General features: G+C 42.5%; 3 protein-coding genes across 11 annotated transcripts; 2 read left to right on the forward strand and 1 right to left on the reverse strand.

Annotated features, from left to right (window-relative positions):
• Positions 1–12,215: 12,215 nt before the first annotated feature.
• On the forward strand, positions 12,216–14,288 carry npy (neuropeptide Y). Its single transcript, XM_034240837.1, has 4 exons — positions 12,216–12,277; positions 12,592–12,779; positions 13,793–13,882; positions 13,962–14,288. The coding sequence occupies exons 2-4, from the start codon at positions 12,592–12,594 to the stop codon at positions 13,981–13,983; spliced, it is 300 nt and encodes a 99-aa protein (XP_034096728.1). The 5' UTR covers positions 12,216–12,277; the 3' UTR covers positions 13,984–14,288.
• Positions 14,289–16,245: 1,957 nt separating this feature from the next.
• Positions 16,246–35,440, forward strand: mpp6b (membrane protein, palmitoylated 6b (MAGUK p55 subfamily member 6)). Of its 4 annotated transcripts, none has more exons than XM_034240833.1 (14): positions 16,246–16,380; positions 22,255–22,317; positions 24,489–24,745; positions 27,971–28,089; positions 28,669–28,821; positions 30,404–30,556; positions 31,418–31,645; positions 32,412–32,543; positions 32,643–32,739; positions 33,007–33,075; positions 33,156–33,317; positions 33,405–33,607; positions 33,743–33,871; positions 34,331–35,440. In XM_034240833.1, the coding sequence occupies exons 3-14, from the start codon at positions 24,616–24,618 to the stop codon at positions 34,505–34,507; spliced, it is 1,752 nt and encodes a 583-aa protein (XP_034096724.1). In that variant the 5' UTR covers positions 16,246–16,380; positions 22,255–22,317; positions 24,489–24,615; the 3' UTR covers positions 34,508–35,440. The 4 variants fall into 4 exon arrangements, with proteins under 4 accessions (XP_034096724.1, XP_034096725.1, XP_034096726.1 ...); XM_034240834.1 differs by having other exon boundaries at positions 27,971–28,071; XM_034240835.1 differs by lacking the exon at positions 24,489–24,745.
• Positions 35,441–43,400: 7,960 nt separating this feature from the next.
• Positions 43,401–56,791, reverse strand: ago2 (argonaute RISC catalytic component 2). Of its 6 annotated transcripts, none has more exons than XM_034240812.1 (20): positions 56,775–56,791; positions 54,863–54,908; positions 53,658–53,858; positions 53,438–53,558; positions 53,170–53,351; positions 52,847–52,983; positions 52,622–52,756; positions 52,428–52,515; positions 51,730–51,877; positions 51,514–51,633; positions 50,981–51,103; positions 50,739–50,890; positions 49,469–49,653; positions 48,923–49,082; positions 48,709–48,799; positions 48,317–48,511; positions 46,921–47,061; positions 46,356–46,457; positions 46,040–46,239; positions 43,401–45,719 (listed from the first exon to the last, which is right to left on the reverse strand). In XM_034240812.1, the coding sequence occupies exons 2-20, from the start codon at positions 54,898–54,900 to the stop codon at positions 45,611–45,613; spliced, it is 2,628 nt and encodes an 875-aa protein (XP_034096703.1). In that variant the 5' UTR covers positions 54,901–54,908; positions 56,775–56,791; the 3' UTR covers positions 43,401–45,610. The 6 variants fall into 6 exon arrangements, with proteins under 6 accessions (XP_034096703.1, XP_034096699.1, XP_034096700.1 ...); XM_034240808.1 differs by lacking the exon at positions 56,775–56,791 and adding an exon at positions 56,094–56,350; XM_034240809.1 differs by lacking the exon at positions 56,775–56,791 and adding an exon at positions 56,094–56,350 and having other exon boundaries at positions 46,921–47,055; positions 53,658–53,853; positions 54,858–54,908.
• Positions 56,792–72,089: the final 15,298 nt, after the last annotated feature.

Consider the following 72,089-nt stretch of genomic DNA (forward strand, 5'->3'; position numbering starts at 1 on the left):
AAACCAGATACTTCTCAGAGAAGAAACAAAAGTTTTAAGATTCCCAAAAGGCAAACAACATTTACATCTTCATAAACATACTTAAGTCCATGTGAAAGCAAAAACAAATGGCGTGGGAGTCGATTAAATTACTTATTTTAGGCTTGCAAATCTACTACTGAGACCAAAACATTAGGCAGTAGAGATCAGCGGGCTAGCTAACGTAGCATGGCATTTGGCAGTAAAATAGCCTAAGATAAGGGCCTCATTATCATCTCAAGATTTAGAACAATGTATCCATGCTCTAATATCCTTAAGGGTCGATCATTGCAACTTCCTTTAGTTTGGTTTCAGCCAGGCAACAACTGGTACGCTGCCAGACTCCTAAACAAACCTTAAAAAGAAACAGGAAACATATTATGCCTGTACAGGCTTCTTTGCACTGGCTCCCCGTTCTGTATCGAATTCCCTACAAGATTTCTCTGTTTGTATTTAAAACCCTGATCTCACCTCGAGGTAGCCTATATTTCAGAAAATCTATCCTCATACAGAACAGCTTGGTCCCTCAGATCTACAGATCGACGTCTGTTCCCTCCACCTCGTCGGAAAACGTTCTCACTAGCTGCACTAAAACTCTCGAATAGTCAGTTGGAAGCAGAATTTATTTATTTGTAAAACACCATTACTTATATGAGCAGTCTTTGCATTTCTTTAGGTGTATTCCTAACAGCTTTCTGTGCAAATCTTTCGGGTTTTGGATCCCCATGCTTTTTCCAAACATTATTAACTCCGATGTTCATAGTTTTAGAATATTCTCATTCCTCCAAGTACCCTCTTATGATCAACAGAAGAATCAGCCTTTTTCCTATTTAGGACAGAGCTTACTCGAACAAAATACAGCTTGTTCTGTTTCTAAGAAGAACAAAAAACCCATCAGAATCTCCTAAAAGCGAAGCACAATCCTACGTATGACTTTGACACATTGGACATGTGTATGTGCTGCCTCTCTTTTGTGGTAGAAACAGTGGGAATTGACAGTGTAGCGACTTCAGAGACGCTCTGCTTCAATCCCCTCCGGTGCCGACAGACTCCGAGAGGGGGTTGGAGAGCGAGTCGTGAGAAATAGATTTGGCTTTTTCACAAAGCAAATTGATAACAAACAGAATGGGATGCTGTACAGCTTGGTTAAATCAATAGTAATGTTAGGCTAAAGAGTGTGTTTAAAACACATGCAGCCACATAACATACTCACACAGATACACACATCAGAGAGTGCATATGAGCAGGAACAAACATGGCAAACTGTTTGTTTGACAGAGATGTATTTCTGCTTATAATTCCTGTTTGTAAAAAGCAGTGTTATCAGTGCCACTCGTAAGGCACTAGTGAGGGGCGTATAAGTTGTCATTATTTTAAAGTACCAAGTCAATTACGAATGGTAGTAGGGTTTCCAGACAATAAGCTGTGACATAAATGAAGTTATTATTATGTTATTCAGGAGAGGGTCAAACAATCCATAAAACAGCTTTCTGTGTTCTACGTTTAAGAGCATCCTTTCACACCCATCAGTTAGATCTTTTAATTACCCATACATATTGGACCTCGGCTGCGGTCGAATAGTCTTTTTGGCTCAGTAAGGTTTTCTAACGGAGTGCTACAATGCATCCTTTTGTTTATCCTTTAGTATAGGGTAGGGTACACAAGACCATCCTTTACCAAAAGAGAGCTGAGAATGCTGTCCCAAAATCCGATGCTTCTACAACATTTTAAGCGACACACCATTTGCCGTTTTATTGTACACTATGCAGAATGCAATACACTTTGCAGCCTGGTTGTTATGCCGAAAAGGATGGTCATACATCTATTTGTTTAATAGCCTTCTTGTCTCAAGATAGCCTTCTTGTCTCAAGACTCAGCCTAATTTTTGACCTTGTCTTAATGTAAAGGTGTCATAGTCTGCTCCATCATTCACCAGTAGTTTTCCATTCACCTGTCTCACCTGTTTTCCACACCCACTCGTTAGCTCACTCTCTTTCTCTTCTGCACCCATTAGCTTCTGCCAGTATTTAAACCCGCACCTTACACACACTCTTTGCCAGATTGTACTTTGCCTCATGCTTGTCTTTCCCGCGTTTGAAACTAGATTGTCTACCCGGTTCCGACCCTGCCTGTCCTCAATCTGCCTGCTCTGCCTGTTCCCTGATCCTGCCTGTCCCTCGACTATCCTGTCTGGCCTGTTATCCGACCCTGCCTGTATGTACGCTGACCGCCTCGCTTACTCCCTGACTCTCTGCCTGTCCCTGACCCACCTTCTGCCCGCTGTCCTCCGGTGCGTTAAACTGCTCGGTTGGTATTCCTCAGATCCAGTGGAATCTCCAATAAAGTTTATTACCAATTCTCCTTGGTTTCTCGAGTGCTGCATTTGGGTTCTCCTTAAGATTGTGACAAAAGGATAACTTGAAATGTGCCATCCTCCTAATAACATTTCTGCACTAGCTTTTAAAATGTATCTATAGCTGTATCTTCAGTATGAGTGTAGTGTGCTCCTTGAGTGCAACTGCTCGTGCTCACAGAAATTCAGCATTATGCACATGAATAATAACATTACATTTGGAAATGTTTTTTCATTTGCAGAATAAGTATTTTAACACACTCAACGGCTGATTGACAGCCATGTGGAAAAATGTGTCCCTTTATTCATGTGGCACACTCTTGAGAATCAATGCTTTTAACAGCTTTCTAATGCATTAGCTGGACTGCTTAAATCATACATTTCCCCTCCATTATCGGGCTCCTCCGTCGGGGAATGCATCTAGCATGCTTTCTACGATGTTGGCAATACATTTAACCTTGCTGTGCGGGTGGTTATCAAATTTACTTTTCAGAGTTTGAGTATGCTAAATAGCTGAAAAAGTGCTGTCAAAATGTTATTCAGCAGACATTTTAAAATGTTAAACCAAAACGGTGACGTGATTTGGGCATCGTGACATCCTTAATTTGTCTTCAATTACATTAATTCCCCATTAAACATTAAAGTGTCTTGAGGTTTTTTTCCTTCTTGCATTTTGTAGATTAAAACCTGCTTCTTAAATAAAAACTGCTATAACAGTAGGCTAAGCAATTAAACACTGATTGTGTCGTTTTTAGGAAACTGTTTTGTCTTGTCATCTCACGCCTAGACTACTGCAACTCTCTCCTGGCTGGTCTACCTGCATGTGCCATCCGACCTCTGCAGCTCATCCAGAATGCAGCTGCTCGTCTGGTCTTCAACCTTCCTAAATTCTCCCACACCACTCCGCTCCTCCGCTCCCTCCACTGGCTTCCGGTAACTGCTAGAATCCACTTCAAGACAATGGTACTTGCGTACCATGCTGCGAATGGATCTGGCCCTTCCTACATCCAGGACATGGTTAAACTGTACACCCCAGCACGTGCACTCCGCTCTGCATCAGCCAAACAGCTCGCTGCACCCTCACTGCGAGGGGGACCAAGTTCCCATCAGCAAAAACATGTGGTTTTGCTATCCTGGCTCCAAAATGGTGGAATGAGCTCCCCATTGACATCAGGACAGCAGAAAGCTTACACACCTTATACACAGCGCAGACTGAAAACTCATCTCTTTCGACTCCACTTCGAGCGATATAACTATTAACAAAGCACTTATATACTAATAAAGGACTGGCTTATCTAAAGCCAGTTGAGTAGCACTTGAAATGTTTTTGCTCTATGAAACCTGATGTACTTATATGATTCTGTTTTCTTCAAGTTTGTATCTTGGTGGTCGAACCAAGATAGGAAGCTATCTTTATCCTGTCGCTTTGGATAAAAGCGTCAGCTAAATGCAATGTAATGTAATGTAATGTTTACTGGAGGATTTCCTTAATTTAAACATATTAGATTAATCTAAGCAATGCATCCTATATGCATGTTCCTCGGTGTCCACATCACTGAGGACCTGCCATGGACTCTTCACACCACCACCATCACCAAAAAAAGCTCGACAGCGGCTCTGCTTCCTCCGCAGGCTGAGGAGGTTCAACATGGACTCCAGGATACTCTGCAACTTCTACAGGTGCACCATAGAGAGTGTCCTGACTGGCTGCATCACGGCCTGGTAAGGCAGCTGCACTGCCCTCAATCGTAAGGCTTTACAGAGGGTGGTGAAAACTGCACAGAACATCACCAGGACGGAGCTGCAATCCATGGAGGACCTTTACTCCCAGCGGCTCAGAAAGAAAGCCCTCAGGATTATAAAAGATCCCCATCACCCCAGCCACAAACTGTTCTGCCTGCTGCCGTCTGGCAGGCGCTACCGCAGCATCCGGACTAAAACCACCAGACTCAGGGACAGTTTCATCCCACAGGCAATAAGACTGTTAAACACCTGAACTGTTGAAACAACATCCATAACATTCATCTGGCTGCTACTTAGAAATAATGTATCTATTTAATTCTAATATATCATATTCCAATAACGTGCATATAGACTCTTATTGCACTATTTCACTTTTTTTAACTATTTTTCTTTTTGTATTTACTATTTACTTGCACTATATTTTTCTGTTTATCTGTTTTATTGTGTTGCACTGTTGGAGGAGCCTGTGACCTAAGATGTTCATCGTCATAACTACACTGTAGCTATGTTAATATGACAAATAAAAACCTTGAACCTCCTATTGCAAGAAACCACTGAATAAAAACATAAAAGGTATCTAGGATATGTTACTGATAGACAACACTTTTATGAGCTTGATTAGCATCTGATTTTATGTTTATGAATATTAAATGTCTTTCAGGTTCGATAAACACGCAGACCACCTGACATCACAGTGATACTTCCAGACTATTTTGGTCTCACATAGGTCACAGGAGTTATTTAACTAAAGTTTAGTGGCCTTTGACATAGTAACAACTTCCATCAGGTTTCCTTGTATCAGGGTCTCAGTACGAAGACCTGCACACACCTGAGCCAAGTCAACCTGTCGTGGCGTGGTGGCTCACCTTTTGTTCATCTGTCAATCACAAGACCTTATATGATGTCACATTCTCCCCAGGAGCAGATGTGGCAAAGACACATTTACACAAACACAGAGACAGACACACAGATCACAGAAAAAGGAAAGGGGTATTGAGAGAAGAGATAAAAACAGGTACGCTATGACACCAGATACGACGGGGCTTAATTAGAGCAATAACAGTATAAAAGAGACGATGACAAAGGAAATCATTTCTTGTTATTTCCTCATTTAACAGTTGCCAGTATGTGTCTTTCTCTGAACTGAGAGTGGAAAAAAGCTTTCATGTCATAAGGCTCAGTAATTGCTTTTGAAGGCTGTCAACTAATGTCAAATCCAAAACAAAGGAGAGCAATTTAGGGAATTGCTCTCCTTGATAGCAAACGGTTCAGCGAAGTGGGTAGCAGAAATTATACTCCTTGGGTTGAAGACCAATTCTGTAAAAACAAGCCAATTATTGTTATAATTTATGCAAATAACGCTGAATCAGTAATGCAATCTAAAAGATGTGCATTTTCTATTTGATTTGACGAAGCAACTTAGCTCAAAAAACATGTTTTCTTTAATAAAGTTTGGTAAAATTGTAATTTCAGTTGATTTAAACAATGACAATATCCCTTAAAATGACAATATGAACCTTATATAAAGATCTTAAATAACCATTTGTAGTTTCAGCCCACATTTCCATACAGGGAGCTGCCGATGCTCTTAGTAATAGTAATGCTTGCTTACCAGAGGTAACACATCACCATAGCACAATAGCGTGGTAGAAGCAGCAATTTACATGTCAGACGTCTGTATATAAGAGGTGTTATAGCAAAGTGAGCACTAAAGAAGCACAAGATTTTCTCACTTGTTTATCCCAGTCAGTTTTCTGTACCTTGCCTAATAGAGCATCCTTCTTGTCGGTATTTTCTTTAACAGTTGTGAAAATTGAAACTCACAGCAGCACAAAATTACAGGCCTTTTCCTCTTAACAAATCTTGAAAGAGAACTTGTTGTCCAAACCAGGCGCCTGACGGGAGGAGGGAGAAACACATTTGCATTTAAACAGCTCGCTCTCTTAAGCACACATTCTTTACAGAAATGATTTCTGGTTACGGTGAATAAAGTTCCGGAAAAAAATACCTCCCGTAGGCAGCATTTACCTAGTTTTACCTAATCCTATTGTCCTTGTTTTTTTATTAATACTTACACTTTCATGTTTTATTCTTGTCATCCTTGTGGTCTGAACTCTTACCTGTATTCCACTCTTATGCTATTGCTTCTCTGAATTTCCCTATTGGGATTAATAGGTTTATCTTACTTTATCGTATCTTGAAGGTGCTACCAGAGAGGCATCATTGTTACATTAATTGTAAGTATTTCAATTGGTCTAGTTAGCATACACAACCGTGACTGTAGTGGAGATGATTGGCAGCGCTCTTTTTAATAGCATTGATTGTTAGGGCTGATGTTGATCAAAATTAATTCCCCTGAACTCCATATGCACCTGTCACATCTGCCTTTGGTCTATACAGGAGCTTCTTCCTCAATAATAGAATACAGGCTGAGACTGAATCAATCCACTGTATGTGCACTGATAATAAAGCTGCAAACAACCAAATAAAATGCCTTAGGGAAACCATTTTCCAACTGCATGGTGCTGACTGTAATGTGTTAATTACCTTTAATTAGTTTGCATATGTTTAACAGAATATCAATGTGAGCTTCCAAGGGTAAGACCCACCGGTACCACTTTACAATAAGACTACCCTTATAAAGGGTTTACGAATAGTTTGTAATTAATTAATTAATTGGGTTGTGAACACTTTGTAAATCATGAATAAGCTTTTATAAGACATGGGATAAACAGGGCAACTGTGACCGGTTGCTTGCCAAATAGTGAGCCCACATTTATCTGTACTGCTAAGTCTTATATTGGCTACCTAGCTTACTTTGTCTTCTTCCTCAGCCAGCATCCTTGGTATCTGTTGTTCACTCAGTTGATTCTCGCTAAGTAGCCAATATAAGGCTTAGTCATCTTGCCAAATAGTGAGCCTGGGTTGATGTATGAAAACTATGTTAGAACTGGTTTATAAATGGTTCTTAATGATTAATAAAGTGTTTACAACCTAATTCATAACCTAATTATAAACCCTTTATGAATCCTTTATAACTATAAGGGTAGTCTTATTGTAAAGTGGTACCGACCCACCTTGAGTCACTAATGGCTGTCGCTGTAAAATGCATTGAAGGAAATGTCCCTAATGTCCCACAATGAAGGTGGTGATCCATTGATGATAAGTTAAAATGTTTAATCTGTAGTAGCAGCACTGACATCAAGAGTTATTTCTTCCTGTGTTCATTATTTGTCATCTGCTTCCCTTTCTGATTTTCTAAAGGCTGTTTGACTGGAAAAGATACATCCCCCACGTGGATTTGATGAATGAAAGCAATTAATTGTTCAATGAATATTAAATCATTGAACTATGTCTGAATTATTTGGAGTTAATTGTTGGCCTTGGTATTTAAATGAAAGGATTAGGTGTGCTTTTACAATTTCCCCCATATGCCGTTACAATTGTACCTGTTTGAGGAGGCAGATGTAACATTTGAGTTCTAATTTGTCAATCAATATTGTAACTTTAACATTGCTTGTAAAAACACTTGATTGGTAAGAAGTAAAACACAGAACCCATTATCTGGTAAACATTTCGAGTGAGGTTTTTAGTAGTGCCATCATAAACCCAAGTTGTGACAATTGCCCCCAGTCTCCCCCAGTATCTCCACTTCTGCATTCTTGTTTCCTTCACTATTAACTTTAATAACTTTGATTATCGTCTATGTTTTTTTCTAATGCCATCAGCAGGCCAACAGTTACATTTAGTTTATGTCCAAATACCTACTTAATGAAGGGCATTGCCACCTACCTCAGCTGTACTTAGCAGTGGCGTAGCTGTGGGTGGGCCCGGGTGGGCCTGGGCCCACCCACATGCACGTCTGGCCCGCCCACAGCCAATCAGCGCTTCATATCGCAGAGCCGGGAAGCCCAGAAGGAAGTGCCACAAACTGCAGTTCATCTAGTGGCCGACAGGGGATGGATGCAAAAAGGAGCAATTCCCATAGACCCCCATGTTAAAATGCCCAACTTTACAGCAGAAATAAACATGTGTCTAGCCTGGATCCAATAAAACGTATTCTGGATATAGTTAGATTCCACCTTCATGACAATGGAATAGGGAGTGCATTTTTTTACCGTGAGTTTGTATAGTAAGTAAAGTAACTTTTGCCGTGAGTGAATGAAAGTATTATTTCTTCTTGAGGTCTGCAGTTTACTGTGTACACATTTGCTGAATATGAAAACACTCAGTGTGTGCCCACTGTGCGACTGTCAAGGATAAACAACCTGTGCCCCCGATATATGTTGTATGTATTATTGCTACACAAACATTACATTGCAGTTTAAGTGTCGCCAACTCCGTTTAAGAGATCTCTCCCCCGTCTGTGTGCGAGGGGGCGGGGCAGTTTACACACACGCAGCTGCTACATGCAGCAACACACACACACACACAGAGGAGATGGCGGAGAGAACGCGCTCCGAGGTGTGTTAAACTATACCCGTGTCGATGTGGACAATGCTCGTTACCAAAAGTGGAATAAGAGATTAGCATGTAAGGGCGGTAACACGAGCAATGTGTCTAAACATTTAGCAAAAGTGCTCCACATCCAGACGGAGGAATGCACCGGGTTCGACTGTCTTTCTAGCAGCTCTGTAGCTCCATCCACGAGTAACGTTTCCACGTCAGGTGTTATGTATGCTAGCAGCAACACACGGAGTTAACTCCATGATACAAACATGGGTTAATGATTAGAGGAAACTGAGTTATTTATTTAGTTAAAGTTTCAGCTATTCTGTTTACAATTCTGTCATCAGATTATTTAATACGATTTGTTAAAACGTTGTTGTTTCTTTTGATGTGAAATATTATGTATTTAATTGAAATAAAAAGCAATGTTAGTTTTGTTCACAATTTGTTTAGTTAGTTTACTTTATTTTTTTCTCCAAAAGAACCGATAAGAGTAATGTTAAAGGACCGGATCGATAAGACATAGACATACTTTATTGTCATTTCAACAAGACACAGAGTGTACTATTAAAACGAAATGTCGTTGTACTGGCTTTCAGGAACAGGACAATATAAAAACTTACTAAAATTGTACATATAAATAAATAATAGAGACGTGGTGCTGATAAAATTAAAGATAAAGTGTGCATTTAAAATATAAAGACTTACTATACATATAAATAAAATAGACATACTATACAAATATGTGCTCTTTACACAGCGTAATGTAATCTTTATGTTACTGGTCGACTTGCTGTTCAGCAGTCTGATGGCATGGGGGAAAAGCTATTGCAGAATCTGGCTGTTCTGCTCTTAATGCTGCGGAACCTCTTGCCGGAGTGCAGCAGGGAGAACAGAGCATGGTGAGGATGAGTGGGGTCTTTAAAAATGTTCTGGGCTTTTGTCAGGGAGCGTTTCTGAGCGGTGTCTCTGATGGGAGGGAGAGACACTCCGATGATCTTCTCTGCTGTCCTGACCACTCTCTGCAGAGACTTCCAGTCTTTGGCGTTGCAGTCTCTCGACCAGATGGAGATGTCAGCACGCTCTCTATGGTTCCTCTGTAGAACGTGGTGAGGATGGGAGGAGGGAGCTGCGCAGGAAGTGTAGGTGCTGCTGTGCCTTCTTAAATAGTGATGTAGTGTGAGTGGACCAGGTCAGACTGCTTGTGATATGCAGCCCCAGGAACTTGGTGCTGTCTGTAGTCTTCACTGCTGTGCCGTTGATGTGGAGTGGTGGGTGACGGTGCTTTTTGTTCCTGAAGTCGACAATGATCTCTTTTGTTTTATCGACATTCAGGATCAGGTTGTTGGTGTTACACCAGTCTGTCAGATGTTTCACCTCCTCCCTGTAGGCCTGTTCGTTGTTGTCCCTGATGAGTCCCACCACTGTTGTATCGTCCGCGTACTTTATGATGTGGTTGGTACTGAACCTGGAGCATAAGCATAAGCGCTATCGATAAAAGTAGTAGTACCGTTAAAGCCTTAACGATACCCATCCCTATGTGGATGTCAGTTTTACACACATTCTGAGGCCGCCGTGCCTATGTTTTTGTTTTCACTGCTAATTTATGCTTATGTTCTATTAGTGCATTAAAAAAATCATTAAAATCATTAATGAAGTTTCAGCTCAGACCCCACGCTTAATATGTCTCCCCCTGGCCCACCTACATTTATCCAGGCCCACCCACACAATAATTCCTGGCTACGCCACTGGTACTTAGTACTAATTAGCTCATTTCTAAATTCTAATCTAAAATGAGGACCATGGATAACATCATCGCTTGCCTGCTTGACATCAACATGCCAGCATTAGTCACCCCGTGTTACTTAATAAGCATCAGGCACTCATTTTGAGCATGTTGCCAAGATACTGTTAGCATTTAGCTCAAGGCACTGCTGTAAGCACAGCCTCAAAAAGCTGCTATCATGACCAAACACTCCTAGTGTTGTTTGTTCTTAGCTTACCTTAACTAGCCTCTTCCATCTTAGCTTGTCCTGCTTCAAATATACATTACTTTTGCATTCAAAGGATGATCATTTGGCCAAATTATAAATTGTCATCTCTTAAACACTGAGGATCTTTCCGGGATTATTTTTATTGAGTTTAGTCACTTTACTCTGATGTTTAAGCAAACATCTGACCTCTTAACTTAGTCTACATGCTTTATACATCTTCTTCATTCACATGTCAGACACTTGCAGACACCAGCTGTTTCCTTGAAAAAGGTGTTATACCTATTGAAGTGAGCCACTGAGAGTGTGTATCCCCTGAAGAGGACTAGAAGTTCTGAATCCTGCCTGCGATCATCATGATTCGGTCATGACTTTGTGCTCCATGTTCTCACACTCGTGTCTCATTCCTCATCTCCCTCTCAACATCCTGTGTAACACAAAAAGCCCTTAACGCATCCTCGTCGCAACTTAAAAAGCAGCAGTGATGAAGAATACGGGGTTTTGATAGATTATATGGCTCCGAGCCAGTATACAAAAGGTTCATGAATAGGAAGTAAATGAAGCACTTGGTGATATTCATTTAAAGTGCTATTTTTTTTTTTTTATTAAGTGGGAGATTGGGCTGACGTGACTTGATTCATATTTAGGCCTTTTGTTCACGTTGAGTGTCCCAGTCTCTCTTTCCAGATGGAATGAACGGCAAAGCGAAATTAGACTGATTCAGTCGAACAGAATAAAAAGGGCTCATGTATATGTGAGTCTTTCTGAGATCTTGTTTATTCCAGATCACCCAAAGCGTCCTCATTGGAGCATCCTTTGGTAGGCTCAGAACGATTCATTTGATGTTCGCCCACAGAGTCACATCACCGCCATTTTTTTTGTGTGACTTCAGATGGGATTATTGATCTCATTATGAAGAAGAATCACTACTTGATTGTGAAATAATGTATCACCTTCCTCATAGAGAAGCTTCATAAACACCCAAACATCAAACTCAGCATGTGTGTATCAATCTGCTTGGCAGTGTGCGTGTGTGTGTGTGTGTGTGTGTGTGTGTGTGTGTGTGTGTGTGTGTGTGTGTGTGTGTGTGTGTGTGTGTGTGTGTGCGTGTGTGTGTGTGTGTGTGTGTGTGTGTGTGTGTGTGTGCCACATATTTTAAGAGGGGCTGTATGTGCCAAATGCACACACACACACACTCACACACACACACACACACACACACACACACACATACACTTATATCATATTTGTTACATGAACAACACATTAATATTTCTAAATGAAATATAGTGTATCAGTGCTCAACAGTGACTTTGTAGTGAACTCATCAAATGGGTTATAATATCATTACTGCAAAATCAATTGGGTTTTAATCTGTTTGATATCCTTAAATGTTATTGGTCACATTCTTTAAAAACGATTCCCTAACTAATCTCTATTGAATGGTTGCAGAAAAGGGTTATTAACTGATTCTATTTTTAGTATACATAGTTACTTTACGTGTATTAAATGTGTGTAAACAGCTTTATTTTAAAGCACCCTAATGACAGCATCACCGGTGACGTTCACGTGAAGAAAGACTCGTGCTGAACGCAGCTCTGACGCGTTTTTCTGCAGCGCGTGTGCCGCACATAGATATAAAACCGAGCGCGCACCAAGCACCCAGAAGAGCAGAAGAGAGCCTCAGGACAACGCGAGAACATTCCTCAAAACTCTAGGCAAAGTAAGTGCCTTAATACTTGATTTACAAAACCTTTTCTATTTCTGTTGTGAAACTTACTCAAAGTCTTTCGACATGACTTTTGATGGTTGTTTTGTAGCTGTATTATTATTGAAAATCTATTACCAATAATGTGGGCATGTTTATTTTTGTTTTTCTTCTACCTATTACATTCTTAAGGCTCTGCGTTGAATCTTCAGTTAATGATATCAATAAGGCATTATTTAAAAACGGAAAGGGGAACTTTTACGCACAGTGGAACAAGTGGCCAGTGAGGGACTAACAGTTTTACGGTTGTTTTTGTATTTCTCTGTCAGATGCATCCTAACTTGGTGAGCTGGCTGGGGACTCTGGGCTTCCTGCTGTGGGCGCTGCTGTGCCTGGGCGCCCTGACGGAGGGGTACCCGATGAAACCGGAGAACCCCGGGGAGGACGCCCCGGCGGATGAGCTGGCCAAGTACTACTCAGCCCTGAGACACTACATCAACCTCATCACAAGACAGAGGTAGGCGGACTAATTTCACCACTTTGCTTTCATTAATAGAGCTGGAGTTATTACCACGAGCACTTTCTCTGACCGGATTGGCCATGCTTGTCCTATTGCTGGGATAGGACATAATAAGGGATAATTATATTTAATTATATTATGTCTAATTCTAAAAATGTGCACCACTGAATATAATGAGATGACTACTTTAAGATTAAATATGCTTGTTTTTTAGTGATGCTTTAGTATATTTTATTGTGAGCCATTTTTCCTAATAGCCCTTAATTGTGGGCAATTTCCATATAGGTTTTCATTTTAGCCGGTTAATTATTATCATGACTGCAAGGATTCACAGAATCAATCAATGTTTATTTATATAGCCCAATATCACAAATGTTACATTTGTCTCAGTGGACTTCACAGAAAACATGTCAAATCGTGTCTGCGCTCAGATTTAACAGTGGTCTTAAAAAAGAAACTTTCCACAAAATGTGAGACTTATCAGTTATGATTTTGACGTATAGGTTAATTTTGAGATAAAGCCCAAATTATTTGACCTCAAACAAACAAGGTGTGAAAAGAAAATCCCTAACGTTTTGTATGTTGGGGTCGTGGTTTGGCTGCACTAAACAGGGAACACCCGCTGCCCTTTTACCACACAAAAAACAAGCTATCAAGAAGTGACTGTGACTGCATGGCGGGTCCAATCCCCCACTGTTTTCAGCTTTCTTCTGAATGTCAGTGGCTTGAATGCCAGCTGCAGGCGTTTAGCCACCTAGGGGGCACAAGCGCGCCGACACAGCTTATCATCTGAGGCACCGAAAATGAAATGTGGCCCCCTGCTATGCAACTCCTCTCTGGCCCTGCAGGGTCTCAGTGTTACTGGGTTCAATATTAACTGACTTATACATTAATGACAAGCAGATACATAACTTTTAATCTGTGATGTTTTTTTAATATGTCATCAGCTAAAAGGTCAATGTCACAGCAGAGCCATTTCATTATCTGTCTGTTCCTTTTCTGTGTCTCAGGTATGGAAAGAGGTCCAGTCCTGAGATTCTGGACACACTGGTCTCAGAACTGCTGTTGAAGGAAAGCACAGACACGCTCCCACAGTCGAGGTGTGTGTAAAACTGTAAGTGTAACAGCTCTATGATGATGTAACATTAATCTGACCTTGTACTTTGCATCTCTCTCCAGATATGACCCATCAATGTGGTGATGCTTTCATCAGTGTTGGCTCAACCTCGCTGCTGCCCTGCTGACATTCTGACCTCTACCATCACTACATACCCTCCTCCACAATATGACCACCCTGCCTCCTTTTACCTTTATGAGCCGCCACATATTCAACCCCTCGTCCTAACTCATCAGCTACAGTCACAACTGCTTATAGTCTGTGCCATAAAATTGTAAATAGTTTATCCAGAGATATCATCTGTGAAACATAAAAGTACAGTTTGGGGAGGGCATGTTGATTGTATTGTATAATTGTGCTATTAAAGATTAATTGTTTGAAGAAATGTACTTCTGTGTGTCTGTTTGATAGTCGAAATGGATCACATTTTTTTTATCGGATTGGGGAGATTAGATATAAAAACAAGTCTGGGAGTTGATTTACTAAACCGTGAACCCTGTTTGGACATTTCAAAATGTCAGACAGAATTTAGCAGACTGGAGCCATGATTGATGGTTGACAACATATTAAATATATAATATGGGATTAATTATTTGCCCTGTTGGGAGATTTGAGTGAACATTCTCCATTGATTGTTTTTTACATGCTCTCCTGACACATTTCATGCTTGATCTCATGAAGAGATCAAGTTTGGTGCCGCACCTTGCCTCCCAGCTGAAATCCATGACTGTATAGCAGTAATATAGCTCCATGACACTGGGTAATGATGCGAGAGTACATCTTAACCTGGTCTAACAAGCATGAATGGTCCAGTAAAAGCCTAGAGTCAGAAAACATCAGTCAGTTTAAGGCTGCTAATTGATTAGCTAATGGCGCTCTCTTGTGGCCATACGTTTAAGTAGGCCTACACTGAAACTAAATGAAGGGAGAAATTGCATTTCGAGGAGCATTATTGCAATTACACGAGTGGTTAGCCTACCGCAACCTGACATCAAATCGGCCCATAGCACACAATCAAGCAGTTAAGAGGAGACACTGCAGACAGACAGACTGCAATGCAAATTAGATAATCTAAGGAATGAAAAACATTCAGAGAGGGGGAGCTTGGTGAGTTTCGGATTCATGTGACAAACATTTTACTTTCAGTAAGTAACGATTATAAAATAGTAACATTGACGATAATGAACAATAATTGGAAAATGTACCATGCTGTTTCATGGCTTTCCTCAGAGCTAGGTTTGGATTCACTGTGGAGATTTGATGAAAGCAGGAGAAAAATGAATGCAAACACTTAAATAAGTCTGGTAAAACTTGTTGTGGCTGCTGTGGGACCTGCTGCATGTATAATATAAGATGAACAGATTATGTTAAAATAAACGACTAAGTGAGTAAGCGAGGCCATTTGAACTGCTTGCTAACAGTCTCTTTAGCTAGCTTTAGTTTTAGCTTGTGAATTAGTCTCGTGTGTTGGCTAGTAGGCCTGATTGATTGATTGATTGATTGATTGATTGGAAAGTTTATTAACAGCTTGTATATTGGGTACAGTACAGTACAGCTCAAAACATACAATTGTTAAGGGGATGCAGACCAGAGAAAGACTTTCGTCTTGTTTACATCAGGGTCCCCCATTTCCAATTCATCATATCATTTAAGACATATAAGACATATTTGACATACAGATGGCTTATTTACAATTTACATGCAGGTGGTTTTTTACATACAGATTGCTTATTTACAATTTTCATTTTAGATTTCGTTCTAATACATCCTAACCGGACATTTAAGACATACCAAGTCTACAGATATACAGTTAGTAACAGAGTCTAAAATGCGAGTATATACATAGATGGGGGGGAAGCTGTCCATTGTACGACAGGTTGAGATTTGTACCATTACCGGGGCCAGTTTTGCAAAAATTAATAATATCTAGCCTCATTTATTGTCATATCTAGCCTCATTTATTGTCATTTTTTTGTTCATTTTTTTCTAAAGGGAGTTTTTCAAACTTTTATCAAATCCCAGTAGGTCTATTAGCACATGGCCTGTGCATAGGTTTAGAGTTGTTTTGTTGTATTTTACTTATATACTTTACTAAAAAATATGCCTATAGTTTTTTATACATACATAGGCTAGCTATACTTATAAACCTACTTTAACATTATTTGTCATAGCCTAGGCTTAATGTATTTGTTAGAACCATAGAGTGTATAAAGGTCAGAACGCTAACATGTATTTATGTGAATGGACGAGTGTTTGTATGACATTGTGAAAATGCTACAATGTATTCACTTAGCGAGTACCTTGGCTGCCATTGGTCAATGCTGTATGACGTCAGGGGAGGAGGCGGGGCGTGGCCGTTTGATTGGCGTCGTGTTCTCTGGTAGTCTGCTGCGGGACCAGGACAGACAGACAGTTTGGGGGCCTGAATGTCCAACCGGGACGGTCGGTGGTCTACCGCGAACTCAAAAGCACGATTTACAGGTAAGTCAAGGCTCGTGATCTTATTTCTGTTGTGAATAATTTGGATTCATTCATCCTCTTGCGTTCAAACGGGAGACAAAGACACTTTGCCGTGTTTGAGGTGCAGTAGAGTTTGACAGAAGGGGAGGTTTACCCCCCAATAGAGCCCGCTCTGCTGTGGGAACAGGCTTTAATCAGACACATATCACTCTGTTGGGCGCCTTTTGTGGAACCTTTTCCTTTTTCCTGCATGAGGAAGGATACAGCGGATGGGTTGTAGTTGCAAGTGTGCGCACGCCACAATGGCTCGGATGGGTAACAAAAAATGGCCGCACGTGTGGTGAAATCGGTGTAAATGTACAGTTGTCTGGTCAGTCAACACGGTGCAGAGGTTTGGCACGGATCAGGCGCACGGTTCAAGCGCACGGAATCTGGCACACAGAGGTGACCATGCGTCAGAACCGTGGCGTCGATCCATGAATGGGAAGATATGAGGAAAGAGCTGCAGGTTATAATGCTGAAAGGATGAGGAGCGGGAGCCAGTCCCGAAATGATAGACTGCAACATCTACCAGCAAAGGGTGGGCTTTAAACACAGAGACCATAACAACAGGTCACACACACCAAGAACATTCCATTTAGTTGTCTTGAAAAACTTTGTGAACAAAGCTGTGTTTATTTTAAGTTGATACTAAATGAAAAAAGGGGGGGGGATTCGTGGTGTGGCACATACTGGCCGACCAGAGACGCAGCCAGACGGTCCTATTGATTTTGTTGTGTCCTTCATTGAGATATACGAGTGCACCGCCTCATCATAATGCACTAACACGATGTCAGAACGACTTTGTTTGAGCGCTTAATCGAAACATGAAACCACTCGTATATGGTATATCAGAATGGACTCTCAGCTCTCAATGAATCTTCTCTGCTCAGAGGAGCACAGGGTCACTTGGCAAAGGCTTATAAGCAGTTTAGCCACATGCACGTGATGGGGGAAGCCCATGCACATGCACATCCTTGGGGATCCTTCCTGGCAGCCAGGAACTACTACCAGAGAGCATGGGTCTTGTTGCATCTACACTAGAGTTTATGGATCTTTCTGTCTTCCTTCCAGAAACCCTAATCAAATTTGTTGAATCTAATAGGAGGAACAAAGGGAGGAAGGGAAGGAGACCTGGACAGTTTAGTACATTAGAGTAAATCTGTAGTCTCCAAGCAGTCTTTTGAGTCAGGATCCAGGATGACCTTCATTGTTCTGCTGAAGTAGCGGGAATAAGACACAAAGTTGGACTTCTCCACCCTCATATGCATATCCCTTCCTGTCAGCAGTACGGAGGACAACACGAATTTCAAGTTAAACACATTCTTCCCAATGTTCGAACATCTCAGTGCCTGAGAGTTGTCAGTGAGTCATACAGGGACCAAACCCAACTTTCAGAGCTTTTACTTTTCCATTATTAATACCCGAAGTTGTGAAAGATGGTACAGGAAAAAGAAGGGAGGAGTAGAGCAGGAGAGAGGTAGAAAAAAGGAAAACACACGTAGACACACACACTGGGGTGACTCACACTGCAAGGCTACGAAAAACACATGTATCATAGCGGTTGTTACACAACTATAATCAAGCCTCCCCAGTTAATACACAACTAACCCCATCACATTTATCATGAGCTAATTGCATCTCTGTCACCTAAGTACACAAATAAATCACTAACCTGTACAGAGAGGAACATTAGCTGTGTGTAAGAATGGCTGCAAGGCAAATATTTTGGCAGTTTTTGCTTCAGCACATAGTGCTGATTCGCCAGATCTCGTCCATCACCAAGGCCTTTCGGATGTAAACCACTGCAGATCAACAATGACTTTATCCATGTTGCATATAAGACAGTTTTATTATGTGCGGAAACACCTCTCTTTTTCACCACATAAAGACAGAAATGTAGAATATGTAACTCATCTCTCGAATAAAATCCCACCGACAACAACAGACTAATCCGGATGAATACAACACATTTATGTGAGATAATCAGCATATGATGAAAAGTAGTCTACTGAGATTGTTTAACAGCTCAGAATCACATTCATTTAGCAGCACACTCTAGTATAACTCTGGAGGAGAGCCATGTGTTGCCAAGATGAGCAGAGAAAAAGGCACTGGTTAAACTCATTTAAGACTAATTTATTTTCCTTGTCTCTTCCTCCCACGGCTCTACTCACATTTTCACCATCCAACATACATTTTCAAATATTTTAAACTTTGCAGTCATGTTGCATCACTTCACCTCCCCCATCCCTCCCCTATCTTTTCCTTAATACTAATGACTAGTTACCGGAGGCTGGAAAGGGAGAGAGACTGAGGAAAAGCAGGCGCAGATTATGTCAGGAGGTGCTCATTATTAAGATCACTGCATGTTCGGCGTCGAGCCACGGACGGACGGCGGTGTAATTATATCATCCCTAGCTGCGTGGAAAGCACAGACACCCCACCAGCTAGAACATCACCCAGGAGGAGAGTGAGGTCATTTACGGTGATGCAGGACATTGCAATGATGCAACAATTGATGTCTTTGTGTTGCATTGTGGTAATTTAGTTTGCAGGGTCAGGTGTAGAGCAGGGTTAATTAAGCATGAATCAGCAGAAAGGTGGCTACAACTCAACATTTACCGAAACTGAGCAGATTTATGAACTTTCTGTGACATGCTGCAATAATAGAAAGATGACTGACTAGAAAATAATAAATATTGTGCTGATGTTAATCTGCTAAAAGGTCCATCTTGGGGTGGCTGTGTAATCCTCATACTGCAGCTGTGTTAACACATGGAGTGACCTACATAGAGTTTGTCTGGAGGCAGACATGATGGGGTTGGTTATGGTGGGGGTTATATGAATAGCCAGTCCTTAGACACACACACATACGTCCACAAATACTCACTGCCTCCTTGAATATCGCGTGCCCCCTCGAGCACTCACTACCATGGTGGCGTAATACGGTGTGAGCAAGTTTAATTATCACCCTCTGCTACCCCTGGAGTCAGCCAATGATGTGACATCTGAGCTCCCAGGCAGGACAGAGCTCACTGGCCTCTTTTGTGATTCTCAAGTCATCGAGAGGAACTCAGAGTGACGGCTGCTCTGAGATCAGCACAGAGCGGGGGAAAGGTTTTGTCAGGCACAGAAAAGATGTGCAGAGAATATAGAGACAGATTTAATGGTAACTCCAGGAAGGATGCTCTCTGGGCTTCAGTCTGTATTTATTTGTGTATCATGACCCCCAGTGATTTAGCATCATACTCCATCTGAGACTATGAATCCACAAAATGTGTCCGGAGGAATTAAAACCACAGGGCCAGCTGATGTTTGTCTGTGCTTTTAATAGCGTGCATGTTCACACACACACACACACACACACACACACACACAGGTTTACATGTGAGGACAGCATTGATGTTTTGTACAAAAACAAACCCTCTGATCCCTCCGTAATCCCGCTTCCATGAGCTGTCCATCATCTGAGTGCTTGGCAACGAGGGGGTACTCGGAGGACGTTTGTTGGCTCGTCCCTTCCAGCCAATGGCAGCTTGGATTGGATGACCACTTCCGTGATTTCCCCCTCTGACCCAAGAGAAGGACAGAGGAGTGGACAGTAATGGTGATTAAAGGATATCAGGGGAGTCCTTAGTCTGGTGCATGCTGAGAGTCTAATGTGAGAAAATCGACTTGGCTTTTGAGAAATTCGATGATGTGTTGTAACACAGTTTGTAGTCTTTTGGATGACATGCCGTTGACATGCAAACTCTCTAGACTATTCCAGGAAATGCAAATTCACAGAAAGCATCTATGGACATCTAGATATAAAAAGATTTTCATTTGGTGCACCTATTACAAGATGAACTACAGTTACCTGGCAGTTTCTTGGCACAGCGAGACAGATTACGAAGGTGTCTGTATTCGACGACCACTCCCACCTCTCTTTCTTCTCTGTTCCCTCTCAGCCTCCCCAAGATTTGAGAGGCTTTTGCTACAACTCCCATCTAATCTTTAAGGATACCGCCTTTTATCTCTTCCTCATTCTCTTGCTCTGGATGTGTCCTCGGAAATTCTCCCAACTCCCTCAGCGCATTTCTATTAATCGCCTAAAAGCCAGTAGTGACCCCTCCCATATTTTTCTGCTAGGGTTGTACCTTTTCCGTCTCTCCTCCCTCCTTTTTCGGACCTTTGATTGTCATGGCCCGGCTTCCCCCCCCCTCCCTGTTGTCCGGATGATTTGCCGAGGAATTGAACCGGTAGCTTTGCCACCATTAACATTCCTCTAAAGGATATCTTTCACTTCCAATGAGCGTGCCGTGCCTGATTGTAATCTGTGTTGTGTAATGAATTGACCTCGAACTCTCTCTTCCTCTCTCTTTCTCTCATACAATAAGAGCCCAATTAGCTCCAGCATGATGGGTGAAAAGACCCCAGAAAAGCTACAAGAGATTATAGTGAATCAATGATGAGTAAACATCCCCTGTGTGTCGTAATCACCTTGTAAATGTTTTGTCCCTTGGAAACAATTTTGATGGTTTATCGCGACTGTAGAGGAGCTTAGAGTCGAGGGATAAGTGGCCAATGCGAGAGACTAAGAAGATATACCAATATTATGCATTTTAAGATATTTAGTGGATGCCTTTATACACTGTTTCAAGAGTTAGCAGCTAGAACCTGTGGTTTTTATATGAACATCTAGCCATTACACTATCTCTCATTTCCTCTGGAAGAGAAAGATGGAAACAGAGGGAAATAAAAAGAGGCGAAAAGAAATGAAGCATGCCAGGGCGATAATGTATTGCTTTGTGGCTGCCAGCAGGCATCAGTTATGTTTTTATCACACTATTTAATTGTTTTTTTTGTTGGCTTGCATTTTATTTATGCAGTTCAGCATAAATTGTTTTAGCACTGCCAGACTCAGTTTTATGAGAGGAATTTTGTTTCAAACACCTATTTAGAGTCACTTATGAATAGAAAACACAAGAAATAAGGAAATAACCTTTTTAACTCTGGTTTTGGACCAAATGTAGAGAGTAAATTTGATTCTAACTATTGAGCTTGACAGTTCATTATTGACTTAGTTAGTACAGTCCCCAAAGCAATCCAAACTCAGATTACTTTAATTGCTTGTTTTAAAGCATTTCCCAGTAGTCATCAGCACATATAGTTTGCTCAGATGTCGGTGAACTGCCGATGATAACATTGATCATGGTTTTGAACCCTGCTTGGCTGAAATTATTTTTGTTTTCAACATGCCCTCACATCTCTTACAAGTTTCCATCTGTACCTCATCTGTTTTTTTAACATCCACCAATGCTTACAATATAAAAAGAGGTATCTATGATAAGCCAATGTCAGCTCATAATAATGTCCCTCTAATATAGTGGTCTGGTTCTCCATGAACACACAGAAGGCGAGGATGCCTGTGTCTGTAACTGATAGTGAGAGCAGATGCTCTCTGGTAATGAATGCGTACTGCTTTGTCATTACTTTCAGAGACTCGTAGCCATTTACTATGTTGACGGCACGGTGCCAGCTGAGGATGCAGGCATCCTTGAATAGCGGAGGACAATGAACGGTTCTGGATGACTGTGCATTGCTTTCAACGAACAACTGCTTCAGTCTGCAGACAAGATTCATATCTTGCAGGAGACGACGGTGACACAGATAGATGAAACCGATAATCCACTGGGAAAAAGAAGAGTTATTGAGTGTGTGTGTGTGAGGGATAAGCAACAGCATGAATCTGAATGCTCAAGCGTGTTTTTGAGGAATGATGAAAACTGGTGTGCAGCCAGGAGTGCAAGTGGGACTGAATATTTGCAGATGGTCTCACTAACCCACACACATCTCTCTGTCTCCCTTCAGTTCTTCACAGTTGACCGATGAGCAGCCAGTAGGACCGGGATTAGGCTACACCGATTGGCACAGGTAAACACAACTTCCCCCCCCCCCCCGCCTCTTCCTCAGTACTACTGACACACTGGAGACTTAGTTTCTGCTGGCAGACATGATTTTGTCTGTTCAGAGGGAGGACTGGCCCGCTTTGAAGCAAGGATGTGCTGATCACTGCTCTTAAAAAATATTTTGAAGAAAGCAAAGAATCAGCAGTTATTGTTTGGGGGACGGGTGTCTTAATATGTCCACGAGGATTACACAGTTGACAATAGTTTCTCCTTTGCTTATATTCATCTAAAACTGTGAAATATCAGTTTTATATAACAAAGATCTATTTATGCTGCACAAGCTCCTTAATTCATCCCATTTCCCGAGTTCAGGAGTCACTCTTCAGACTTTGGTGTGTCCATGAGCTTCAAGTCTTCACATGGACGCTACAAAGAGGATGTATTTTATTGCTCAGAACGTTTTAACAATACGTTTTGTCCCAGATTTGTTGGTTTGGTTTCTGCCATCAACATATTTGCTTTCGTCCATCATGTTTTTTTTTTAATAAGCACATTAAACAGGCAGGCCCTGTTCCAAAGTTTTGACAAATCTGACATATTATACTGACTTTAAGCTTACATGAACTTTTCCATTCATAACACATTTTCTGACACCACATTTAGCATTACTGCCTTTGATCCAGAGAGGTAGATACATCTCTTAGTTTGGTACCATTTTATTGTGTTGGTGGTACAGTATTTTATTTGTCAAGGGAACAGCATTCTTTCTCACACAGGCTTATCTTTTAACAAACCAGTGTGCTTTCCTACATACATTTCCGTGATCAGTGATTTTCCTAAAATCTGTGTCGGCTACCCGTGTTGTTTTGTTTTTGGAGAAAACAAGTCACTTAGGTTTGTTCCTCCTCACACAGCTGCTCTGCCTCAGTTAAACTCTGTGGAAATAGGCTCTTGTTTTTCGCCCCCTTAGTGCACATTGGCAGAGCAGGCAGAGCATCAGACTGGTTGGACAGAAAAGGAGAGAGAGAGAGATTCTGTAATCCTGCTTTCGTGGCCGGATTAAAATCCCATGGTCCTAAAATAGGGGGAAGGGTTGAATGGTCATGTTGAGGGTGGGTGGAGGGAGGGAGAGGCGGGGCGGATTAAAGCCCTCAGAGCGCCCCTCGCACAGCTGTGTCGCTGTGGGAGGGGCCTGTTTTTGATGACTCTGGATGGATGGTGCCTCTTCTGAAGGATCACCAAAACAAATCTGTTGAGCTTCTGCAATATTAAAAAAAACAAAAACATGTTTTCAGTGGTTCTTCACCGTGCTATCTGTAGATATGGTAGATGGCATATCACTTTTGTCGAGCCGAGCCATGGAGCAGTGTGAATGAGAGGAAGAAGGAGGAAGAGAATAGGGAATGTAGGGTCAGGCCCCCTTCAGTAACACTTATGTAAGATTACTTACATAATGACACATTGTGTGTGTGTGTGTGTGTGGGTGTGGTGTGTGTGTGTGTGTGTGTGTGTGTGTGTGTGTGTGTGTGTGGTGTGTGTGTGTGTGTGTGTGTGTGTGTGTGTGTGTGTGTGTGTGTGTGTGTGTGTGTGTGTGTGTGTGTGTGTGTGTGTGTGTGTGTGTGTGTGTGTGTGTGTGTGTGTGTGTGTGTGTGTGTGTGTGTGTGTGTGTGTGTGTGTGTGTGTGTGTGTGTGTGTGTGTGTGTGTGTGTGTGTGTGTGTGTGTGTGTGTGTGTGTGTGTGTGTGTGTGTGTGTGTGTGTGTGTGTGTGTGTGTGGACTCGACTCAGGATGGGGAAACAAGAGGAGGGGTATTCAAGCAAGCCCTCAACAGCAGGAGAGGATTGTGGGATTATGTGTGTGTGACCAATGGAGGGGGGTTTATGGTCAGGAAGGTATTAAAGAGTGGAGGGAGGCGAGCGACAAGTATTGAACGCATGTCCACATCTGTGTGTGCCCTCCAGCTTTCTACCTCTCTCCGTCTTCTCACCTGTCTTTCTGAACTTACATTAGTATTTTCCCTCCTTAACCCCCCCTTCATCTTCCTCCCTTCTGCATCTCCTTGTCTCTCAATATCCCCTGATCTTAATCCCACTCTATTGTCGCTCTCTTTTTGTCTCCTGCTTCTCTCATTCCTATGTCCTCAATCCTCTCTCTTTCTCTCCTCTCTCTGCCTCTTTCTGTGTTTTTGGGAGTTTAGCGGGTCAGCAGTGCCAGACAAGACAACGATTGGAGGAGAGACGACGTAGTTGCAGAACTGCTGGTGCTCACTAGTGGTTAGCCTTAGCGTACTTCAGGCAGCAGAGAGGAAGAAGGAGGGCTTGGCGATGGTCACAGCTATGGAGGACGCCTGTCCCAATGGGGTACGGGAAGAGGAGGAGGTGACGGCCCAGGGACAGCCTGGCGCGGAGGGGCCCCCTACAGTGCCGTCCACCCAGGGAACAGATACGTCTGGAGGTGAGGAAAGAGGAGGGAAAGGCGGGGTGTCACCACCAGGGAGGGGAGAGATTCTGCAGTCTTTGATTTTGTTTTGATTGATGAATTCATATTCATGTAAAATGAGAAGGCGGTCGAGTTTGTCAGCTCTGTCAGAAGAACTTAAAAACATCTTCATCATTTCCCAAAGCTGTTCAATTTCAATTTTAAATTAGATGTTATTTAACACTACTATTTATGTAAAATAATTATTTATTGTCAATGTTAATGTTGGTTAAGTCATTTTTACATGGACTAGCCTACCACTTGTTAGTGGCAAAAGCTGGACACTTCAACCATTGCAAGTGTCTATTACTTTTTTACAGGTTTATCCATCAATCTATTTCAAATATTTACCAATAACTTCTAGCTAATGTGAACTATTATAAACAGAAAAACTTACTATTCCTTATTTCCAAATGCTACTATCCATCTATTAGCTTTAAGTTGTAGCTACTAGTTAGCTAGCTCCATGACTTTAGCTGAGTCAATATATAAACTTTTTCTTCTAATTTAGTTAAGCCTGTTTACAATACCACATAGCAACTATGTGAGTCACCTTGGTTAAATGCACTGCTTGCTTATTTTCCCTGGAAGCGGTTCAGTTCATAACCTTCATTACTGAAAAAATCACATTATAATAAAAGTGTTTTTTGGTGTGGGAGACTTTTGTGTCAGCCCAGATGCACCTCTTATTTAATTTTTAATGTGTAGCATTGAGAGAGAGAGAGTTAGGAATTGTTAAGCAGGGAGGCTCTGCATTGGCATTCACAGCAAACGGTGCTGGTAGGTGGACAGAGGCTGGGGTCGGAGGATAAAAGAGACTGCAGACAGAGACGGGAATTAAGAGTAGGTAAGCAGGATGATTCATGTGTAGATGAAAACACTATTGTAACCGTCAAATGCTGTAATCTCTTAGATTTTACAACTTCTTCAGGCAAGGTTTAGCAGGAGGCTCGTAGGTGGTGGTATCTCCATGCCATATTTCATGGGATTATACAGACTTCAGGTAGGAGGCTTTAGTTCATACTCTCATAGTCTACTCTCTCTCAGGATAGAAAAGCATCCCAGGGTTGCTTGTTAGCATGAGTAACGTACACACTAGTACACGTGGCGGGGGGGGGGGGGGCTGTGGATGAGCAAACATTCCTGTGGTCGAGGACGCAGTGACACAGAGAGCTGACCTGGTGGGGAAAGGTCATCAGAAAGCACTGAAACCCAGGATACAGCTGTGTGTGTGTGTGTGTGTGTGTATTTTTGTAGTCAGATGTTGCTGAAGTCAGTTGGATACATCTTGGGAAAATAGGAAAACACATAATCCTCCAAATCGTATTGCGATTTTCTATAAGTGTGATTGAGTGAGTTTGAGGCTGGTGGTTTAACGCTTGTTTATGTGTTTGCACATGTGTGGATGTGTTTACTACAATTACAGCCCTACTGTATGTTTTTGTAGTTAGTGAAACATCGTGTTGGGTCCCCAGAGGAACTGAGTTGGTGCATTTTATATATGCATTCAGTTATGGATTGTGTTAGTGTGTCATGATGTAGTAAACAAATTGGTTTATGGATACACAGGCTCAACAGTCTGCAGTAGATTTAACGTCTCTGCCCCATTTGGCTTTCTTTAAGAGGATCATAAATATTTAAGGGCTGTTTTTGCATGGAGCCCTCTGGTTATGCAGTCTCTCTGCTCTGTGGTTATCAAGACACTGGGAGGTCTTTGCTTCATTGTGAGATAAATTGCATTTATATTTTACCTATTCTATCCTGTAAGCTCCCTTCCTTCTTTCTTCATCATACAACTGTGCAACTTGGATATTAAATAAATCAATGTCAAACAATAGTTTAACTGACTTCCTTTGTACTTTAAACCAGATAGTGAATAGCATTGAAAACGTTACAATTATATTTGTATATGCAGTATGTTGTTTACAGTCTGTGGTATAGTATGTCCATACCACACACACACACACACACACACACACACACACACACACACACACACACACACACACACACACACACACACACACACACACACACACTCACACTCACTCTCACACTGAAACACAATACACAAATCCCATGTATGTTCTCAAACCAGCAACTAATGTGTCACCTTTTTCTATATAGGACTATATAGGTGCCTTGACTTTATGACTTGAGTCAAGGTTAAAGATGATAATCATAGGTTCATAATCGCAGGGTAAATATGTTGTATATATGTGATGACTGGACATATTTACTACCCACATAAGTGTATACTGACTCAGATATGCACACACACACGTTCCCAGAGCTTTAAGTGTCTTAAATGGGCTTATGTGGGCTTTGAGACCCTGGCATTAAGGCGTTATCTCGCTGATACCTGCAGTCACACCTCTACCTATCTCTGTTTGTGTGCACATTTAATACAAGACTCAACAAAGTAGGAACATCTCTCAGAAATCAACCTATACACATTTTATGTAGGTCCATGTGGGATTTTTATCACTGGACTTTTAATGCTGTTGTGGTTATTGTGAACAGACCAGATGCAATGATTCTCCAGATGGAGCTTTATTTTTGATATATTTGGGGGGGGGGGGGGGAGAAGGCTGTGTAGCAACAACTTCTCAAGGCCATGATATAATGATATATTTGTATGATATTTCTCTTGTAATTTAAAACATTTGCGTGTAGATTAGCAATAATTGAGTAACATTGGAGCTGCAACAATACTGACTAATTACTAAGTCAATCAAAAGAAAAATATTCACCAGCTTTTTAGTTAATGGATTACTTTTTAATGCAAAAATAGCAGAAAATGCTGATTTCAGCCTCTCAATGAAGATATATCCTGCTTTTTCTCTGTTGTATGTCATATAAAACAAGACATTTAAAGACATCAACTTGGACTGTGACAAACTGGGATGGATATTTTTCTCTATTCTCTGACATTTTATAACCCAAACTACTAATCAAGAAAGTAATCTGCAGGTTAATGGATAACGAAATCATGTTAAGTTGCTGGCCTAAGTAACATAAAAGTTAGAGGTTGGTTCTGACATTATTACGCCAGTGTTTACTTCTCTCTCTTATCTTATGTGTGTGTGTGTGTGTGTGTGTTTATGCTTTGTATGACTTTCACGCCCGGGTAACTCTCCTTATCTGTGTTTCTATTTTTCTATGTCTCTATCTTCCTTATCTCTCCACCCGTCTATCCAGCCATGCAGCAGGTGTCGGATCATCCTCGGGAGCTGCCCACCTCCACGGGCGCCAAAGACATCGACCTTCTCTTCCTGCGCGGCATCATGGAAAGTCCCACTGTACGTCTCCTGGCTCAGGTAGCACACACACACATAGCTCGGGGGGAGCAGACTAACCGCTTGCCACCTCCAAGCTCCCCCCCCCTAACACACTCTGCTCAGTGCTTTGCTTGCTGTGCTGAAGTACAGTAAGGCTTTGACTAACAGAGTGCTCCTGCGTCTGCACACGGCACTAATGCATTTATACTGTCTTTGCCTTTTTGCCAGTGCATGTGTTTGCAAGACCGCCACACACACACACACACACACACACACACACACACACACACACACACACACACACACACACACACACACACACACACACACACACACACACCCCATTTGATCGAACACATCACTGATGTATACCAATTAGTTCAGTTAGAGGACATGCTGATGTTGTTTTCTGCTATTTTATATAAAAAAGGTCCTTTGACTTTTAACATTGTAACACAAGGCAGCTCACAGAACAACATATTCCCACAGTCATACAGGTGTATGTAGAATCCAAAATCACACATTCAGACAATTACTATCCTAACACACAAAGTTACAAGAGAGCAAAAATAAAACCTCTTGAGATCTGTCCTCCCTAAGCCTGTCTCTCTCCCCCAGGCTCACGAGCAGCTAGAGGAAGTGAAGCTGGAGGCGGTGCAGGACAACAATGTGGAGCTGGTGACGGATATCTTGGGAGAGATAAACAATCTCAAGGTGCAAGACAACAGTGCGGCCGAACTGTCCAGGATCCTCCAGGAGCCACACTTCCAGGTGAGGCAGAGCCAAACACTTGATCTTGTGCACGAGGGTTAAAGTAAAACAGACATGTGGTATATACTCCTGCTTGTGGAGTATTGACTCAGTTTTGGGAAGTTATGTGCCAAGTGACATTTGAAACCCATTGGTAGATAATAGTTTTGCAACCTTTTTGCATTTCACACCTCACAAAGGTTTTTCAAGTTATTTTATTGGAGCTAAATGCCATAATTACAGATAGGTTTTGATATTTTTTATCAAGAAATGTATAGTACATTAAACATTATCTCAGCCTGGAGTTGTAATGTTTTGCCTGGAGTTATAGTAGCACGGGGGGGGTTTTCTGTACCTTCCTTATGCATCAATAGAACATTAACCCTCGGACCTACCAGCGGCTTTACACAGGCTCGACTAATAGGAGTTAGACTTCTGAGCCAAGCGAAGCCTCTGAGCCAATCAGAGCCCTTTGTGCTGTAAGCTGAAGGATAAGCCCCTGTTGACCTACTGAGGGAGAGGGAGGGAGGGAGAGACGGGTTAGGGAGGAAATGAGGGAAACAGATATCACATCAAATATTGAGTTTGACTTCAGAGACTTCACCAATACATTTCTGTTTTAAAAAAGGTGCTGGTAGCATCTCAAAAGACAGGCTTGTATATCAGTTGGTCGATGGATACAGAGGGACAGTCAGCAAACCAATAATTAGTTGATTAAATGTTTGTGGTAATCCATATTTTGGATTTGAGCCATTAGATGATTAGTTTTTGCCAACATGTAGGCACATCTTGGACTACCTTATTAAGTGTTTTAACAGATTGATGTTCATGTTTAATTTTTTGCAAAATCAAGCCCAGAAGACCATAAAACAAACAGATGCCGCAGCAATGCAAAGTAGACAATTACCATATGTTGTTAAAAGCCTTTTTCACTGTCTGTCCCTGAGATGACTTTGTTACTGCATTTAGCCTGCGTCACTGATCCACCATCTTCTCGATTTTTAACTTTGTAACATCAAGTAGTGGTTTTGTTGATTCAGCATTCCAGGAAGCTAATGTAACTTTCTATAAACACTAAACTGTGGCCACTAGATACAATTACAGGGCCATGCACATAGCGTCACGGTAGCAAACATTGAAAATAAGTCAGTACTTTGTCTCAGTAATTGTACTTGCACAGGAATAGTCTTCTAATATGTGTCATACCAGACATTTTATTGTTATAGCAGCCAAACCATTGAATATATTAAGTTAACACGGCTGCCATTTTTTATTTATAAGACTAGAATATGCTTTTTCGTTAACTATAAATCTAGAACAAACTCCCTTAAAGCTGTAACTCTTAGCTGTTTTACATGTAATCCTCTGTTTGCGGCTGCCTTTTACTAAACAAAATAATTATAATTTCCTACACTGCACTATAACCTTGCATTTTTTATTGTAAGTTGTTTTCATTTTCAATTCCCCCTGGCTCAAAGCTTTTTATGTTAAGTGCTTTGAATTACCTTGTTGTCTGTGCTATATAAATAAAAACACATGTCCTTCCTTTGCCTTCCTCTTTCATCATTTCCCTTCTAAATGACTTCTCCTCTCTTTTTTTCAGTCTCTACTGGAGGCACACGACATGGTGGCTTCTAAGTGCTACGAAGTCCCGCCCCCGACTGACATGACCAATGATGCGGCAGTGAACAATGCGCTGATGCAGGCCGACGCTGTGCGCATGATTGGCATCCGAAAGAAGGCCGGAGAGCCGCTGGTGTGTGTGTGTGTGTGTGTGTGTGTGTGTGTGTGTGTGTGTGTGTGTGTGTGTGTGTGTGTGTGTGTGTGTGTGTGTGTGTGTGTGTGTGTGTGTGTGTGTGTGTGTGTGTGTGTGTGTGTGTGTGTGTGTGTGTGTGTGTGTGTGTGTGTGTGTGTGTGTGTGTGTGTGTGTGTGTGTGTGTGTGTGTGTGTGTGTGTGTGTGTGTGTGTGTGTGTGTGTGTGTGTGTGTGTGTGTGTGTGTGTGTGGCTGGCTAGGAGTAATCAGTACATGAATGACCAAGTAAATCACTAAGATGTGTAGATAGTCAGAACATTAGGATTGGGAAAAAATTACATGCTACGATTACAGAGGAACACTTGTAAAGAAAGATGGACACCATTGGTGGAGGTAATAGGAGGAAACCGGGATTAATAATGGAAAGATTATAAAGACTGCATTAAAAAAAAAAGGAACTGGACTGTGTGATAATATAATATGGCTTCTTTAAAATTAGGAATTTTTATTTTTGAAATATTCTGGTACATGGATATTTATAATATTTAATATGTAGGATGACCTTATATATAACCCCATTTAAAAAAAATGTGTTTAATACCTGTGTTATTTACTATCTCAGTGTTATTATTGATTTGATTTCTATACATTTAGTGTTTCATATTCTCATGTTGAATTTCTTGGATTTGAGACCCCTTGTTAAAGAAACTGTTCATCTAAATTGGAATACTAATGGGTATAAAGGGCAATGTGAGAAAATCACTAATAAAGAATAAGTTTAAAGAATAAAAGAACAGTAGGATTGTGGGTGAAGGTGTGAATTCGGGTGTGCTAAAATCAGATATCTATCTCCTCCCTCTCAGGGCGTGACATTTCGTGTGGAGAAAGACGACCTTGTCATCGCTCGAATCCTTCACGGGGGCATGATTGACAAGCAGGGTCTCCTCCATGTGGGCGACATCATAAAGGAAGTGAACGGGAAGGACGTCGGCAACAACCCCACGGAGCTGCAGGAGATGCTCAAAGACTGCAGCGGAGGAATCACGCTGAAAATACTCCCGAGCTACCGAGACGCTCCCGCCGCCCCGCAGGTAAACACACCGATGAGATGCTAATGTAAACGCAAGCACGGGCCACTTATGTAATGAGTGGCAGATGTTGGGCAGTGGTTCAAAGTTGGTGATCCATCCTTCGGCCCTCCCACAATCCCCTGCACAGGAATGTGAACCCTGGGATCCCTATTACTAACACTCCACATGCTATCTGGGTCACACTAGCTGCCTCTGTCTCCTGCACACACACACACACACACGCTTCCTGTAATCTCATGCTCCCCCACGTGGAAAGTACAGTAGTATATGGTATTTTTAGATGTTTTCCCTCATGCGTGCAAATCTTTTGACTAGGTATGGAGGTTGAGTGAAGAAAAGAAAAGCAGCTTTGCATCCCTAACACAACAGTTTGGAAATGCTTGTAAATTGAATGGAGAGCAGTAAAACTGAATGAGACATAATGCAGAATCACATTCTGCTGCACAGTATATTTCACCAGCTTGTTTTATTGCTTCCTCTGGCTGCTTGTTTAATCGAATACATCAGCCAGAGCACTTACCCTTCCTGGCAAAGCCTCTGCTGTGGCGCAGCGTGAACAGCTGTGTCAGTGCAGTGTGGGACGTCAGACATAATGTGTGTGAATGAGCCGATGGTACTGTGTCAGTGTGTGAGACAGCATGCTGAATCTGTGTTTGTGTACTTTTTATGTATCGCTTAATCCAGAAGCATTTTGTTATTCTAAGCAAGCTAATAAATATGTATTAAATCCCGCAAAGACTCAAAACTGTGCATGTGTTCGCCACAGGTGTACGTGCGGCCATACTTCGACTACAGCCCAGCAAGTGACAACCTGACCCCTTGCAGAGAGGCGGGGATGGCCTTCAAGAAAGGTGACATTCTTCAGATTGTCAACAGAGAGGATCCCAACTGGTGGCAGGTGAGCTTTCCTCCATTTCCTCTGTGTGTCCATCATTTACTTTAACGAGACTTAGAGATTTAAAGAATGAACCATGATCTGATCTTTCCTTTTTGCCAGGCGTGCCATGTGATCGCTGGGGCTACAGGACTGATACCCAGTCAGTTCTTGGAAGAGAAGAGGAAAGCTTTTGTCCCCCGAGACTTTGATGGGTCAGGTATGTTCGTGTGCGCATCTTTAATACACTACTTTGCTTTCGTTAGAGCTGAGACATCCACACTTCCTGTTTCTCTCTTTAACAATCCTGATGTTGAAATGATGGATTGGCCTAAAGACTGTCACTTCTTTATTGCTTTTACCACTAAAAACTGATTCATGGCAATTGAGTAGGCAATGTTTCAAACACTTAATGATCCAAGCCTGCCCCCTTCTGGCCACATGCTGTTATAGCATAGACATAAAACTGCATACTTTGTTTTTGTAGGGATCCTTTGTGGAACCATAGCTGGAAAAAAGAAAAAGAAGATGATGTACCTGACGGCCAAGAATGCAGGTAAGGAGCTGTTTTTTGTTATCTTACATCTTAAGTATCTTTTATTTAATTGGCTTATAATTGTGCCTGTGTTTCAACAGAGTTTGACAGACACGAGCTACAGATCTATGAAGAGGTGGCGAAGGTGCCAGCTTTCCAGAGGAAGACGCTGGTTCTGATTGGTGCTCAGGGCGTGGGCCGACGCAGCCTAAAGAACCGGCTGATGGTCCTCCAACCCACGCGCTTCGGCACCACTATGCCATGTAAGTACTGACTTTGGTCTTTCTCTTAATTTGGTAACACAAAGAAATCTTTAACTGATCTTTACATTTAACTGGGCTTTTTCTTAGTCACTTCAAGGCGGCCACGTGACGATGAGCTGGACGGCAACTCTTACCACTTCACCACAAGGACAGAGATGGAGGCGGAAGTGAAAGCCGGTCGGTTCCTGGAGCATGGCGAGTACGACGGGAACCTGTACGGCACCAAGATCGAGTCCATCCACGAGGTGGTGAGCACGGGACGCACCTGCATCCTGGACGTCAACCCACAGGTAAGAGGAGGTTTGATAAAAAAGTGTTGAGGGTCCTTTCAGAGAGAACATTTGGCAGCATTATCATTGTAGTGAGCTTTAAAACTAAATATTGTCGTGTTACATAATTCCTTTTTGAACTTTGTGTCTCCCCAGGCTCTGAAGGTGCTGAAAACAGCGGAGTTTATGCCTTACGTGGTGTTCATTGCAGCGCCAGATTTTGATACTCTCAAGGCGATGCACAAAGCTGTGGTGGATGCAGGCATCACCACTAAGCAACTCACGGTAGGTTAATAACTCCCATGCACATCATCACTACTTTACCCACACTGAGCCAGCCTAAATAACTAAAAACCGCCCTGTGAAAACATGATTTATACATTTAATCACCTGTGATTAGGTGAGAGCGTATTCACAGACGGAGTCCTAGCATTTGCTTCTGTGTCAGCCATGGTCTTTGAACACTAGAGTAAAGCACGTCATCATAAAACAAAATGGTTACTTTGTTTTAGCGCTATGCAGTGTTGGAGACTATCACATAACCCGGTCCTTGTAACAATTCCTTATCATTTATTTATATTTTCTGACAGAAAAACATTGTAGTCATTGTTAAGTGAGGTTTTTCTGTCTCCCAAACAATAATCCCCGCCTAAAGTTTGGACGATTTACAAATTGATGTAAAAGAAGCGACAATCTCATAAAAGTGAGTTGATCTTTCCACCACTGACCTGCGCTGTGTTGCAGGATGTGGACCTGAGGAAGACGGTGGATGAGAGCGCGCGGATCCAGAGGGCGTACAGCCACTACTTCGACCTGACCATCGCCAACGACAACCTGGACAAGGCCTTCGAGGTGTTACAGGCTGATGTAGACAAACTGTGCAGTGAACCCCAGTGGGTCCCGGTGAATTGGGTGTACTGAGGACGGTCGCACTGACCCCCCCCCCCCAGCCAGCATGTCTGTGACCACAAGGCCAAAGAAGAGCAGCAGAGGGCACAGATACCTCTGCAAAATAACATAAATAATAATTAAAAAAATGTACTGCTCTGTCTCCTCTTGGGCCTGCACGCTGTGCAACTTTTTTTCTACTCAAAACTCAAAGGGAAAGAGTGCTTATTTATTTTATAACTTTTTATGAAAGATCTTTCTATTCAATGAGGAATTTCATTGAGAATGAAACAAAAAAATCTGGTCACGCACTAACTCGGGCCATATTTTTGCATTAATTTATTGTTGTAGTTACATGTCAAGTTATTTTGTAGGCATTACCCTTGGTTTCATTCGTCAAGGACATCCGGGATTTATGATCACCGTCCGAGCTCCAGTGTGAAGACAAGGAAGCAGTCGTTGTCCTGAAAACCTGTCACACATCGTTACCCTGCCTGAGAGACCTGTGTAACCGTTTTATTTTTACGTCCAAACCACTTAATCCTTTAGTGTTTTTATGTAGCTGGTCCTAACTCTTCTGTCAGTGTCCTCCACAGGATCAACTGGGCAGAAAGAAAGAAGGTTAAGAGGCCTGTTTACGCACAACTCCTCACACTTCATGATGCAAGATCAAACTGTCTGTCGATACATTTTGTTAGTTTTGTTTTCATATACTAGTTTTTCATCAGTATGGTGATTTATACATGTAGATTGTTATGTTTTGTCACACTCATTGATTTGTTTTTAATTCTCCTGTTGTCAGCCTGTCGGACCATCTACATTGTCATTGACCGTCATCTTTGCTGTCATAAGCCAATTTGTTAATGTTTTATATCTGTGAATGTGGAAACCCTCCTCATTGTCCTACTCTAAAGTGTTGCAGTATGCCAAAGTCCTGATCATACTCCAAATAAAGTTTGAAATGCACTGTTGTTAAATGTGACTGGTAATTCAACTAATAGGTTATAATTTGACAAGATGGTAAAAGCATCTACAAAAGAGTAAAAACTAGCACTATTGTCCATCTTTTTAAATAGGGCAAGGCACCTCACCCCAAATTGCTCCTGTGGGGATTGCCCACAGTATTGAGCTTTGGATAAAAACAAGTAATATAATCTGATAAATGTTACTTGTCAAGTCGTAGCTCATTCACACCAATGCAACTCCGGTTCAAGCTCCGTGCTAGAGCTTTTCAGGTTTAGCTCCGGCCCTTTTCACACTGCCCAGAGTCCGACTGGTGCTGCGTCATGACGTAACCGTTTGCGTGCCTGCTTCATAAAGTCAAACCACGCGGAAACCCCTCACAGCTCACACCGACAACAACAATGGCCGATTGTGCTCCAGCTTCCTCTGTACCTCTTCGGAAGACCAGATTCCCAGTAGGTAGCTGGCCTCTTCAGTGGACCACTGCTGCTTGTTAAGTTTCTCCATCGTTGTGTACAGACTGGATAAAACGCCGGCTTTTTTGTTGTTGTTCAGGAGTTGATCCTGCCCCTGCCCCCGCCTCGACGTAAGCGTGACGTATGTGGTGCTTTTGCTCTGGCCGGACAATTTTTTGGTGCTCGAAATGAACCGGATTCCGGAGCTAAGAGGCTGCGGTATGAACAGGAAAACCCGGTACTAGTTAGAGACACTGCCTTTAATCAAACATTAGCATACGTGAAATCTCTTAATTTTAACTAAAATAAATGGTGACAGACAAGTGTACCGTGTATGCAAAATGGTTAATGTTTGGTAAAAATGTAGTTTTGAGTCAAAAGTGCAACTTGACTATAACACGGCAATTTTCCATTGGTATTTGTTAATATTCAGCCCTTTAAAGTCTCAAAGAATATTATATTTAGTCTTGTCAAAAAAGTTCAGTAAATGGGAAAATGTAATTAGTTATGCTTAATTTAGAGGTTTCAGGCTTTTGGTTTGTGCATGGCTGACACATCGTTAGTGTGATGAGAAACACCTGTGAATTCCTACTATGAGTCAAATCTGTGAATAAGGTTTATATTGTAATACAATCATTCAATCTGAGCATACACATATCAAAGGATTAAACAGACAAGTCACATCAGAATTTGTTTTTAAACATTTTTATTAATTAACGCAACTTACAGTCAAGCCAAATAGTGAACTATATTAAGTGATACGTATTCACATTATGTCCTAACAGGGTTTACAGCATATCTTGTGTTCTGTAAGCATAAATTGTTAACAAAAATAAGGAAATGTAAAATAGAAATCAAAGCTTACACCTTTTACAACAACAAGAAACGAGGAGCTTAGCAGTAGATGTGAACAAATTAAAATCAGCAACATAAAGACCCCAACCAGAACAGGAATGACAGCAAATTCAGTTTTGGCATGTCGTGGTTTAAATAAGGGAGGAGAAAGAGATAGAAAATAATAAAATAAACAACTCAAAACGAGCTCAGAATAACACAAATGAAGGGAGGTTTGAATTCACACAGCTGTGCAGCGCTGCCTGCGCCAAGAGACTTTGGTCACTTTGCTTCTCCATCATGGCTTACAATGAAAATAAAAAAGGTATAAAATGAACATGGCCAATGAGGGGAAAAAACAAGAAGAATGGAGTGTCCTGGAATCTGCGCATGAATGAATAGGGCAATACATTTTATATTTGTTAAAACTACCGATTGTCCTCGGTCTTTCTTAAATGAGCGAGAAAAGTTTTGCATTCCACTACAACTCCAGGACAGCCCCTACATTCATAGGAGGTAGATAATGACGCGACGCAAACTCTTCAAGAAACGTGTCTGAACGGGAATCGAGCTCTCTGTCAATGCTGTGAATTTGTAGTGCATAATTTGTTCAACTTTTAAGGCCAAATAGGAACCTCACGTGTAGATCTAAGGCTATTTTTAAGACAAAGGTGCAGAAGGGGGAGGTTTGGGACGGGGACACAGTCAGCAGATTCAGCCCTTTTTCACGACAATACCTGAGTCAACAGTCGTGTCAAACCACAGAGCCTCGCAGGACGCTTGGTGTGCGCTTTCCTCAACTAAACCCCTTTTTTTGGCTACACATACAAACAAAAAGACAGAGCACAGAAATATGATGTGGCTACAAGTGAGATTATGAGATTTGCGTAGAAATTGCATAAATGACACGTTATCATTTGGCCACAAACATACTCTTTTGTTTCAAGAGAATCAGATTTACGGGTTGTGGCGTGTGCACAGCCTGTCGTGACATTCAAACCTCCCAAAAGGGGGAACAAATTAAAATGTTATTGGACAATATGAAGTACACTACAGAAAAAAAGTCAATGCAGCATATATCAGGCTTATGAGGTACTCCATGAATATATATAGATATATCAACCTTTTTAGAAAAGCTCTTCAAAATCATATTCCTTATAATTCCTATTGATAGCATAAAATACCTCGTCAGTTTCTTTTTTTACTTCCCGCCCAACCTCATTTCTTTTTGAGACTGCTTTGAAAGTGCATACACACAAATACTGATCGTTCTATGCAGCATCTACACGCAAGGTTGCAGGATAATTACAAATGGTTTTGTATATGTGACGCAGCAGATGTTGTCAAACCTTTAAAAAAGGACTCAAACCCAATGTTGGGGCAGATGGAGAAGAGAGATCCGACAAAAAGGCACACATAGAACGATTACGAACAAACACACTGAATGTTTTTAGACTGAATCACAAAAATCTGCAGTTAATGGCCGCACAGCCTCCTTGTACCTTTCGCTGAAGCCTACAATGCTCTGCTACATTGTTAAGTATGTGTATATTCCCTTTGTGAATTGTTGCATGCAAAAACTACATCTTATAACCCCAATAAAAACAGCGTTGAGTTTGGCATATTGTAAGAGAAGCGGAAATGAAGAGTAAAAAAAACAGGGATCCAGGTTTTATTGCAGTACTGGGTTAACGCGGCAGGGAAAAGTAGATATTTAATAACGTGGAGTGGCTATATCCAGTATGAAACCTAATTATTTGAACATTCTGGTAAAACAGGAGAAGCTAGTTCCTAATATTGAGACAAATTAAATGACCTACTTGCAAAGTGTCCTGCTAACTCATAGTTCATTGAACATTGCCTTGACCTGCATTCAGAAGACAGACTGCTGTAAAGACTAATCATCCACAGCCCACGCACCAACATTATTGCTGTACATACATATTTCCATAACACCGCCACTACAAACATTCCTCAATATGGCCGACGAAGTGATGTAATTACTTTATGCTCCAGTCATGATTTCACTTTACTTCCCCACATGAGTCCCAGGTTGTGCTCGGTCGGTTTTTAGTTTGACTTGCATGAAACAATTAGTCTCCCAATTACAAAAAAGTGGTCCCCTAGAATGTAACCAACTAAAGCAACCACCCAGTCAAACACCATCACTTGGTTTTCCATTTATTAAGGTTCAAGAAAAGAGCAGTGCTCTCACACAATATTGGCTTGTATTGGTTTGGTCACAACTATTTGTTTGATTTTTGTTACCATTATTATAAATGAGGGCTAATATTAGCTAGCACCCGACACTGCTCTGAGGTAGTTTTTTTTTTTTTCAAGTTGGTAAATAAAAAGCCAAGTCATTCTGAAGACTAGAAATGCTTTGAAAATACAAAAATACCCACGAGTCTTGCATTGGATACATGTAAGTCAGCTGGATGGCATTGGTTTGGTGAAGCTCAGTAACAGTTCTACTCTACAGACACACGGTCCAACGGTCGCAGCTCCCGCACATTTGAGCTAGCTTACACCTGCTAGAGATCAATCATCCTTACTCCAACCCATTTAGTTTGTTGTCTATGAGGCTATAAAGTCACTTGTTAATGTCCATACATGCCTACACACACACTGACGATTATCATGACTTGATGCCTGACAGTTACAACATAAGCATGTCACGCTGTGGACAGTAATCAAATCATGTTGGTAGCTCTTTGAGGCTGAACTTTAGCATTGCAGTTTGTAGGGCTGAATACTAACATCATGTTAATGTTTTAGCAGGTATAATGTTTGTAAACCACACAAAGCTGGAAATAAAACCACCAAAATGTGAAGTAGCTGCGATCGGTGGACATGTGGCTTCTTCTCTCAGGTCTACCAGTAGCTCGTTTGAAATGTGTGCTCAATAATGTAGACGTGTAGATAAAAACAATGATATAGGTCAAGTTTAACTGCGAAGACCTTGTGGACACCACCCGAGCGTCACATGGCTGCAGGTAATGGTGTGGACATTGGCATGATAATGACTGTCAAGGAACAAGAGGAAAAGTAGGCTGAAGCCAGCCAATGCCATGTATGTGATCAAATGTACTTTTTAAAATCTATAAAAAACGGCTGTGTCATACAATTAGCAAAAGTAAGGAACACAAGCAACACTCAACAAGTGGCCCTGCGCTGATGAGTTAGTGAGCTGATCTTGGGAGGAATTTGAAAGGGATATCAGACCGAGGGGATAAAGCAGAAGCTGAAAACTAACAGCAAACAAGATCACACATCAAAGCAACCATCATATATACATAACTGTTATGTTACAGCAACTCACGAGTGTGATGCCGGAAATAGAGAGAAACATTGTCTGCTAAAACTACAGTAGCAAACATCGCAACTGTAGACCTGTATACCTCCTCAGTGACAAGATGAACGATACCAGCTGTGATGTGGGCGATATCTTAATAAATGAAATATTAAAAGAAAGAAAGTAATACTTTCTGCTATTATTATATCCTATAAATAAGAGAGAAACACCCAAAAGGAAAAGGCTGTACACAAGAGGCAAACATGAGTATAAATGTACTGGATGGACAGCCTGTATGATATTACAGATCACACTAAGTACATTCATTGTTAATATTTGGAGCTAAGAAAATAGGTTCTACTCTACAAGAGGTGTCTTTATGTCAGGAATCATTTCTCTACAAGAGACGGATGAGAGGCAGAGAGACGTTACTATACATTAGGGATGGGAATTTGAAAGCAAATGTATATTCGAATATTCGACCCCCCAAAAAACGGTTAACCGGTTAACCGAAATGTACATATTCTATAAAAAAAAAATGTTCAGAATTTTTTTTTTACCCAGTTTTTTTTCAATAATTTTTGGAAATAAATAAATACATGTTCAAATAAGTGTAGAAACCAAGTCGAATTTGTCAAATGTATTGAACTGGTGACCACAGTTTGACAGCTATAGGCCTACAGCTTTCATGTGCAGAAGCGATTCACAATCAGGCCAGCTGTAGAGAAGACCCTCAGCTGGAACGGAGGTTGCGGGTATAGCAAGGTATAGCATGTATATATAAGTTTCATTTGGCATAGTTTGACCTCTACACCGCACTCACTAACCTGGTCGAAATATTTCCACACATTACTCCTTTTTGACGCCATGTCTGTTGTGTAGGACTCTTCTTAGATAATAATTACCGGACTATGATGACTGGTAAAATATGTTGAATACCGGAAAAACTAAATCTCTCCAGTCAAAATGTCTATACTTTGCCGCCACACACGGTTGCCAAGCAGCGCTTATTGTTGTTTAGGCTGGCCACTCATGTGTCGCGAGTGTTGACAGGGGGCGGGGGAGCACGCTCATGAACCTCGCAACGGCTGCGGAGCGCATTTGCGCCACATTTGGGCCTAAGATGAGGTTTGAGTCTGCGTGATCTGCGTGTAGGGAGGGGCAGCAGCCATATCATTGGCTAGAACTAGCTAGATCTGATGGATTTGGACATAAACACGAGTGAAGTATAACCGGACGTGAGAGAGAGATCAGCACCTGCAGCTCTGCCCGCTGTGAGGGACTGGTGAGCGGAGCAAAACACACCTTTAGACGTCAACTAACACATTTGGCTATGGCACTGTCGTATACATTGAATTATTCAATTTGATAATATGTAATCAACTTAGGCATCACTCCCAAAAACAAAACAAAAATATATTCATAACTCATATTCGAATACATGAATAATTATTCGAATACCTGAATAATTTTGAATATTCGTTCCCATCCCTACTATACATAGGGTCGTAGTTTGGAATAAACAGATTTATAGGTTGTCGAGCATTATTTTATTCCGAGACCATTCGAAAGCAAAAAGGTAAACTTCACCTCAGCCGTTCGGCCCTATAGTTGAACATACTTACAAATAAAAAAAGATTAAAATTAACTGATGATATGCAACTTATTTTACAAACCAGCCACTTCTACAACCTGCTTTGTCCAGGACACAAAGACAGTGTAACTGAGGTGAAGTGATGTCATTAGGGTTGCCAGCCGGGCATTAACCTCGGCACCTTTAAACATAAAGCAGTGCCACATTCATCCAGGCTGTTGTGTTCAAAACATATTATTGACTTAGCTCATCATGATCAAGCAGATGTATGTAAAACGCCTCTTCAGAATCTTGATATGTATAGTTTATGTTGGGGTCTGACACATAAAGAGGCCTTTATTTGTTCTATTCATAGTGAACGTGTCAAACTACTCTTCATCCTCGCAGCACTTTGGGATCCAAGCCTCGGTCCGTAGCTAGTCGGCTCTTTTCAGAACCTGTCAGTTATGTTGTTTTGCATAAAGCACCTTTCTTCCCCGTCACTCTACAAAGGCAAACCACCTACAAGCTTCACTCGGCTTTTTTTTAACATTTAAAAAGGCTTTAGGATATTTCTCCAAGACGACATGTTGAATGTTGGTTAGCTAGGTAGAATCCATCTTGATGAGCAGGCTTGGCTTTCTAAAGAGCGCACACTGAGGCTTTGAAGCCTGTTGGATACGCCTCTTGTATTTTAGAAAAAGCCTATGCCAACTGCTCTTTTGTAAATAAAAAACAGCTGCCAGTCTGCCACTCTTTAATTATGCAACAGCTACAAAAGTCCATTCTTGTTTAGTACAAAAACAACATTGTCAAATGTTCGGAAAAAGCAATGCCGTTCTGATCTGTCATTTTAAGGTGCTGGTGTCGGTCATGTCAAACAGGAAAGAAGCAGTAACAACGAGTACAAAGCCGTCTCCTATAAAGACTACTTGATGTTCTGAGTTTCAGCACTCTATCATTTGGGACACTTTCCAACGTTCTCCACAATGACATTTCCATTCTCAGAGCCAACACCAAGGCTTTCTTCTGTCTCCATAAATCAGAACGCAAGATTACAAGAAATGTTCAATTCATGTTGGCATTGGATTTTTAACTGATGAAAGCTTTCCTGAATACCATAGCTTACGATCCTATTTTCACACGGATGTAAGCGTGTGGTTTCCTCGATTGGTTTTTAGTCTGCAAGCAACTCTAACAGCACCGCTCGGGCGCATTTACAACTTCTCCAACTCAAGAATACGCAGTGATCAAAGCTGATGAGGGCTTTGCATTTGTCGGAAATTAAGGTGTGAAAAAAAAAAAAAGTCTCATTTACCAGGTGCATAGAATAAAAAAGGAAAAATAAAAAAGGGAAAGCTGTGTGTGAATACAAACACACTTCAAGAATTTGGTCGTACAGCTCAACGCCCGTAAAAAGGAACACATTCTCTATTATCAGTTTGAGTAAAATATGAAATAAAATGTCACCCTACTACATAGACTGATAAAGCGCCATGCACACCAAGCGTTTAAAACCTCTACTGTCAATGCAAGACTCAAACAATGCCAATTAGATAGATAGCAGGGGTAATTATACAGAAATGGCCAGCAGTGTGATGTTACCATAACACTAAAACAGGTAACAAGAGGTAGAACACACGGCCATTTCCATACAATTACACCAGTGTCACGCAATATGGCCGAGCCTCCTGCTTCCATTGAGGAACATACATCTATAGAAGTCATACCGACGTTCTGCTATCAAAAGTGCATCCAAATGTACATGTTGTGAGACCAGCACCGATAAGAACAATATTGACATCATAACAGTAAGTACATGATTTTCAGAATGCCCCACAAACACAGTCAGTCGGATTTCGAGTTGTTTTACAGGTTATGAGTAAAAAGGGTAAAACGGAGACGTCGTCAAAGGGAGAGAAAAGATCCTCAACAGGATGAAGTATCTTTTTTTTTGTTGATAAAAAGTCTTGTTGACCAGTCCAGTGAGGATTTAAGGTGTCTTACAGTGAAAACTTCTAGCACCTGAATCCAAGGTGTCCTTTTTGTGCTTCCATGTGTTTTGAATATCAAATCATGTAAAAGTTTGTAATCTTGTTTGGCTAAGAAAGATTTTGTGTTACAAAGGATACAACAAGTTTTTAGGCTATAAAATCTACAAATGACCACAAATGCTTCATTCCGTTAGAAAGGCATGAAGACGCTGATAAGCACTAAGAAACGCTACTAAATGCAACATGCTAAAAAACGACAACAAAAAAACCCTGATTATCTACCCTATAAAAGGACCCACATGTACGTGAGACGGCCCACTGCTAAATGTCTTGATTAAAAATGATGCATAGTTAGAAAATATAGACTACTCGCGTCCAATCAACACTATGCGAACCTCTGCGAGCTTAACTTAGTAGTAAAACTTAGATGGGATGTTAGGAAATGTATAGAATTATTAGTAAGACCGTAACAGTCTTAGAAGGCAAGAGAACATTTATTATCTTTATACAAATAGACAGTGTTAATTTAGACTACATGTGGGCAATTAAAAAAAAATCTCTATATTTTCAGCATCCTCAACTGAAAGCTTATTCAAAATATACCTTATTACCAACATTACTATATCATATAAAGACTCACAAAAAGTCATTTGCATAAAACCCAAGCTTTTGTGCGACAACTGCTCGCTCTTAGTTCATGGAGCAAACGATATTTTTTAGGGGAATTTCAATCAGTTTTACTCTTACATGTTGCAGCTTTCACACCAATGTACCGAATGCCTGGATATCGAGACGCCACACAAATATCCCGCCCTGACAAAGAAACTGCAGAAAACACCATCCTGCTGCTATATACAATAAAACATACAAGTAGGGTTAATGTGTAAAAAAGGAAAGAAACAAATACATTTATCACAAATGCCTAAAAACACGAGTCAGCTACATGCATAATTATACAAAACTGATTGAAATTAAGTTAGACTTTAAAAACAGACAAAAAAGGATTTTATCAAGTTCCTCTCTACGTTCATTTCTAAATCATGTGTTTTTTACAAACACGGCTCAGGCTACATCAGAAAGGTATCCTTTTTGGGAACCGGTCCCAAAACAGTCGGCATGGGAACACTAGTGTTACTTATGACGTCAGTTTAGCCTAAGAAGAGAGGCAGATATAATTGCTGTATCTAAACGCTGAACCCCTTAGAATAAACTGAAAAGTGTTGGTCCAAGGGTTGTAGTAAATTAATTGTCACCAGATTTGGCATTAACTGGTCATCTGTGTCCATCAAAGAAAAATACTGAAACCCCCGCAGATGTGGGCGTCATATTTCAAGGTTCCCACAGAAATGACAACAGAAAGGTGGTCTCGAATGGCACTTCTCATCACATAGTGCCCTTTGTGAGAAATCACACTTAACCCCCAATATATTAAGTACTTTTGTCCTGATTGAAGAACCCAGTCTGGTCAGTGCACTTTGCTTTGATTGGCTGATAAATAATGGTTCTTAAAAAGGGGCAACTCTTTAGGCATATCATATTTACCAGCCCCTCCCCCCCCTCCCATTTATCTTTTGATGAATTTGATCCTTCTCCCTTCAAGCACCAAAACCCTAACAAACTATAGAAGCAGGAGAAAGAGGGTAAACGGCTTCTTCCAAATGATAAATAACCTAATGTCTAAAAAGTGTAGTTTTTTTCTATCAGTGTACAAACTTGTCCTTTTGCTTCCATACTTATTTTCACAAATAATAGACACACACTTATGAACAACATGAAAATAAAACCTCTTTCAACACAAACCCCAAGAAAGAGGGATGCTTTAGCATCTTACAGTCTAATCGCTGGCTTAATTTGGGTGGGTCCGGGGCTGAAGTACAATTGTAGACGTGTGGGTCACTGACAGGTCAGTATGGTAGGGATCACTATGTGAAGCCACTGTATCTACAGCTGACAGTGAGACAGCGAGGGCTAGTGTGTTCCATCAGTGGGGTCTCACCCACGCCAACCTGGGGCTGTCTGCTCTCAGGCAAAGTACATGGTGCGCAGGGTGTCCTGGTGGATCTGCACGGCCTTAGCCAAGGCCTGTTGGTCCCGCCCGTTACTCTGGCCCGATGTATGACTGCCCTCCGCACTGGAACAGGAACAAAAAACAAACAGTTTATTTCAGGGTTTTCATTCACTTTTGATCTGGGAGAGATTCAAGAGAAATGGGGATGTCAACGGTTACCATGTTAATCACCGAGAATATTTGTGATCTGTCAGTCAACATTTTAATTTAAGATACATAGGTTACTGCCACTAAAAGATACTTTGCATTTTGTATTACATGTCATTTTTGCACCTTTTTCTTGAATAATTAGCTACCTAATAATGTTTTGTGCTATCAAAAGCTAAATTGTCCAAAACTGACATAAGTTATCAGGATAAATAGACAGAAAGTGCTGCCCTCACCTGTCGTGCTCTTTGTCCACCAAGTGATAGCGAGCTCTGAAAGCCACCAGGTGGGCGTAGTAAGCTGGTGCTGGGATGGAGACTGAGCGGGTGCAGCGCACATAGGTGTGGCAAAGCTGATAGGTCAGGACCTGCAGTTCATCTGCAGAGAAGTGGTTGTCGTCCCAGAGCACGTGGTAATGAGACGGCCTGCTGGTACCCTGCAAACAGCGATCAGACGACAGGCGTTCATGCATAATCAATTGAAATTGCCCCTCACCTTTCTATAGAATACTTCACAGGCACAGTGACATCTTTGTTCAGTTACAGCTCTTACCTGAATGCCAGCGTGACTGCAAAGGTAGAAGTCAAACTCTGATGGGTGAGTGATTTTGGTGTCCACTGTGGTGCCTGCAGGAATGTTGCCACTCTTCCCAACCTGCAAAAATCCACACAGATATGCTTTAGTGAGGGAGGAGGGTTTCCCTACACGTTTGGAAAATACACTTCATTTTGTAGGAAATAAAAGACACTGCATAAAATTCTGATCCATGCACACTTAAAAAAAAATGAAACATCCATATTCAAATATGGACATGGTATTTCCAAGTAGGACTTTAACTGCTAATGCCGTGCCACTAAATGACTAAGGATTACCCACTGTCCCCAATATAGGAGCATCGCGTGAGAGAGTACCAACACCTGCGGCAGCTGGCTTTGTGCCAACTGTGCATGGCAAACATCTTTTTCCACTGCTGGTTCACTTTTAGAAGGTAGCCGTAACTAAGTACCAAAATATTGCATAACTTTTGTCTCAAACTTGTATGCTTTCTCTTTTGTGTAAATTAAGTTAGTTACAAATCTGACAAAATTCCTATTCCAACCAATGACTCAATACTGACCCTCTCGTTTCTGTCCATACAGAAGAGTCTCGTGTGATGTCTCTTCTGCACGACCACAAAGGTGATGCCCGGCTGGTAGTCCTTCTCCAGTTTGATGCAAGCCTCCCGGATCGCCAGCAGCTCATGCTGAAGGACCTGTGACTCAAGAGGTATTCAAGATTATCAGATGAAAAGCTGCATAGATGATGTTTCAATCTAACTAAATGTAAGGCAAGGCAAGTTTATTTATATAGCACCTTTCAACACAAGGCAATTCAAGGTGCTTTACAAAAATGAAAGACATTCAGACAAAGGCATTTAAAAACAGTCATTAAAAAGAAAAGATAATAAAAGAAACATTAAAAGAAAAAATACATGAATAAAAAGTACATGAATAAAAAGTTACAGTGCAGTTTAAGATATGAATAGTTCACACAGAAGTTCCACTTTACTGATGAACACAACGTCTCAGTTTCAATTAAAAGCAGCGACAAAAAGAAAAGTCTTTAGTCTGGATTTAAAAGTAGTCAGAGTTGCAGCGGACCTGCAGGTTTCTGGGAGTTTGTTCCAGATATTTGGAGCATAATAACTGAACGCTGCTTCTCCGTGTTTAGTTCTGACTCTGGGGACAGAAAGCTGACCAGTCCCTGAAGACCTGAGAGATCTGGGTGGTTCATAATTTAGCAGGTCAGAAATATATTTTGGGCCTAAACCATTCAGTGCTTTATAAACCAGCAGCAGTATTTTTGAAATCTATTCTTTGACACAGAGGAAGCCAGTGTAAAGACTTCAGAACTGGAGTGATGTGATCCACTTTCTTAGTGTTAGTGAGGACTCGAGCAGCAGCGTTCTGAATCAGCTGCAGCTTCCTAATAGATTTTTTAGTGAGACCTGTGAAGACACCATTGCAGTAGTCGAGTCTACTGAAGATAAAAGCATGGACAAGTTTTTCCAAATCCTGCTGTGACATTAGTCTTTTAATCCTAGATATATTCTTTAGGTGATAGTAGGCTGATTTAGTAACAGTTTTAATGTGACTGTTGAAACTCAGGTCAGAGTCCATGACTACACCTAGATTTCTGGCTTTATCTGTTGTTTTGAACATTGCAGACTGAAGCTCAGCGCTAACTTTTATACGTTCTGCCTTGACTCCAAAAACCATTACCTCAGTTTTATCTTTGTTTAATTGGAGAAAGTTCTGACACATCCAGTCATTGATTTGTTCAATGCACTTACTCAGTGTTTTAACTGGAGAAAAGTCTCCTGGTGAAAAGGTTATGTAAATTTGTGTTTCGATTGCGTACTCGATTTCCACTGACCAAAACACAGGAATTACCGTTACACTTAGCTCTGTGATTGGTCTATATCTTCTGATATTTCACAGTTTTCTGTGCATCAGCCCTGATATGTGTATCACCTGGTTGAACTGGCCTTCAGAGATGCCGTCGCGGTAGTAGATGATTCTGGTGGGCTTGAAGCGGGTGGACTTGTAGAATTGGATGAGCAGCTCCCTCACCATGGTGGCCAGGTCCTGGATGATGTCCTGACGGTGCTGCTGCACCCGCACTGTGGCACAGTATCTGCTGGGATGGGCATCCATACTACCAACCACCTGTATAGGGAATGTATTTTAGTATCACGTGAAAGGAGCAGTCCAGGCTCTGCCATAACATACATTTTCTGTCATTAAACAATGAGTTGAAAGAGCTCCAGAGATGGTTGGTGGTTATCTGTGATTTTGGAGCTTGCATTACACCCCAATAAACTATTTAATGAAAAGTAGATTGCAAGTTATTGAGTGTTACTTACAGCAGCGATGGAAGGCTTTTTCCCATCTCCTGCAGGAGGATGAGTCACATCTGCACCAAGGAAGATGACAGGCTGCTGGAAGACCAACGGCCTGGAGAAAGAACGCAGAGTTTAGACAACATCAAATGTATCTTTTCAAAATATTATGAGTGCCACGATCTGAAGGTATACACATTGATCATTTCTGTGTTTAATCATTAGTGTCTTCACTAACCTGCCCTGCGGGAGGAGGATGTTGTTGACTCCGCCCAGCTTGACGTTGATCTTCAGACAGAGGTTGGAGAGTGTCTGAGGCGTCGTCTTCTGAACATTCTTCACCTGCACACACTGCGTGGCCATGCCAAGAACTGTGTCCCCGACACGCTTCACCTCAGCTGCACACATTACAATAAATACATATCATTTAATTAAAGTCATCTTATAAACAGATGTTTTCTGTTCCTGCTCTGGTGCATCACATAAGGTGTGTGCATGTATACTGATCAATCACTGCTAATAACGGTGACTTTACATCAATCTGATTTAGATAAATACGTCTGATGAATCATGATCTAAAATAATCCTAATTAGCAGCCATAAGTGAGGACAAACCTAAATCTGTTAGAATCAATAAGACGTTCAGTTTGCAGGTTGCAGGAAGTTGTTTAAGAGCTAGTATTCTGATTATGGCTATTGCTGCCAGTCAGGATTTCACCTCATCTCTTATACAGTAATATAAATCATGCAGCACTAAAACAGACTGCATGAGCGGACCCCTCACCGTAGACAGGAGTCTTCCCCGGCAGGATGACCACCACCAGCTGGAGGCCCTGGTAGGTGTACTTGAGGTGTCTGAACATGGGCTCCACGCTGTCTGCTCCCTGGGCGTATTTACAGAAGCAAGGCTGGCCCTGGATGGGCATCCCTGCGTCCCTGGAGATCTTCCTCAGCTGATCTGTGAATGCTCTGAGAGAGAGAGGAGGGAAGTGTTTATTGACAGTTCGGTGAGGTTTAGGTAAATAAGTAGTTGCATTTCCTGAAAGTTGAGTAAAAACTGCCTCTGAGCTTCCTTGTGTATAGCTTGTTTTTTTATTTATTAAAGCACTACATATCTAAAAAGACCAAAGCCAGATACAATACGACAGGGATATGCAATTGGCAAATCCAGCCCCGCAGTGATATTTGCCCTTTGAGTATAATGTTAAAAAGTATCACATTTTAATTTAAATTTTATGGCCAGGGTGCCTTTATTCCAGAGAGGGTGTTTCATTGAGAGATAGAGGGGAAGACATTGCATGAAAACGTCTGCGGGCTCGGGTTTCGAACCCACCTACTAGCTACTGTAGTGACAACTCCTGTCATTTATTGCATCTCTGCGTGAATGATTAGATCATTTCACCTAAATTAAATCAAATGATGTTGACGGTTAAATTAGCTTCACATGTAGAACTACTGAGTTCTGAACTTGCCATTTAGATCTAGAAAGGCCTTGGGGCTATGTTGTTTGATTTCATTAAACACAATATATGCACTCCACTACGCTGTTGTAGTATTTACTGTATCTGAAGCTCTTAATATGCTCATATTTCAAGCCATCTTTTTCCCGGCCCCTTGCTTTGGGTCATTTTCATCAACCGGCACCCATTCCAAACTAATTGAATAGCCCTGCAATAGGACCTTTAGGTTGTGCACATTCTAACATCTGCATCAACACTGACATAACGCCTGAACTCACCCTGTATAAGTACACAAATTAAATTGGCAAAGGCATTGTAAAAGAATGGCACAGCTGTACATAATCATGCTCTGTTACGCCCCTGTAGAGCTGAAATACTTTTGTCCTCAGGGGGCCATAAAGCGAAAGACTCTAAACTGCGCTGTCATGCCAGTTGTGTAAGACCCAAATCAGAGAAGACAGCTGTGTGTCGTTTCTCTGCTCCGACTGCAACTACAGCTCATGGCTCAATGTATCCTCGTTTGTGCATTCCTATTATAAAAAGGTGCCTTACATTATGCATGAACTCTTATCAAGCCATGAAAGTCTCACTTACTTAAGCAGGAGTTCAGTGCACTGTCTCTGAGGGGCGAAGCAGGCGATGGCCCACACTTTGATCTCGATGCCGGTGTGGAACTGCTTGTTCCTCATGTCCCAGACTCCCTGGATCGGTGTGGCTATTGCTTTGTTCTGAACATTGGAATGACACTAGCCTTATTATTATAGTGCTAGTCACTGTACAGAAAAACATTCTAATTACACATATGACGTAACAAATCGAACAGGAGATCGACATACCCTGCCTCCGTACAGAATGGAAGGTGCTTGGAGGACACGGCCGTTCACTTCTGTCATCTCGTCCCTCACCATCACTCCAAACTCACGAACGTAAGGGTCGTTGTTGAAGTTGGCACTCCTCATCTGAAGAAAAACAACAACACGCCAGTTAAATAAAAAGATGACTGGCTTCAGTATTTCATAAAAGTTAAGCTAAGTTTGACACTACAGGTTCAAAGTGTCTCAAAGAAATGTCAATCGTTTTTCAAACACATTCACAAATATTGTTTATTCTCATTTCAAATAAGCCCAATTTTCTAAGCATAATACTCAATGGCAATGTTGCTATCAATCTAATGCAGAAGATATCTAATAGCCTATTTTTGAAAATAGTACAAGAAACAGGCCACGCAGAATCTTGAAAATATATCTTCTCTTTGGCTGCTACCAATTTAAATTATTTTCTCCTAAGTTTGGACTTATTATTGGAACATTGTGTACGTGACACTTAGAGGAAACTGCCTTCAATAAACATTTATTTGAAAACGACGTACCAATTTACTGATCTCGTCCTGGCGGTCTGGGGCCGATCGGGCTGTGGCACGAATCATAGTGGAGGTCTGATTGTCTGTCAGCTTTTTGATGCAGCGCTGTCCTGCCACTATGTTACACACCTGGAGAGGACACACAAAACATGACCGGATTTAAAAAGGGGAACATCCACAGCAAGCGGGTAAAGTTAGTAAGTTAAGGAGTTTAGTGGTGCTCACCTCTAGAGGTAGGTAGGTGTGCTTCTGCTCCTGTCCCACCTGAAGACACGGGAGGTGGGGGTATCTCAGGATGAGCTTGTACTTGTCTTTGAAGTACTGTGCTACTGTGCATTCAATAGTTTGGCCATTTTCCTGCTGCAGGGGGAACCTGTGGGAAGAACAACAGACAATTAGGTCAAACAAAGCGAATCACATGGGCATTAAAAAAAAAGCCAATAAAATCTTCTAGACTGATCAGTCGATTGCATTAATGGAGCCCAGTGAGCAAAGACCAGGGTAATGGCTAATTAAACACTCGGCATGTTTGAGATATATACAGTAGCACTGACAGAACTGTTACTATCATATATATTTTAATGATTTAATGTGTTTAACTGAACTGCTGAAACAATTTCATAACATTCATCTGCTACTTAGTAATTATGTATCTAATATATCATTCCAATAACTTGTATATAGACTCGTATTGCACTATTCCACTTTTATTTTCTCACTTTTTTTAAAACAATTTTTCTTTTTTGTATTACTTTTAATATAGTATACTTTAATATTTTCTGCTTATCTGTATTATTGTGTTGCATTGTTGGAGAAGCCTGTGACCTAAGATTTTCAGTGACATAATTACTCTGTAGCTATGTTAGTTTGACAATAAAGAACCTTGAACATTGAACAAAGATGAGACAGAAGAGCTCTCTAACGTTTGGTGGCTGGCTGGTCTTCTGGTCACGTTGCACACTCTGTACTTCCTCTTCATCTGCCCACAGTGAGTGATCTCCACCTTCAGGCCTGGAAATCACATTGAACCGAATTTAAAAAACAAAAACAAACTTAAAGATTGAGAAAGAAAAACTTTAAATAGCCACAACAACGTGAGCTTTGGAGATTTTCTCACCTTTGATTTCCTTTGTAAATTTCACTCGTTGGGAGTCTGTTAAGGGCTTCTGTTGTTCTTCAATGCTTTTGAAATCCAGGACCTCACACATGAACTCAATTACAGGCTGGGCTTTGTAGAATGCAGTGGCAGAAACTGAAAATAAAACAACAAGCACACAGAGGTGAGATTCATAGAAAGATCTTAACTTCATTCAACTTGTGCACAATGAAAAAGGAAAGTTACCGTCGATGTTGAGCATCATTTTCCAAAGGGACGGCCTGACAGACTGGTGGAAGCCGAACCACACCTCTCTGCCTCCACCGAGGGGGTTCGAACATCCCTCTGAGGGGGTGAAGAAAGAGCGGCCCACAGGGGTGTACCTGTAACAGAGGAGATGATAAGCCTGGTTAACATGTTCTGAGAAACAATTGATGAAAGAAAAGTGAAATAGGTCATTAAACAAGCATAAGACTCACTAGGTATTTTAAATGTATGACAAATATGTCAAAAACTTCTAGAGGGACAATCATCCACAAATGAAGCCATGTTGAATAATTAAAACTCACCTCATAGAGGGTAAATGTCTCATGACCACATCCAAGGCTTGGACGGTCTCGAAGGGGACGCTGGGTAGCCGCCCGGCCAGAGCCTCGTGCAGCGCCTGCAGGCTCACGCAGGAGACCCACTTGATGGAAACTTTGAAGCTGCGGTCTTTGCCTTCACCAGGAATGGTAACCTCAAGCTCCACCTGTGTGGTGAATGGGCAAGAAAATAAAGCAATTTTCCAAAAGTGTAGATGTTGTTGTTGCATGTTGTCCATAAAAATGTACATACTTTGTCTCTGCCTATGGGCAAAGGCATGGCGGTGTACAGATTCTTCCTCCCGTCGTACACCGGCTTACGATCACCAAAGATCTGCGTTTTAAAGTGCTGGACCATGTGCTCCACAATTTCCCTGAGGACAAAATAAAACAAATAAATAACGTTTTTTTTAAAAATGGTCTTCCATGTACCAGGAACAGCAGATGAAATATACACATACAAATAGACCTACCGGTTGACCCTCCTGGGGCATTTCTCAGGCTTAATGTCGATGTCATAATGGTAAACCTCCAGTTTGGGGATTTCCATCTCGAAGAAGTTGGCTTGGAGCTTGATGGTCCTGCCCATGGTGCCAAAGTCTGGCCGAGATGGTGGCTTGAACACATATTCTGGCACTGGGGAGGATGGCGGGTCTAAATCAGGGGGGTCAAAAGTGGGAAAGTGGCAATTGCAAAGTAAGTACCGCATTACACAGGCATCAGAAATTTACCAGTTAGTATGTTGTGATTCCATAAATAGATAGAGAATTACTAGAAAGTTAATGTCACAGTTTCTCAAATAGCTCATTATGGAAACCATTTTTTTCAAAACGTTTCAAAGCATCAGAAAAAGAAATTGTTCATTCTACATCAAAACAGAGATAATAATAATAATAATAATAATACATTTGACTTATATAGCACACTTTAAAGACAAACGTCATCTCAAGGTGCTTAAATAAAAAAATTAAAGATTACAAGTTTTCTTTAACTGGTTAACATATGCAAAAATTATCCAGGAAATGTCTTGAACTACAGTTATAGGTCATCAAATATGTGATGCGGCAAACTCAAAAGGTCCAATGTTTTCCCCCAAAAAATAAGGGAAATCTTTGTTCGGGATTTGATAGGCAGAAGTTATTCCATCTGAGTTGTGAATAAAAGAAATATGCTGTCATCCATGTGTGTGTATTACCCTGTAGAAGATACACTAAGCCTTCATCTTTGATAGACAGGCCAAACCAATAAGCTCCATATCTGCAACTTCAGATATTACAGTGAGACTGGCAGGGCTCCCCCTGAATGCCCCTCAGTGCCTTATCTTTGTGACCCAGTCCATCCAATCAAACAGAATAACACCCAAATAACCTAGTAACATACGGTGGCTATAATTTAAACCTTCAGTGTGTTAAAGTGCACTGCTACTCTGAGCACGGAAATGAGGTGCATTGAGAGGAAATTGAATATCTACAATGTCTACGCCTTCATCGACGCCAAATTTGGTGTCCAATTTCTTGAAAATGTCTTTGTATTCAGTCAGAAAGTCAAATTGTAATTCAAATAAATATACTGGGCTGCTTGAATGGTGTAAAAGGCATGATGTTTCCACTTAAACTGGACCAATTCTGGGACCTGTTTAAGGCTTGGAAGATGAAATATGGGAAAAAGCTTACCAGAGCCTGTTGACCCGGAGGAACGGGGTGGTGCCTCCTGCATCTCGGTGGCTACAGAGGACAAAATAAGGTGTCAGGAAGAGTTGTAGAAATATACATTTAGGTAATGCATGACAGAAATAGGTTTACTGTCAAATTAAATTGACCCATTTCTTTATGGAGCAAGTGACAAGAGGCAGCATTAACACTCATCTATACTTCCACTGCATACACTTGCTTCATTACAGCATGTCTAGCCCTCTTATCGCTTCCACAACACCATCGTCCATAATCAAGGGCGACTTTCTCTAAACTCTTATCAATATGCACACAGAAGGCATTAAGCAAGCTGGCAATCTAACTCTGCAGAAGCCTCCCTTTCTCCTGAAAATACCCTTATCCTACACGCATATTCATATTTTAGTAATATAAAGCAACCAAAGACTCCTAAAACAATATAAAATTGAAGAGAACATACATTTTAGTGATGCAATTGTTTTTGCTGCTTGATCCTCTGGATAACATGCAAATGGCATGAAAATGAAAATGCTATTATCTTTTATTTTAACATTATTAGTCTCATTGCCATGGGTGTCAACTGCTACAATGTTACTATAACTAGCCTCAGCCAAACTTCATATGTCTACTTTCTCGTCTACTCTTTATATAACCAATGTAATTGAGTCTATCTTGAGTCTTGAGTTTCTTAGACAGACCAATTTGTTGTTTTATATCGTGGTTAAAAACGATGCAACATGACTGGAATGACCAAATCGAAGTTGGATACTGTTATCCAACCATAGCTAAGATTGTTGATGAGATTAGATAGCATGGTCGGCCGTTAAATAATGCTTTACTTATGTGCTTTAGTGGAAAACTGCAAGATACAAAATAATAGCCATTTCCTATCAGTATATATGCTGTATTAAGTAGATATACGCTACACGATCACACTTCGTGATATAACATTGGGAAGCTAACTAACCACAAGTTAGGAAAACGAGGCACCGTTGAAGCTAACGTGGCTAACAGGAGCTTCTTGTTGTTGCACGCTAGCTAAGCTACTAATGCCTTCACTTAAGACTGGGCGACATATTCTTTTAAAAAGCATATGTTGCTTTTATTATAACTAATTAGCTTTAAGAAACAATATTATGTGTGCTATCAATGTAAACATAGCAGCTAAAGCGTCCAGTAGCGTGTTAATGCCGCTAGCTGCATCACTTAGCCGGTGCTAACGATAGCCGCACCACTTACCTCCAGTAGAGGAATACATTTTGTCGACTTTTTAAGCGTGTGTCGTGGACGTACAGATACTCCACTTTATTTAGGACAAATTCCACCCAAACTCATGCGGGATCGAAAAGTATATATATGTACAAGACCGAAGGAGGAAGCCCAGTTAAAAAAAAAAGATATTTAGTTAGCCGAGTGGTAAATATTTTGAGTCTCTCATCCTCGACACGGCCCCATCCCCCCAACACACACAAAACGGGAGCTGAGAGAAAAGATAGCACCGAGAACACACATGCAGCGCAAGAGGACTCCCTCCCTTCTACTTCCGGCTTTGGGTAATTTCCGTTAAGCAGCCAAAGCCTTTACACCATTTATTTTTTGTTGTATAGTTTTATACAACAAATTATGTATTTTACGACAAAGCCCAATAATATTGATTGTTGTAAAGCTATAATCTGTGACACCTGCTATAGCTTCAAATCTCTGTAAATGAAAGATATGATAAACCCAGTATGCACTGTTTTTTCCAGTGTAGATAAAATGACAAAACACATTCACGTATTACATTTTTAACCAGTGTTTATTTTTAGACGTTTTACACACGCGTGAAACGCTTTAATTTTGCAACAACGGTTAAATAAAATGTGAATAGGGGGGGAACTATCTTGTTAGCTGAAGTATACGAGGTTTCTCAATACTCACATTTCGACTCCTCGACTCCTCGGTCCTCTGGTAGTGACCCGGAAATGAATTTCAGCGCGCCATTTTGAAGGACATCTAATTTCTCTAAATGCACACAGAGGACCGAGCATCGAGCGTCGAGGAGGCTCTCTGGATGAGCTATAACCGAGGATACACTGATGGTTCCTCCACGGATGCATTTCCGGGAACGGTGGAGGCGTGACGCACGGCCGGACTTATCTCAGCCAATGACAGCTCTGCATGCATCCTCTGGATAGTAGGCTTGTTTGAGACAAGCGAGACCTGCGCAGTTACGATCAACGTCTTGCTAGTGCGTTGCATGATGGTTAGTCATAGGCTTGTTTGAGACGCGTTGCGGCTCGCCTCGAAAGTAGACGAGAATAGCCGATCGCAGCCGGGGGAGGTCTCAAAAAGCTCGCCTGAAGTCGGACAGCTCGGAGTCTTCTTCTTCTTCTTCTTCTTCTTCTTCTTCTTCTTCTTCTTCTTCTTCTTCTTCTTCTTCTTCTTCTTCTTCTTCTTCTTCTTCTTCTTCTTCTTCTCGGTTATTTGGCGGATTGCAAACCACTTTAAGGTGCATACCGTCTATGGAAGCAAACAAGAGACAGAAGTATTTGAATTGTATTAGACACCGAATTTATAACATTGAAAAATCATGTATCTAAATGTTTTTGCTCCGAATTTACCTATGTGAAATAAAAATGTAAAAATTCAAGTGAAAAAATTCGAATGTTCAAATTCAGATCCCAAAAATTCGACGTCAAAAAATTCGATGTATAAAATTCGATGTCCAAAATTGCGATGCAGCATCATCCGGGCTACGCAGACAGGATAAGCAATCGAGCCCTAATGCAACTCCGACTTCTGGCCTATCAGAGCACGGCTTTGTCAGTCATGTGATCACAACAACCCGAGACAAAATGACGGAGAACAGTGGGGCTCGCCGCTCGGGTAAGTAGTCAGTTTGTGCTCTTTATTTTACTAGCAGTGAGGGCTCGACAGCATTTGTATCTTACATTAGCTAGCTAAATGAGTGAAGTAGCCTTGTGCCTTGCTGTTAGCAAGCTCCGTTACCATTAATTGAAGTGAATCACAACGTGTGTGTGTGTGGGTTGGTTGGGGGTGACGGTTTGCAAAGTAACGTAACGATCACTTCGGTTAGATAAGTCAAGTAGACCATGCTACACTATACGAAATACTCTCTTACAAAAGCCCTGCATTTTAACATGTTAATGTTACTTTAGTAAAAGTATGCTAGTATAATTAGGAAAGTGTTGTTAAAGTAGATACAAGTTATACTATTATATTATATCATTTGATTTATTGTTATTACCGATGCACGAGTTGACTTAACTGTTGTAGTTGGAGCTCATTTTGAACAATGAGCTAACTAATTATTACTTTCATAATGGTGTAATGTGCCAACTATTTTCTACATTAATAGATGAAGGTCTGGTTTGTTTAAACTCTCAAAATAGTATGACCAGAGCCCTAGAGACTCTAGGGCTCTGAGTAGGACATGCTGTCATAATTAGTCCGAAGTGACACCTTTACAATGTTAAAGCTGTTAGATAAATGTAGTGACGTAAAAACTAAAGTATTCAAGATAGTGTAGTGAAAAAGAGATGTTTTTGTTTTTTTTAAACGTTACCAAAACAAAATCTCTTGTTTTGGACTGACAGTAATAATTCAAGAAATAGTAGATAAATAAATACAAACACATCAATTTGTTGTGGATGGAACACAACAAATGGTGCTCTTACCTGTGATGCCTCCTCCAAACATTATAACCAGACTGTATCATTCAAACTATAAGTAACAGTTCTAGCTACTTGACTTCAGACGAACAATTCAAAAGACAAAAACAACACAATTTATTGAAAGACCAATCTTTATTTCTCTCCTTTTGTTTGTGTTATTAAACCCTGTCAATCTAAAAAACTGAGCAACTCAACAGTTAACTTTATATTTCTTATTGTCCAAAGCATCTATTACACTATTTGTTCCCCTCTCATATTCACAGGATGGATGATTAGAGACTTTGGGGGAAACCTCAGCTTTATGAACGTCCTGTCTGTTGCTTTGGCCAGAGAGGGCTGAGGGTCTTTCCCTCCTCGCAGGGAAAGACCCTGCAGGCCTGAGGGAGGAGGACCAGACCTGATGGAGGAGGACCTGCACCAGCTGCACCTACAGAACTTAGCCCATGCTGGGCATAGCTGTTACCACCTGCACAGGCCTAGCCTGTCAATTAACAGATTAACATTTAGTGTAACTTATGTATATTATTTCGTTTTTATTTTAAAAAAATGGTGATGGTTCATGCTTGATAACTTTTAGTTCACATTTCAATAAATTGTATTTGCACTCCTTTTGTCCGTTATTCTTGCTGAAAATGTTAGATTACACATTCACATCTGAATGAAGATTGGCACCATTTATTTATGACGTTGCAAACTCTGCGGTACAAGGCACAAGTGATGTGAAGCTCAAAGTGAGGCAAATGCATTTGATCAGCTGACTTTTTTTTTTTGCCAAACTTTATAGGCCTGACAATAATCACATTGTCTCTGAGGTGCAACGTAAAACACAAAACAACACAAATGAAGTTCCTGTTAGACTACAAAACTAGTCAGTGTGCAGGTCTTTGTGTTACAATACAAGTGTCTCTTAGTGAATGTCCTGTACTGCTCTTAAATCTCATAACATCAGCTTCTCCTTTCCCTCTTGGATGTTCTTCTGGACCCTCGGAGAAAGAGAACATGGTGAAGCAGTCCTGTCTCTCAGGCATGTCCTTTCCTAACAGAAATATCAAAAAACATATTATTGCAGAGCAAGTGTGTTATTTAAGAAAGAGGTGTGTTTGTTTGTTCATAAATATAATGATTTTTTTATTTGAATGTGTTTTTTAAATCCAACAGTGTACTACAAAGATAATCAGATTATGAATAAACCGTTCTAAATTCATCAACATTGAAATAAATGTATTATTAAAATAATATTTAACTGTTATCAAAACTTAGTGCAACTGTAGAAGCTTGCTCTGTCCGGTTGTCTCACTGAAAGACAAAGGGTCGCAGCTCTCACTATGTTCAATAATATTTGCCTTAAATACATTGAAATATGAAAGTTGAACAAAAAAGTGATGTTGCTTGGTAAAATGTAAATGTAACCTTTTGCTAAGAAAGTCCACTCAACATCACTGATGTGTAGGAGATCTAGTATTCAGTCATGTTTAATGGCATGTCTATCAGTGTATTAGAGTCATTACTTTATGCATTCTTTGTAAAGCATGAAAAAGGTGTACCATGGAATCCGTGCTGAAGTTCTCTGCTGTTAGGACTCCAGATCTGTCTCTCCTCCTCTGGTCCAGGTCTGTCTCTCCTCCTCTGGTCCAGGTCTGTCTCTCCTCCTCTGGTCCAGCCTGTCTGGATCACCTTAAGGACACTTTGAACAAACAGATGTAAAGTTACATGCGTGGGTTACAGACTTCTTTACATGCAAACTACTTTTTATCTTCTTTTAAAAACAGGTCATAATCTTATTGTTATACTTAAGAAATGGCTGGATATCACAGTCCTTATACTGTATCAGTTTGATTGAGTAGTATTGTGTAGGTCCTTTTTATTTTACTGTTACTTTGGATGAGGTTTTCATGAGTCAGTCAAATTAATTTGTTTTCAAATGCCATATTCATATGCATCACACACGTAAGGGTAAGACACAAACCTATTGAACAAATGCAATGCAATGGATAAGCTTAATTTCCACTGAAGTCACAGATAACGTCATATATAATATTTAAACAAATCATTTCCTTGTCACTAAAGCATTGACTACGCTATTCATCGTCCTTAAATGCAGGAATTAAGTTACATGTTCCGTTGTACAGCCACGATGAGGCTGTTTCTCAAGTGTGATGATAATACAATTAAAAGAGGCATTGGTAATAATATTAAAAACAACAATGTTTGGGTTCTTTCGTCGGATAGGCGGTTAGCTGCAATAAATAACTCCAGTTCAACAAACCATATTACAATATCTAAGGGAGCGTTATTTCTGGACCATCTTGAAATGTGACGTTCATATTTTAAAGATACACACATTTCATTGTGAGGTTGATTTAATATACACTAAGCCTCTCTTCAACAATACGTTGAAGTTAGCTAGTCTATTTTATGCTATAGTAGAGCATAGCGAATTTAAATGAACCTTAACAATGCATACAGTAACCTAAATAGCAAACTAACTATCTAACGTACAAGGATGACCTTATTTTAGCAACCTCGCACAGAAGCCTTTTGGTATACAGTGGCATCCCACTTAATGTTTTACACTCTTGGATGCTACGCATAGCATCGTTAGCACAGATGGAGCTACGATTGCTCAAATGCTAACCCAACTCTAAACATTCATTAACGTTAGCTTAATAAAAACACCAGTAATATAACAAAGTACGCAGGGTTGACTTACCGAAGAAACTGCATTCATGGACGGTCTGTTTCAACCGCAGATAAATCCTATATTTGCAGGACGAATAGTCCACCAGGAACCAACACAACAAACACTGCCGAGTTCAAGTAGTGTTCTCCTCATGCGCTGAGCCGCTGTAGCATCACGGAGCTAACCGTGAGACAGAGGAGCTAGGAGCAGCAGTCCCGTTGTCATGAAGGGGGAATCTAACTATATACAGAATGTGTTTTTGTAGATCCAGGCTAGAAACATGTTCATTTTATTATGTTAAGTTGGACATTTTAACATAGGGTCTACGGAAATTGCTCCCATCTGCATCCATCGCCTATAGTTTGCAGCATTGGGCTTCACCGCACTGTCCCGGGGTTTGCCGCTTGGCTCTGATAGGCCAGAAGTCGGTTTGATTGCATTAGGGCTCGATTGCTTATCCTGTCTGAGTAGCCCGGATGAGGCTGCATCGCAATTTTTGACGTCGAATTTTACACACCGAATTTTTTGACATCGAATTTTAAACACCAAAATATTTGACGTCGAATTTTTTTCACTTGAATTTTTGGGATCTGAATGTGAACATTCGAATTTTTTTAACTTGAATTTTTACTTTTTTATTTCACCTAGATAAATTCGGAGCAAACAAAATTCAGATTCATGATTTTCAAAGTAATTATTTTCAATGCTATAAATTCGGTGTCTGATCAAATTCAAATACTTCTGTCTCTTGTTTGCTTCCATAACCGCCACCTCCGGAGTCGGCTTGACTCGGTTTGCATTTATAAAGAATGCACACATGTGTTTAATCGTTAATGTCAGATATGTACTAAGTAAATACATTTGTTCCTGCTCAAGATTAGATTCAACTTTATTGTTATTGCACATATTACAGGTACTGAGACAACGAAATGCAGTTTAGCTTCCAACCAGGAGTGCAACAAGCAGTAAAGTGAAAAGTAATGTACACAATCTACAGAATAAAATATAGAATGAATTGAATGATGAATAAACAGTGAGGGGTATGAATACACTAGATATACACAGCAGCCTGTGAGTAGTATGAACAGTGTGCATGAATATGCTAAGATATATAAAGTATGAAACGGTAAGCAGTGCAAGTATAGTATAAAATATATGGATATTAATTTCATGAATAAAACATTGTGGAACAATGATGAAAAATGGGAATGGATGTGGCGACGTAAAACTGACACAAAACAACAACAAACTTTTGCCGAGCCAATTGGAGAGTTTCATCACCAGCACGTGGTAAAAACCACCAACACCGGAGGTCCCGACGTGTAGCAGGCTCTGGAAAGCCAAGTATCGCCTCCACCTTGGAGTGGACAGGGCGGATCTCCCCCCGCCCCACTACCTTGCCAAGATAGGTGACGGTCGCCCTGCCAAACTCGCACTTGGCCAGGTTTAGGGTCAAGTTTGCCTGACCAAGCCGGTCAAAAACTTCCCGCAAACTAACCATGTGCCCCTCCCAATCGTCAGAATAGATGACGAGGTCATCGAGGTAGGCCTCACAATTAGCTACGCCTGACAGCACACGATTCACCAGCCTCTGGAAAGTCGCAGGCGCGTTGCGCATACCAAACGGCATTACCGTATTTTGCAGGAAACTGTCAGGTGTCACGAACGCAGAAATTAGTTTAGCGCGATCCGTAAGTGGCACCTGCCAGTATCCTTTCAGCAAATCCAGCTTGGTTACATAAGACGCACTCCCCACCCTGTCGACACAGTCCTCCATTCTGGGCAATGGAAAACTATCAGGCCTAGTCACGTTATTTACTCGGCGAAAATCCGTACAAAACCTATCTGTCTTGTCTGACTTATCAACCAATAAGCACGGCGAGCTCCATGGGCTGAAACTGGGCTCAGCGATATTGTTAGTGAGCATGTATTCCACCTCTTTCTGTAACCGCGCCCGCTTATATGGATTCACGCGATACGCGTGCTGTTTAATGGGTAATTCCTCCGCCACATCGATGTCATGTTGTAATACGTTAGTGCGCGAAGGAATATCGGAGAACAGCTCACAATGAGACCCAACCAAACGCCTGATATCATCTCGCTGCGTTGTTGATAAATGGCCAAGATGACAGTCAAGAGTGAGCAATGACTCTGTGTTTGTCAACCATCCCTCCACGACCGCCTTGGACGGAATAATGACGTCATCTTCCAGTTCTCCAACCCCCTCTGAAAAACAAAGACTGTCATTACTCTCATCAACGCTAGATGGGGCCAACATACAAACTGACACCGGCACAGTGGACACACTCGCAGAGGGAACAACAATACTGTCAATAGGATTCACCAGAGGCTCCCTCACATAATATGGCTTAATCATATTAACATGACACAAGCGAGTCTTCCGCCCACGATCCGGTGTCTCGATCAGGTAGTCCAAATCCCCTACTTTCTCTCTAACCAGGTACGGCCCACTAAACCGTGCTTGTAAGCTGGAGCCTGGGACAGGCAACAACACTAAAACCCTCTCCCCTGGCACAAACGTTCTATCCCGAGCCTTCCTGTCATACCAGCCCTTCATCCTCCCCTGTGTGTCACTCAGATTTGTCCTCGCTAGTTCACATGCCCTCTTCAGCTTCTCCCTAAAGCCACAGACATAGTCTAACAGGTTCTTCGGCTCGCTCTCCCCCAACCACTTCTCCCTCAGCAGCTTAAGCGGCCCCCTAACCGAATGCGCAAATACCAGCTCTGCAGGACTGAATCCCAAAGATTCCTGCACCACCTCCCTTGCGGCAAACAACATTAAATGAACCACTTCATCCCAGTCGTCCTTCGTGTCACGACAGAACGCCCGAAGCATTGTTTTTAGCGTGGAGTGGAACCTTTCCAAAAACCCCTGGGAATGTGGGTGAGATGGGCTAGAGAAACTATGCGATATATCCAGCTGCTTTAAAACCTTGGTCGGACTGTACCACGCGAGGCAAACCAAAAACGGAGAAAAACCTCACCAAGGCCTGTGACACTGTTTTGGCCGTTATCCGTTTCAGTGGAATCGCTTCCGGAAACCGTGTGTTGGCACACATAATGGTCAAAAGAAAGCTATTACCTGCCTTGGTTCTAGGGAGTGGACCCACACAATCAATGATAACCCTCTCAAAAGGTTCCCCCACTGCCCGCGCCTCTACCCCAAGCCTTCCAAGCTCAAGCTCATGCACGCGCCCACGTTCTGCCTCCTCCGCTTCCCGAGCGCATAACCGCTCTGCATGTCTCAGCTGCTCGAATTTAAACTCTAGTTCCATCTTCCTCAGCAAAACCATGGTTCTCCGAAACCGGGTCACATGTGACTACCTCCTCCTCCTCAGGTTTGCCCACAGAGCACTCCATAACCTCCTTGGCGGTCAAAGCCTCCACCAGCGCTAACCGCTGCTGCTGCTTTTTCATGCTCGGGGCAAGCCTGACACCGTAATGCTCTGCTATCCCCGATAATTCCTCCTTAGTGCACAAGCCCAACAAGTTGACCGTTGGCCTAGCCACAAAATCACATACCTTTACAGGCATACCTGCCCTAGTACCGTCGCACCGGGGGAGGAAGAAACTAAAGAACCAACCCCGCTTCCACCAGCATATACGACCAACCAATTAACATATACACACAAAAAAAAAAACCCGGCTTCACCCTACACGTCTGTGGTCTGTTCTTAATAACTCTGGCCACCGCTCCCCTACCGCTATACACTAAATCATCCTCCGAGGGCCGTACAAATGATTGAGCTCTGCTTAAAAATACTAAAATCACAGCCCATTCATTTGGCCTTTCTTTCATGCTGTGCAAAGAAAAAGCAACCTCTTAATCCAGATATCTTACCATGACTCGCGTGTTCACGATTGTGGCATGACCACCAAAACAGAAAGATATGGACACAAGATGTGTGCAATTTAGTTTCCTATCCATGTGAATATGATTTAAGTGTTTTTTTTTTTAAATGTTGAAGTTAAAAGCATCAATCTGGTGCACTTTGAGAGCAACATTAAGAGATCTATGAATACATCTCTCAACACCCATATGAAACAGAACTGTAAGCAGATTTTCTTTTTCTTTATGGATATTTTACAAATCACTTCCCTTTCAAACTGTATTCTTGTTTATTAATAACGACTTTTTTTGACTGTCATATAGTATTTTATACCTGTTTACTTTATTCTCTTGTTTTTTTTATAACTATAATGATCATATAAAGATGTGCCTACCTCACTGGTTGGAGAAAAAGCTTCTTATATTCGTTAGCATAGCTAGCTAACCAGATGCTAATAACAACAAAGTTATTGACTGTATGATCAGTATGACAGATGAACAGATCGCCACTGGGTTTACAACTAAAGACACAGCCACGCAAAAAACTGCGGCATGTGTACGGCTCCTTATGGGTACTGACATTTGTGACGTCCCGGCCCGGAGCGACGTCCTGGTGCTCTCCGGCAGCTCTAAACCCCTGTCGGACGAGACATATACCACGTGATGACACGTTAGGCTCGTGTTGTGTTCAAGGACCCTGACCTTGGCCAGGAAAAACAGACACTCACTTGTTTAATTATTTTGCGGTCTAGATTTCTTAATTTTTTTCTTTTTTGCGTGAGTTACCTCGAGGGCCGTATCAAATTGTCTCGCGGGCCGTATACGGCCCGGGGGCCGGAGGTTCCCCACCCCTGCACTAAATAGAGAAGAGCACCGGTATGACCTTCTGAAGCATCCACACTCAAAATTATTCGCAAGAGATTAACAACTGTCGTGTGTTAAAAAAAATAAAAAAAACCTAAAGCCCATCCCTTAAACGTTTCCATCCCTCACTATCAGACCCCCTATATAACTAACTAGCTGACATACGCCGGCCTAGGAGGAGCCTGACAGGGTCTTCCTACTACCCCGACCAGCATAGACGGTATGTCTACCAGGCGAAGGAAGGAACCATAGAAAATGGTCCAGCTGCCCTAGCTGGATGAAAACGCTCCTTATTGGAGAATTATTTACCAAGAGGGTATAAAACATGGGCCACACACACGACACTGTCAACCATAATTCAAAGTGTGGACTAAGCTCAGCGGCCACCACCAAATTCCTGCTCAAATCAGTTTGGCACGAGTCCCCATATTACGTTACCATTGACTGTTAGCAGGCTCAATGTCGAGTCAAGGCAACACAATAAAGGAGACGGTAGCCGAAGTAATCAAAAAAAGAATTTAATTAATAATTACCACCATGGTTGAACAAAGGAAATCTAAAGTAATGACAGACAAGAACACATACTGCACAGACAGGATCAGCCACAGACAAAGGGGAAGGCAGAATACTTATACATGAGGTAATGACGAGACAAGACACACCTGGGTTAATTACAAATGGGTACACCTGGAGGGGAAACGATAAGGACTATAAAACCATAACAGGAAACTACAGCTAGACATGACACATCACACTAGGAGCGCCTGATCAGGGCACAAACACATAACAATCATGCAACGCACTAGCAATACGTTGATCGCAACTGCGCAGGTCTGCGCAGGTCTCGCTTGTCTCAAACAAGCCTATTTTGTCCGACTTGCTCTGGAGGCTCGCCTACATGAGACGTTGAAATCTCGCGGTACAAAGACGCCCGCAGCATTGAGAGCGAGGCGGCGCAGTTCCTCTCCATGGGCTGCGGAAGCGAAATGCTTGATGGGAAACGACTCGCTGGTATCTCGAGCTGAGCGCTCATTGGTGGTTTTTACCCCGTGCTGCTGATGAAACTCTCCAATTGGCTCGGCAAAAGTTTGTTGTTGTTTTGTGTCAGTTTTACGTCGCCACATCCATTCCCATTTTTCATCATTGTTCCACAATGTTTATCTTGCACTGATTACCGTTTTCATACTTTATAGATCTTAGCATATTCATACACACTGTTCATACTGCTCACAGGCTGATATCTAGTGTATTCATACCCCTCACTGTTTATTCATCATTCAATTCATTCTATATTTTATTCTGTATTGTGTACATTGCTTTTCACTTCACTGCTTGTTGCACCTGGTTAGAAGCTAAACTGCATTTCGTTGTCTCAGTACCTGTAATATGTAGGCTACAATAACAATAAAGTTGAATCTAATCTTGAGCAGGAACAAATGTATTTACTTAGTACATATCTGACATTAACGATTAAACACATGTGTGCATTCTTTATAAACAGGGCTGCACATAACTGGTGCGCATGCGCACCTCCGCCAAAAAAAGAGCACCGGGTCATTTGAAAAAAGGCGCATTTGCGTACCAACATTGAGAGAGAGAGAGGAGAGAGGGAGAGAGAGAAGAGAGAGAAGGGAGGAGAGAAAAGAGAGAAGAGAGAAGAGAGGAGAGAGGAGAGAGGAGAGAGGAGAGAGAGAAAGATATTTGCGAGTTGCATATGAACTCAGGGCCGGCCTGTAGCACTGGCGTTATAGATGTTCGCCGAGGGCGCCAGATCTGTGGAGGCGCTGCGCTGGCAGCTCTGGGAGGGAAAAAAACATTTTTGATCGTTGGGGCTCATCCTAATTTTCGGCCTTGATGTAACAATATTCATAATTGAAGAGTTTATCGCCGGCCACTAGAGGGCAGCGTCACTGCTGTCGCTGTCCGGGTATGCCGTGCTTTGACCCGGAAGTGCCGAGCGGCCATTTTAGTTCACATGTTGTTCATTCACTCCGCCTCGAGTTGAGACGTTCATCCACTCACTCATGTAAGACTGTTTCCACTATTGTTTGGTGTGTCTTTACTCTATGTAATTGAATATATGTGTATTGGTCATGACATGCATGTATGTAGTACTTTGTCAGCTTATCCTGCGGCATTGCTCTGTTTCAGGGTGTCGTCATCCCTGTCATTAAAGTACCGAAACTGACATTGAGGAGTGTGTTTCTTCATGACGACACCATGGTCGTTGTTGGATGCCCCGTCCCCGGCTGCGAGTTCGAATCCGAAGACTTGTCTGAAGCATTATTATATTGACGATTCATGGATTTAGCCACCAGCACGCAGCGCCTGTCATGGCCGCGCCAGCCCAGGCCCCAGCCCCTCACGGCCCGAGACTCGATCGGCCCAAAGTTGATGTGGGCGTGTCGATAGAGGAATGGAACGTGTTCATCCGCCGTTGGGACGTATTCCGCGCCGGCTCAGGCATAGGGGATGCCCAGGCCCCCTTCCAGCTGTTTCAATGCGCTGGGCCTGTACTTGGAGACAGCCTGTTGAAAGCCGCCCCCGACACCGCTTCCGGACCCTTGACACACTTAATCACCGTCATGCGTTCCCTAGCTGTCATCCCAGTCGCTACATGCGTCCTGCGCACCGAGCTACTTCAGTTCCGCGAGGAATGCGATGAGACATTCCGTGCATTCGCTGCCAGAGTGCGGGGTAAAGCAGAGACATGCGCATATAATGCAGTATGCGAGTGTGGTAAGGACGTGGACTATACCGACCACATCATCCGTGATGTTCTGCTCAATGGCATTTATGACTCGGATATACGCCGCGAGACGCTGGGGACACCTGACGTCCTGGTTAAGCCAGTTAATGACGTAATTGCACTCATCGAGAACAGAGAGATGGCCCGTAACGCTCTCCTGTCGTCCTCCCTATCACCCATGTCGTCATTCCGGCGCCTGAAGACGACTCCACAGACGAGCCCCGCCCCGAGCCCTGCGGACAGGGCGAAACGTGTCTTGTGCCCGGAATGTAAGAGCGTCTTTAACGTCTTCACGGAGGGGCCTCGCGGGTGGAATCCTGCCGTTCCATGGTATATGTGAGCAGCTCGGTCCGGGCCATGTACCTCTCCTACGAGTCGTTGCTCAACCTCGGCCTCTTGCCCGTGAACTTCCCATCGGACGACGTTGCAGGGGGGCACAAGGACAGGCGTAGCCCTGACACGGCTGACACGCCAGACCAGCCCTTGTCCGTCAATGCGACAAGGTCAGCCAACGGCGGCTGCATGGGGCCAGGTGACCCCCGGGACGCCCAGTGCACATGTCCTCAGCGCACGGTCCCCCCCGGTGCGCCCCGTAGCACTGCCGTTCCCTTGTAAGCCAGAGAACAATAACAGGATGAAAGATTGGCTACTCGGGAGATATGCCTCGTCGACGTTCAATACTTGCCCCCATCGAGCACTACCATGCATGGAGGGGCCACCTATCGAGATGCACGTGGACCCCGCAGCTACGCCTAGGGCATGTCACACCGCGGCTACAGTGACTCTACACTGGCAGCGGAGGGTCCACGATGACCTCCTGCGGGACGAAGCCCTTGGGGTCATTGAACGTGTGCCATACGGCGAGCCAGTGACGTGGTGCCATCGTATGGTAGTCACTCGGAAGCACGACGGTTCCCCACGCAGGACCGTGGACCTCTCCCCCTTAACAAGTTCTGCCAACGTGAGACCTTCGCCACTGAGTCCCCGTTCCACCTTGCACGCCGCGTCCCGAAGGGCACCTGGAAGACCGTCACGGACGCCTGGAACGGCTACCACAGTGTCCCCCTGCGTGAGTCGGATCGTCACCTCACTACCTTCATCACACCCTTCGGCCGTTGGCGCTACACCAGGGCACCACAGGGCTTCCTGTCATCAGGGGATGGCTACAACCGTCGGTTTGATGCCGTCCTCTCGGACTATGAACGCAAGGAACGTTGCGTGGATGACACCATCCACTATGACACCGACCTGGAGCAACACTGGTGGAGGACCATCGACTTCCTGACGCGTGTCAGCCGGTCGGGAATCGTGTTGAACTCAGACAAGTTTCAGTTCGCGGAGAGGTGCGTCGATTTTGCTGGCTTCAGGGTGTCGGAATCTACCATCGAACCGCTCCCGAAATACTTGGACGCCATCCGGGACTACCCCACCCCTGGCTCCACGACGGACATCAGGAGTTGGTTCGGCCTTGTCAACCAGGTGGCCAACTATGCCCAGTTGCGTGACACGATGGCTCCATTTAAGCCGTTCCTCAGCCCACGCTGTGTGTTCCTATGGTCCCCCGTTCTGGAGGAGGCCTTCCAGGCGTCCAAGCAAGCCATAATGGAGGCCATCCGTGAGGGCGTGGAGATCTACGACATGCAGAAGCGTACCTGCCTCCGCCCTGACTGGTCCATGCGTGGCATTGGCTACTTCCTGCTCCAGCAACATTGTCACTGTGCCTCGGGCATACCGGACTGCTGTCCAGGTGGATGGAGGATCACCCTTGCGGGTTCGCGTTTCCTGTCCCCTGCGGAGCAGCGCTATGCGGACGTCGAGGGAGAGGCCCTAGCTGTGGCCTGGGGTCTGGAACAGACGCGATACTTCACGCAGGGGTCCGACAACCTCTTCGTGGTCACCAACCATAAGCCGTTGGTGAAGATCTTTGTACGCTGGATGAGATAACAAACTCGCATCTGTTTAGACTCAAGCAGCGCACCCTCCCATGGCGCTTTGACATTGTGCATCTGCCTGGCAAGAGCAACTATGCCGCTGATGCTACGTCGAGTTATCCTTCCCCCTCGGGCTCAGCGAACGGCCTCTCATTGGGGCTGCCGAGCGGGCCTGACGCCGTGGAGTCAGCACTCATGGCCTCCATCCACGACGACGCACGGGAGCTCGGAGCCGTCTCTTGGCCCCTCCTCGCACGGGAGACAGCGGCTGACGGATGCCTCGGCCACCTCCTCCAACTCATCGAGCAGGAGGGTGGGATTGACGTAAATGACCCTACCCTGGCGAGTCTGTCATCGGTCTGTGAGTCCGTCTACGCACAGGACGGCGTCCTGCTCTATCGGGACCGCGTCGTGGTCCCCCCATCCCTCCGTGGGAGAGTCCTTCGGCATCTCCATGCCGCTCACCAGGGGACCTCAGCGATGGGGCAGCATGCCCGAGCCATAGTTTACTGGCCCGGGATGTCCGGGGACATTCAGGCCACCAGGGACGGGTGTGCAGACTGCAACCGCAATGCTCCGTCACACGCGGCTACACCCCCCCTGCCGTCCTCACCCCCGTCCACGCCATTCGAGGCGGTGTTTGCTGACTTCTTCGACTATGGGGGCCGCCACTACCTAGTTGTCGGGGACCGTCTCTCGGGCTGGGTAGAGGTCCTGAGCTCTACGGCGGGTACTGCCCTGGCGGGCTCAGCTGGCCTGGTCCAACACCTCCGTTCGTTCTTCGCCACCTTCGGCGTACCGGAGGAGCTCTCGAGCGACGGTGGTCCGGAATTCAAGGCGAGCCACACTGAGGACTTCCTCCGCTTATGGCACGTCAAACACCGTGTGTCGTCCGTTAGCTTTCCGCAGTCGAATGGGAGGGCGGAAGTTGCGGTTAAGACCGCTAAGCGCCTCCTGATGTCCAACACCGGCCCGTCGGGCGGCCTTGATCAGGACCGCTTCCTGCGTGCTATGCTGCAGTTGCGAAACACGCCTGACCCCGACTGCAACCTCTCGCCAGCGCAGATCATCTTCGGCCGCCCCCTTCGTGGCTCGCTCTCCTTCGTGGCTCGCTCTCCTTCGTGAACCGCCTCGAGAAGTTCTCGAACCCACACATCCGCCTGCTATGGCGCGAGGCATGGGCGGCGAAGGAGGACGCCCTTCGGACCCGTATGTCCCGTACCACCGAATCTCTGGGGACTCACTCAAGACCGCTCCGCCCATTGGCACTCGGCGAAAGGGTATTCCTCCAGAACCAGCAAGGCCAGAGCCCCCACAAATGGGACAGGTCAGGGGTCGTGGTGGAGTCGCCGGGCCACGACCAGTATCGGGTCAGGGTTGACGGTTCGGGACGTTTGACACTGCGCAACCGGCGTTTCCTCCGTGCCTCTACGCCGGCCACACCCTGCGCCCGTGAGCAGCCGGCTGCGCCATTGCCGCCGCCC

This window comes from Gymnodraco acuticeps, unplaced genomic scaffold (assembly GCF_902827175.1).
Source record: "Gymnodraco acuticeps unplaced genomic scaffold, fGymAcu1.1, whole genome shotgun sequence".
Taxonomy (NCBI): Eukaryota; Metazoa; Chordata; class Actinopteri; order Perciformes; family Bathydraconidae; genus Gymnodraco; species Gymnodraco acuticeps.

Bases quoted from the DNA above. Each gene is read 5' to 3' on its own strand.
- npy (XM_034240837.1), top strand. From the start codon at position 12,592: ATGCATCCTAACTTGGTGAGCTGGCTGGGGACTCTGGGCTTCCTGCTG. The intron at 12,780-13,792 runs GTAGGCGGACTA...TCTGTGTCTCAG, and splicing joins AACCTCATCACAAGACAGAG to GTATGGAAAGAGGTCCAGTC. The intron at 13,883-13,961 runs GTGTGTGTAAAA...ATCTCTCTCCAG, and splicing joins GACACGCTCCCACAGTCGAG to ATATGACCCATCAATGTGGT.
- mpp6b (XM_034240833.1), top strand. From the start codon at position 24,616: ATGGTCACAGCTATGGAGGACGCCTGTCCCAATGGGGTACGGGAAGAG. The intron at 28,822-30,403 runs GTGAGGCAGAGC...TCTTTTTTTCAG, and splicing joins TCCAGGAGCCACACTTCCAG to TCTCTACTGGAGGCACACGA. The intron at 33,076-33,155 runs GTAAGGAGCTGT...GTGTTTCAACAG, and splicing joins CCTGACGGCCAAGAATGCAG to AGTTTGACAGACACGAGCTA.
- ago2 (XM_034240808.1), bottom strand. The intron at 51,104-51,513 runs GTACGTCGTTTT...GTTTTTCTTCAG, and splicing joins AGGACGAGATCAGTAAATTG to ATGAGGAGTGCCAACTTCAA. The intron at 48,512-48,708 runs GTAAGTAACACT...TTCCCTATACAG, and splicing joins AAAAGCCTTCCATCGCTGCT to GTGGTTGGTAGTATGGATGC.